The following is a 72,089-nucleotide window of genomic DNA, read 5'->3' as shown; positions in this document are numbered from 1 at the left end:
CGTTGGAGATCTCCTGGAGCATCTCGTAGAGGACAGAGATGGCCTGGGCCTTCTGCATGTGGCTGCCATCCACCATTTCCCATAGGAATCCGAAGTTCTTTCTGTCCTTTCGACAGCGGAAAGAGCTGATTCTCTGCATTTGATGCAGAAGCGCGATGTTCTCCTTGCTTACCTGGACGTGGTCTTGAGACAGGTCGCAGCTCAGAGACCCACCAGGACCATAGCTGAACACCAGCAGGGCCGTGATTAGAGGGAGCAGGGGGGCCATGCTGAAATGGAGATGCTGCTGGCCTGGCTGAGCTGCGAGTCAGGGGAGCCTTGGACTCTAGGTTCTCTGATGACATTCTTTCTAAGCATGGCCATTAAATAGAGAACACGATAATTTTCACTTTCTAAACATTTTCTACACTTTTACTTCCTTTTTTTTGTTTTCATTTATGTGTTCTCTGTGGGGTCTAAGAAGATGTCATCAATCTACACTATTAATTTTGCCATAAGTCTAATTTTCCCAGGTATCCTGATGTATCATTACAAGTGAGTACATATCAATCAATTTAGTAAAGATTTTGTCCTAAAATCAGAAGTGTGTGTTGTTATGTAATTACACACAGACATGTACACACTATTGTATATATTTGATACATAAAAATTGCTTTTCTCTGTGTTAGATGTACAATTTGGCTTTGAACCTGGGTAGCACTTTTACTCTTTTTACTTTTCATGGAATGACAGGCTGCGTCAGCTCAATGTGTTTGTGTGTTTTGTTCTGTAACAGACCATGTATAGTGAATGAGCTCTTTAGAACCAAGCACTGGGATTCATTTACTGTTTTTATTCTGAGCAGAGGCTGATGATCATGAGTGAATGGGATCCTGGGATGTTTCTTTTTCTTTTAGAACACATTCTTGCAGGTCTGTGTGGTTATGCTTCCTGGGCTCCACAGGATCAGAACTGCAACAGACAGTGCTCTTTCTTTCCACCATGTATAACTGGTTTCGACGATGCTTATCTGTGCCAACACTTTAGCAGGAATGCTGGGTCTCTTCAGAGGCATGTAGGTGTGGAGATTCTACTCTGTAGACCATTTTATTTTCCCAGCACCAATTGACTCATGAGGGAGATGCCACTTCTAGTAACCCTTTTCCTCTGGAATGACAAAATGTCCTCAACCCACACTCTCCTGGACTCATTTCCTGAGGGTAGGCAGACTGTAGGATACCCCTGCCATGGAGGGCTTGTATCGTTGTTGGTAATAGAATAACCATGTGGCATCCTTGCCCATCCTGCTGGAATGTGTGTGTAAAGGATCCTAGTTGTCCGCAGTGACCTCTTCCTCTCCTGACCCACATTCCCAGGAATCAAAGTGTCAGGAGCCTTCCATGCTTACAGCAAAGTTAATTTTGTCTGTACGTGGAGGAATTAGTAACCTAATTGTAATCATTTTGCCTTTAGTAGGCAGATAATGTTCATTTTCCAATACAGCTTTTATTGTAAGAATCGTTACTTAAATTTTGAACACTTGTTTCGGTCGGTATTTCTGAGCTGGGCACGGGAGATTCAGTTATAATGTCTCTCAGTAGAAACTCAGAGGACAGAAACTAGTGCACTTCTGTTGTTCATTCAATCTACGTATTTGATTGGGCTGCTTTGTCTGTCTTCTCCATCATACCCAAAATGCAGAGTAGTGAGGTGCAAGTTACTATGTCGAAAGGAAATAGCCTTTTTAAAACTTATTTGTGCTATTCCGCTTTAAATTTAAATAACAACAATAAACAGATTCTTACTAGCTTAATTTTTTCCACAGTGGCTTACAGGGCATAGTCTGTCTTGCTCATCTGTCATTAATTTCTGTTTCATCCTGAGGTTAATGCAAACAAAGGGAAGTAACAGAAACGTAAAGAAGTTTCACCGTTTTTCCCTCTAACTTTGAAGACTTCAGATTTTTTATTTTTCATTTCAACTTTCCTAGAAAGCAAAACTGGGCAGTTTTTTGTGGGCAAGAAAGAAAACAAATGTAAATCTGACATCATGAACGTGAAAGAAGAAAAGCGACTTTCCTGCTGGGTAAATGACAAATTCTAGTTAGCAAAATTTAGTGCAGCAGAGATGGGGACTGGGTGGTGTGGCAGAGTGGAAGGATGAAAGCCAGCATGGAATTACACAAAATGGAGAAATGGCTTCCCTGGCCAGAGGCTCAAAGAAGACTACATTCTCATCAATGAGCAACCTTCAGGCTTGAAGACCAGCCACTTCATTCTTCTTCTATTCAATCCATGTGAAATTAGCTCTGAGGAGAGAAGGGAGGAGTCACACCAACCAATTCTCAAGAGACTAGCAACCTGAACCCAGGTGCCAGAATACTAACAATGTTCTCTGGTGTGATTGTGGATAGTAACATTTGCCTGCAGTCTATCTGGTTAAGAAATCTTCTCAGGCAACTTAACGATTGCCTTGAGAAATCTAGAATTAAAGGGAAAGTACTAAGAAAAGAATCTGCTCTTAATCTGGAAAATGCTGATGATGATATTTTAAATAATAACACTGAAATTTACTGCATGCTAACCATATCCCAAGTACTGTCCTTAAATCTTTGAAGTTATGAACATAATCTTTTCTAAAACTCCATTTGGTATGTTGGGAGGGAAATATAAATCTGGAAGGATGGATTATTCTGAAGGTACTAAAATCCAATGTCAAATCTTTCAGGAGATTTCAGGTAATGACTTGTCTGGAAGGGCCTGTGAAAAGAAACGAAGGATTGAAATGGACCTGGAATTCATGAACCAAGACGAGGCCGTGGCAGGAAATCAGAAGATCGGGGACCATGCAGTGATAAAGGATTTCGAGTTCCACTTCAAATGCCAAAGGACTGTTGTCTAATCTTTTGTACGGCAGCAGAAGTGTAGTTTGAGTCACTGACTGACTGACTTTAAATGCTAAGAAAAGTAGACACATTTCCTTTCTAATAGTAACGAGTGAGTAGATTTTAGAAGTTCGCAGCTGGCACTAGAGTAACCTTCATTCCTTGCAACATTCAGCAGGTGCTGTGGTATCAGAGTCCCGGAAGAGACCAGTGCTATTGGCTACATCTCCATGGGAGAACTTTGTGCTTACGGAATCCACGTGAATGTCCTCTCCGTCTGAATAGGAACGATCTGGAGAAATAGCTGACTCTGTGCTGCCCATTGGAATCGTTCCACTTCGTGAGGGCATGCCTGTTGCATTCCACACAATAAAGGTCTCTGTATTCCTTCGAAGTCCTTAAGCTGCAGTTGACATTCATTTCCTTCCCGTTTCTAGATGTGCGCTTTTGTCTTTGAGCAAACGTGAATTCTGCATCCTCCTCCTCTTGGAATCAGACATGAAACCTTCTCAACAGGGGCACAGATGAGCTCCCAGATTCATTTCCAAATCAATGGTGTAGACATGTGGGAAGGACTCACGTCCTCACTGCGTTTCTGTGCTGGATTGGACATCAGGGGAATCTTGCCCGCTGCAGCATGAGATTCAGATGGCACGAAGGAGGGTGGAGGCGTGGTCAGGTCCGCACATGCTCTGGTTAGTGACGCTGGAAACCTTGGCAGCTTCCAGCTGGTGCTACCCTGTGATCCCTCATAGCTCATCCAGCAGCACTTGAGATCCCTTCTCACTCCTGGAATGTGAGATTGCCCTGTACTGAGGGACCTGTGAGAGGTCTCGGGCAGCTCAAGCTCACCACCTTCACCCCTCGCAGCCATCCAGCCCTGCAGCTCAGTCTTCCTACACCTTCGAATATTGAGTAACTCTGAAATATGAAAGAGGACATGGCTATAGAAATTTTTAGAGTAAGGCAACAATTGGAACCAAGTTATAAACCATTTCACCCAAAATTATAAACAAAAAATCCCCAGAAACAAACCAGTAAAGTTACTGTAAAATAAAAATAGTGGTAAAAGAAAAAAGAAATGAAACAATAGAAAAGAAAGAAAAAAGAAAGAGCACCAAAGAGTGGCAGCAGTCATGATATTTGAAAGTTAGTAGGCAATCACAGAGACAGAGGCAGGTGAATCAAAAAATAATAATAATAATAATCCTTGTATTGATGCTACTTATGGTCCCTTCAAGTGGTGGCAGAAGGAAAAATGCGATTACAAAAATCATTTAACATGCAAATTAGAGCCCTTTAACCAACCATTTGGACAGAAGCTATCTAAAGATGGAGTCTGTAACATGAAGTCAAAATTTGAGAATGAGATCCCTGAAAAGTGAGCAATTGGCACACACTTCCTGATGAACTTGTTCAGTTACAGTTCACATGCCCTTAATACCTCTCGATTCTACCCAAACAGACACTTCACGGGCTTGTCATTTGACAACAATTGTATCCTCTGAAATTCCTTTAAGCTATGCTTCTCTTACTTCTGAGTCAAGGTGCAAGGGATGCTAATGGCATCATTATGCAAAGTGAAAAGGAGAATTTCTCCTGATTATGAAGTCAAGGGACATGATCTGGGAGTGGGAAAACTGCAAACTTACTATTAAGAACAATTTCGTGCCCCTCAAACCGGTCATCTTTCCTGATTTACCTTGCTTCTCCCGATTTACTCAGAAAGGCAGGCTTTAAGGCTCCAAGTGCCCTACAAGGACAGAAAAGGGACACATGATTCAGGAGGCTCGAGCCAGCTGAGCAGCCTGGAGGCAAGAAACACACACATTCTGACCCTTCCTCACCTCATGGATGCGGTTTTCCCATAGAGGCCATGCCCTGCCTGAAACTGGGGATTTTCCCTCCCCAAGATACAAAAACTAAGGCAGTGACTTTGCCACCTTTCTTTCAGATATCATTTCTTTCTCGACAGAGTCTCTTTGTAGCTCTGAAGAAGTGGGTGAAAGAGTTCAGCTTTTTTACCCATGACAGGTAGAAGCCTGCTCTCCACACACTTGGTGGATGTCTTTGTCCATCTTGGCAAATAGGTGGCGCATTTCCTCTGTAAATGTTTCAATAATTCCCACAGTAAAGGATCCCACTTTCGGTTCCTTTAGCTGGAGCTTCTGTTACATCATTGTAAGAAGGAAATTTCTCATCAGATGGGAAAAAAACAGTCTCTAAAATAAAACATTCTGCAACCTGGAACTTACGTTTCCCATTTGCTTTCAAGTGGTGGCTTTGTGCTCTTAAAGGGAAACTGGTGGCCGGAAACTACAGAGGAGCAGGATAGGACTTTGTGAATGGGTAGTGCAGGTGAAGGCATGATTGAGGAGAGCACAGTCTGCTATTCACAAATGATGTTTTTTACTTCCTCTCCATCATTTTACTCCTTAGAGAAGTAAAAAAACATCATTTGTGAATAGCAGACTGTGCTTCAGAACCTTCCTTAGCTTTACTCTCTTGGAGAGGAAGTAAAAAACATCATTCGTGAATAGCAGACTGTGCTTCAGAAAAGCAAGGAGGGAAGGCAAAAGTGCTCCAAGAAGTATGAAGTCATGACATATATGATTCACTTCAGTCTAGATGACCAAGTTCCCCACCAGATATTTACGCAAGCCGCCATTTCTTAACCGAATATACAAATCTGTGTGAATAGTGACCATAGTCAGTCAGTCTGCACACAACTCCCCAGATTTTCATTTTGTAGACTGTCATATTTTTGCAGGTCCTTACTGAGAGGTGGAAGAGTTTGCTATTCTCATATATATATCGATATTAAAAAAAAAACTATGAAAAGTTACCAGATTTAAGCCCGATCTGTGTGGAACTCTTTTAAGTGTTTCTACAATGTTTTACTTTAACACTCATAATACCTCTAGAAATATTCATATTAAGGTTGCTGGGGCTCAGTGAAAGAGTTAAGTGAATTTCTCGGGATTCCACAATTGCTTGATAAATCAAGATTCAAACCATAATCCAATATTGCATATTATAGGTAATCCAAAAGTTTTATATTTTAGAATTCCATTGAGTTTTAAAATAGGCTTTAATCCTCCAAATAAATTATTTTCTCTTCTTTATATTGGTGCATGCTATTATTTTGCTTTGTTTTGTTGATTTTCAGCTTTTGTTAACCTTAGATGTTGCGGACGAGAAATTTCTTGATCCACTTTCATTCTGAAGAAACAGATGTCCCTGACTAGTCAATTCATTGCCATTTGGTGATGTGTGCATCCCCCAAAGCCTGTGATTTTCGTGAAAGAGATGCTGTCCACATTGTAGATGAAGTACACTTAATCAGAAGGAGTGCAAATGGTGTTGGAGAACAGAGGATTTCATGGCACATCTATCTCATCTAGAAAATGATGTGAGATTATAGTAGCAATACTCAAAACACTGTGGTAAAGGGAGAAATTGAGTAAATATTATTAAAGCACATGTACTATCGGAAATTATATTTCCTATATTAATTAATTTAAGGTAATGGATATATCTGATATAAATATGGTAGAAAGAAGTTCTCAATTGATAGTTCCAAGATAATTAGCAAACTAAGAAGATATCGATGTAAAATATGGGGTGAAACGTAAGCCGGGTCCTGACCATACCTAAGCTGGAGAGCAACACACCCAAATGTTGACTGTGGTATGTAAGGAAAGGATATGATGCCCCTCCACAGTTGCAGGCCCTCCGTGCGCCAACAGCAAATCATACACTTCCTGGTGAAATACCTCAATTGAATATTTGTGCTGATTATAGAAATTCCTCTCAAATGATACCAAAATGGATACAACTGAAAAACGTAAAATGTCGCTAGCTCTCAGATAACAATGACTCTATTCGTTCACCTTCCTTAGCTTGTATCAGACTTCTCTTTTTTGTTATCCACGCAGAGGTTTCACTATAGAGTGAAAGAGATTTCAAGATCATTATTCTACATGACAATGAGAATACACTACTAGTTAATAATAGTTGAACTCAGATATTAGGAATGAGTCTGTGAAACTAAAATGGTACTATTGAGAGTCATCGCATTAATGTTGATGAGATTTTCCTGCTTACCATTGAGATTCATTTCCAGATGGGCAGCTCTACCTGCCCCCAGAGTCCCATAGCACATGGAAGGTGCGATTCATAGGGAGGCTACGGTCTGCGCAGAGAGGGAACACACTTTTTCTGTCGCAAACCGAAAGAATTTATGGCCTGCATGAAGGTGGACATTTGGAGACTCTGTTTTTTTGTAATAGACAAGGGGTTAGGAAACAGACTGTTGACAACATTTGAATCTACTGTTGCCAAGAATTAGCCTTCTTTGTAGTACAAAGAGATATCCCCAGGCAGTGACAAGATTTCTACCTAGAGCAGAAGCCAGCCCTCATCTAGGTCCCCGCTCTAGTCTCACGGGTTCACCAGGAGGTTGTTTTTCCTGAGAGGAGTTGCATGGGTCCACCCACAAGCTGATCCTGCTTTCAGTTTCCTTTCAGCTACAGATACTATTACATCATGCTCCAGGCACTTTAGGGAGATGTGTCTGCAAAACCTAGAAATTTTATTTGAATTTGACCTTCTACTTGTGATGTTCTGCTTATTAGAAAATCTCTGAAGTGAACCCACAAAAGAAAAGAAAACAATTAGTCCTGTGAATGGGCAGAGAGGTAAAGAGAATGAATAACACTGTGGGTTTTTGCCTTGGAGAGGAAGGAAACTACTGTGATATGGAAATGTATCCTGGCTTGCCAGGAGGGAGGGGAAAAGGGAGAGTACCAGAAGGTAGAATCTCTTTAAATATCATGTTCTTCTGCCCTCTATCTAGATATTTCTTTCCTTCTCTCGGATTGTAGCAGAAAAATCAGACCGCCAGAAACCAAGCACCACTCAGAGAGTTGAAGAACTCACGTTTATTACGCTGGCGGTCCCAGACGTGCTAGTGCTCCGAAGATCTGGGCCCTGAGCTCAGATGCAACCTTGTTTTTATAGGGCCTATCCACCTCGTTACAATGGACATGGGCTAATTGGTTAGTTTGTCTTCAGGCGGTTACAGACCACAGGGGTTGCTCTGGTTTACAGGCAGTCAAAGAGCGCGAGATTTTCAGACAGAAAGTCAGGCAGTACATCTGTTATCAAGACAGAACAAGCGAAACGGGAGGATGATTCTTTAGTTAATGTCGAGGTTCACCCAGCACTTCGGCCTATGTGGCAAGCATATCTACAGAAGCAGAACAAAGAGCTCATGATAAAAATAGCGTTTGGAGTTGAAAATTTCTCTTCGGAATATGAATACAAGCCACCGTTTCTCCACTGAAAAAAAATAAGTTACTACTTTGAATGGTGAACTACAATTTTTGAGTCTTTCCTTGAATTCTGGACAGAATTTTGATTTTTTAGGCTGCCTCCTTTGGAGGTCAGGTACTGAAAAGAAAGACAGGGATCCTAAGAATTTTATAGAAAGAGGCAAATCACATTCTCATATCTAGCTGTCTGAAGAAAAACAGGGAAATACCTACCATGTTTTAATTCCTTTCTCTATGTAAAATGCCAAGTGAAGTGCCTTAAAATGCATGTGTTCATTTAACAGTCCTAAAATCTAGGTAAATATTTTGATCTCGTATTATTGATGGAAAAACTGAGGCTTAGAAAGATAAAGTGGGTTGCTGAACATCACACATAAGTTTAAGCAGAATGCAATGAAATGCAATGAAAAATCCTTTCTCATGAGTTAAGGGTGACACGCTTCTTCCATTCTGGATTTTTGCTATAATTGTGAAATCTGTTTAAACTCCCGAACTCTGTACAACTCTCTCTTGCTCTATGGATTTCCATTCATCATTTTATATTTTCAGCTGATTTGGCCATTTTTTGTTTTTTATTTTAAGGGTTTAGAAAGGCGTTGCGTGATCCAGCTTCCCACTTTCCTTTCTGAGCGGGAGATGTCTGCTCTTTACAAACCACTCATTCTGTGCTTTTGGTTAACGGAGTCCGAATGGTCTAAGACATGAGCTGACCTATTTTCTGTTTAGAGTACATCGCAGGCGTCTCTAAAATACCTAAGGAGACAAAAATCCTTTCAGTCAACCTTGTCTCCTAGGCATCTCTTCCAGTACCGGTCAATTCAGGAGCTCAAACAATATTCATGAAGAGAATAATGAGGTAATAGTAGGAGAAAGTATAATAGCAATGTCTACTAGATAGTTATGAATCGAAAGGACAATAAAGATACCTTGGAAACTCTACCTAATCTTACAAAGGAAGTTATGATTGACTATTGTGTGAGATAGTATTTAAAAACATTGTTTGGTTGCAGAGATCTTTTCTTCTAGTTTCTATTTTCAATATTAGAACCTATTAGAATGAGAATCACAGCATTGGTCATAAATGGAAGGCTCACCCTCCACTTTGAAATCAGTGATCCTCAAGTGTCTGAGAGGAGCTACCTGAGCATACTTCCTTGTCTCCGTCAGTGTGTTCTGAGACCTAGTCTCCACACTTGTAGCCACTTTTCAGCTTTTTAGCCTGTGTCTCTGAAAAACAACCCAAATGCTTCTTTCAAAAGATCAATGATGCTGTGAAGTATAGTGACATCCATGTCATCTCCCACAGGGTTTAATTTCTGGAAAAAGACTTTCAGTTCTTGTTGTTGTTCTTGTTGTTGATAAAATGTGTACAGCAAACACGCTGCTTTTTTTTTTCTTTTTTCACCTAAAAGAGCATTGGTACAAATAGCATAAAAATAAAAAGTGATCTTAGTCACTGAACTTGTCTCCTCTTCCATTAATCACCAGATGAGAGTCTATTGCTCAACTCCTATGCATTTTGGCATCCATTGAAATAAATTCAGATAAACCAATGTGAGCACAAATTATATTGCTCTGTACGGTCTTGGATCCTTAAAGAATTTCATGCGATCTACCATAATGGTCCCGTGTACAACCGAATGGTAGAGACTCAAGTACGACAGACAAATTTGGCATCACATATTGAATACGGCAACATCACAGAGTAGAAAGTATCCATCGCTTTGAGTCCCTATTATCAGAAGAGCCAACCAAAGAGTCATCTGATCAGGAATGCTTGCATTGTGCTCCTAGACAAAGAAAAGATAAATTTCTATAATGATCCAAGTATGGCTAATTTTTGGATGACTTCCTGTTCACTAGTTAGAAAAGCTAACATTAACATGACTGACAAATGTCTTTAACAAAACACTATCTTGAAGAACCTTTTTATAAAACAACTAGTCTTTACACTTTGGAAAGCCCAAATACTACTCTACACACCACTCCCACAAAACACCTCCCCCCCCCAAACGAAACAAACAAAAAAAACTTTAAACATAAGAAAAAAATTGTCATAAAATTATTTATTTAAGAAAATAGATGATGTTCTTCTCTCTAAGCATTATTTTGGAGATTCGTGATATACAACATCTTTCTTAATTATCACCCTGATGCTGGTTTCAAGTATTTCACAGCTGAAGCAGAACTGAGTCGAGGTTGTTTTTGGACTTAGCAAAGAATGTAATTGAATAAGTCACCAGCATAACTTCTGCACTTGTTGACTTTTCTTTGAGGAATGTTACATGAGAAAAAGGCGCGCTGTAACCTCGACTCTGACAACCTCCCAAGCACAGGAGTTGTATTTCTAGGGCTTCAGATAGTTATGGATTCCTTGGAAATAATTCCAGACAAGAATGCCCAAAGAGTGGCAAACCAGATTTTCTTCCTTTGTCTGCTCCAACTGTTCCAGGCTGGGATGCAGCTTAGAGAGTAGTTTCTAGAGTAGGATGTGGATCCAAGGGGCACGGGGCTGTCCTCTGTGTTCAACAGGTTGAATAACTGCTAGAGCATGAGACAGTGGAAACGGGCGCGTTGCCTTCTGGATTTGACTGCTCTTCCCTCTTTCCCAAGGAGATCGCTTTAATAGCCGTTGAGAAGCCTTCGTTTCCCCCGCGCTGACCGCGCAGACAGAGCTCAGCCTTGGCCACTCCGGGGACATTGTTTCGGTACCGAGCCCAACGTCTCGAGCTTTGTGCGTTACTTTCACGGAGAAACTCCAGCGAGCCCATTTTTACAAAGAACCCTTTCAGTGAGGCTTGAGCGACTGGGAATCAGAGCATGTTAAGCCGTTTTTACAGGTGCGGGATGGTTTCTGGGCGAGATGCCCACGGATTCGGAGACGAGGACTCCGTCGCAGGCAGTCAGGTGCAGCACTGTCTGGGGTCTGGGGCCAGGGATGTGGACGACCTGTTGCGCTGTGGCCCTGTGACTGTCATGGTAACTGTACAACGTTCCAGCGTTGCAAAGGGCTCAGTGCGGTACTGAAAAACTGAAAAGCGGTAACGTTAAAACAGCATTTTTTTTTTTTTGAGTTTTCAAATATTGGAATATTTGAATGTTAAATATAAATACCAAAGGTAATATTTTAAAATATTTTTCACACTAAATCTGTTGAAACAGCATTTTATTAAACTTTATTGTCCTGTATTTAAACCGTGTTTCGTTTATACAAAACAAGAACTTAATTTTCCTTTCTTAGCTTTCATGAAAGCAAACTCGTTAACACTTTCCAGATTATTTCTTTAAGTTGTTTACAGCTGAGAGAAGTAGCATGTTTGACAATTTCTTGTGTCTCTCTGATAGTCTCAATTTTTATATAATTTCACATTAGAAACGTCTTTCACAGGACACCACTTGGACTGTATTGTTAAAAAGAAAACTTAGTTTTGTATACAAGCAGTTGAGGACAGGGTTTTTATTTAACTGTTCAGGTTTTTTGTGTGTGTGTGACAGAATGAAAGAACTGTATGAATGAACCCTTGGTGTGCAGAATTTTATACGACTGAATGTATTTGCCCAAATTTGACTCGCAAAGAGTGTCCTCTTCCTTTGTAAGACTCTCAGGACTTCCAAATGCAAAACCATTTCATGTCTTTAAAGTGTTGGTACTTTCTTTGTTGATCAAACATGTGTGGGCATTTTCATTTTCTAGTATTGTATTAGAGTATTATTTGGATTCCATAGATTTGGTGCCTTCCCAAATTCTGTGCTTGAGAGAAGGACTCACTTTAATTTACACAATTACTAACCCAAGAAATAGCTTTGGAATTAAACTGTTGTGACAGTCAGTGACTGAAAATCTGGTGATATCTCATTTCCCATCATCCAACTCACCTCACCCACTTCCCCTTTTTATTTTTTTTTTTTACTGTTTTCCTGGCTTTTACAAATTTTTAATTTAATCTATGCCTTAGTATAATATCACCAAAGGAATCTGAATCTGATAAAGAGGGAAGAGATTATTTTGCTTATATTTCCGATTCACAAAAGAGCCATATTTTCAGTCAGACTACTTTCCTCCAGGATGGTTCTCTACAAAGAGCTTCAAGTGCGCTGGAAGTTTTGTCTCACGAATGTGCCAGACACTGTGCTAGGAATGGAAATTGGGGCTCTGTTCCTTCACAGTCCTACAGACAATCCCCTCTCCCAGAGTTTCAGTTTGGGGAGACCTCAACATGTACACCCTTCTAACTGTTATAGGAGCTGCACTCAAATTTCTTCTTGCCTTGGCTTTGCTGAACATGGAATGTTCAGATATTTTGCATGTGACCTTACTACCAAAGGCAGCTGTCATTCACTAAGTTCAGATTCTCATGCTGTCATTTGCAAATTTTATTGATTTAATCTTTACAATTTCCTTTGTGACCACTACTGAGGTTGTCTCAGTGTTTTAGAAGAGGAAATGAAATCTGATGTCATTTAAATTCATGAACCACAGCTTTTGTCAGAAAGTGAAGCTTTCTATTGCCTTCCAGTCCCTCCTCTTCATCGGTTCTAAGTATTTGCTCTTAACAGCACTGAGCGTGCTGGTGCTTCATCCTAATCCTGTCTCTAATGTGTGTCTCCCTGGCTCCTTGGATCGCAGTCGCCATCCTTCTTTTACTCTTTCAGGATCCAACTTGGGAAACACATTGTCCCACATGGGCACTCAACACATTTTGGGTGACAGAAGGCAGAGAACTGTGTGAATTAACCCTTTGGGTTCATTTTTATGCAGCTCTTAAATGCAGACTACGTCAGAAAACATGAGCTATGGCTCCTGTAAAGTAATGCGGAGAATTCAAATTTAATGTATGAGCCCCTTCAAAGAAAATGCTGAGAGGCGAGGCCACTATAATTTTAGTGCAATCAAAAAAGTGTTGCAATGGAGGTCAGGATCAAACCTCTAAGTACTCTGATTAGAATTAAAAACATATAGTTGAGATGCCGGGAGTTTATTGCAACCTTGGTCTCATCTTGGTGAACACATCCTATTGTATTGAGACTCCTGTCATTTTCCATTCGTGAGTGTGATTTCCATTCTAATGAATCAAAGGAAGTGTTAAAGTTTTGACATTCTCTGAGGCCCATAAATAGAAGATAAGTTAAGGGCAGGAGGAAGTAGAAACAAAGTTGGGATAAATACAAAAAATGATAATCCTGGCCTATCTGAGAATCTCACCACCAACGAGGTGCTTGCTCAGAGCAGCCAGTTAAGGCTCCCACAGCCACACAGTGTATGACGTAGCTCACCAGGGGCCCTTGAACCTCTTCACTGATGACACCGAGAATGATGTTTTCCAACTCTGTCTATACCCTTAGTTATGACCTAGCCCAGAACCCTGGCATTCCAAAGCACGGAATCTTCACATTTCTGCACCAAATGAAGAGAATTTTGCTTGTTTTCCACCTCAGGGACAAGAATGTTTACATGTTTCCTCAGAGGGAGCTAGATGGCAGCCAGATCCAGAAATCTCAGGACACCTCTCCCTGCATGTAATACCTAGAAGACCTTCAATGTTTCCAGCATAAAGATCTAAAATTCCTCACTGGATTTGATCGGCAGTTGGAAGGAGGCGGCACTCTTCCTTTGTAAATGTTTTAATGGTCCACAGAAAAATGGATCCCACATTCTATTTCCTTTTTGTAAGGCTACAGCTACTGCAACAGGGACATTGCCTCTTTCCAGAAGTATTCATAGGGAGGAGGGAAAATGCCTCTCATATGAGAGTGTCTGAACAACCCAGATCTTTCACGGAACTTTAGCTCTCACTTGGTGGGCTTATAATCTTCAGGGAAAATTGCCATAAGCCGGAAACCTTAAGGGAAAAGGAAGTAGCTGTATGAATGTGAAGTTACAGCTTCATGAGGAGTGAAGGAGGAGAGCACGCTGGGCATTTCTACAATGAGGAGGAAGGAAGTCATTACAGTGAAGGAACGGGATCCAGGATAGCGGAGGAGAAGGAGGTGCCAGCTACCAGAATCAGCAAATGAACACTATATACAAATATAGATTAAGATATGTAGCATTTGATATATAGTTTCCATTATCATATATGTAGTATATATATTATATACTATGCACATTCATACATATATACCTGGATACTGTATTATTGCATATATATTAAACTATTATGTATATACCTACACTAATTTGATGAGCCACTGTTTCCTAATTCTGTTTATTAGAATGCCAGTGTTTTGCAGTCAGTGCATAGCGAGGGATAGGACAGTTCATGGATCTACATGAAACAATAAGAAAGCAGCCACCATGTGCTAACCTCTCACTCAGTGGAAGGTGCCCTGCTAAGTGCTTTTAAATGTTCTACTTTTTTTAATACTCACAACAGCCCTAGGATTATTCCCCCCTCATTTTATACTTTAGAAAACTGAGGCTCAGAAAGTTACATGAATTCCTCTGGATCACACATGTGTTCTGACAGAATCGAGATTCAGTGCAGAAACTTATGACATGTTAAAATAACTAAGTTTTGACCCATAAAAAAAAAAAACCTAATTAGCCATGGGAATCTTGAGAAAGAAGAACAAATTTGGAGGTACACACTACCGGATATCAAAGTATAGTACAAGGCTACAGTAATCAAAACACCATAGTACTGGCATAAAAACAGATACATTTATCAATGTAAAAGAATAGAGAACCTAGAAATAAATCCATGCCTATACACTCAATATATAACAAAGAAGGTAACAATATACAATAGGGTAAAGATAGTCTCTTCAATAAACGGTGTTGGGAAAATTGGAAAGATACATGCAAAAAAAAAAGAAACTGGACCATCTTCTTACATTGTATACAAGAATCAACTCAAAATAGATTAAAGATTTTAATGTAAACCTGAAACCATAAAACTTTTAGAAGAAAACATAGGCTATAAATTCTCTGATATTACTAACACGAATTTCCTTTCACAGATATGTCCTCGGGCAAGGGAAACAAAATAAAAAGCAAACAAATGGGACTACATCAAACTAAAAAGTTTTGTACATCAAAGGAAACCATAAACAAAACAAAAAGACAACCGACTGGGAGAAGATATTCGCTGATGATACATCTGATAAGGGGTTAACATCCAAAATATATAAAGAACTTCTACAACTCAACAACAAAAAACAAACAATCCAATTAAAGAATGGGCAGAAGACCTGAACAGATACTTCCCCAAAGAAGAAATACAGATGGCTAACAGACATATGAAAAGATGGTCAAGGTCGCTAATCATCAGAGAAATGCAAATTAAAACCACAATGAGATATCACTTCACACCTGTCAGAATGGCTATCATCAATAATTCAAAAAAACAGCAAGTGTTGGCGGGGATGCGGAGAAAAGGGAACCCTCATACCTTTTTGGTGGCATGCAAATTGGTATAGCCTCTATGGAAAACAGTATGGAGGTTCCTAAAAGAATTAAAAATAGATATACCTGTCGATCCAGCAATTGCAATTCTGGGCATTTATGCAAAGAAAACCAAAACAATAATTCATAAAGATCTATGCGTTCCAATATTCACGGCAGCACAATTTACAATAGCGAAGATATGGAAGCAACCTAAATGCCCATCAATAGATGATTGGATAAAGAAATTATGGTTCATATATACAATAGAATAGTACTCAGCCATTAAAAACTATTGAATCCTACCATTTGCAATGACATGGATGGACCTAAATGTTATTATGCTGAGTGAAATAAGTCAGACAGAGAAAGATAGATACCATATGATTTCACTTATATGCGGTATCTAAGGACCAAAAAGAACAAACGAATCAAAACAGACTCACAAATATAGTGTACAATTTGGTGACAGACAGAGGGGAGGGAGTTTGGGAGGCTGGGAGAATGGGCTGAAGACTTAAAGTACAAATCAGTAGTTGACAGTTGGGCACGGGGAGCATGGAAGAGGAAATGAAGTTAGCATTAGTATGATGGCTAAGTGGAGGGCCAAGGGAGGGAGGGAGCAATTGAGGGGATCGTTTTATGAACATTATAGATATGTAACCAATGCACTATATACTTGAAACTAATTTAAATAAATAAATTTCTTTAAAACAAAAAGTATAACTAGGTTTCATCTTGTGAAATTCTCAAGCGCTTTGTTTTCTTTTTCAATACTTTGGGAAGATCCTTTCTCCTCGGCTGTATCGTAAGTGCCCTGGCTACTCCATCTCTGTACCCTCTGCAGGCTCTCCTTTACGCCTTCCAAGTTCAACTTTGTCATAAGCTGTACATCATCTTCTCACTCTGTGCTCTACTCACAAGCAATGACATCCATTCCCGTGCCGTAATTTCCAACAATGCTTAAGCAATTGCATATTAATATGTCCAGATGCACACTGATGGAGGTCCCATATTCATATATGCATTTGCCAGTGAGATGTAGAGTAATTTGTTTTCCACACCCTTCAACGGCACAATCACAGGCACCAGGGCATGTGACCACAGCACCCATTATTGTTACCTTGTTGCCGCATATCATCTCATTTCTCTGTGCTGTATGTGTTAAATGATAACTATCCTGTGCCCACTAATGTAAAGGAAGCGTGTGTTTCCCAATTTGCTTTTTGTCCTAGAGATTCCCCTCCTTTGCTTTCTCCTGCTTCTTAATATACCACCAATAGACTTCAGGTCACCTTCCTTTGATTCTAAATGTGTAGAAAGGACTAGAAAACTGCCATTCTCCAGAGCATTTTCTCAGTCAGTTGAGATTGGGCCTCCAGGCATGTACACGACACGTTGGCTCAAATAAACTCTTATAAAATTAGTCTGTAGGCTGGACACTCTTGCATCGACCCATCCTTCATTCAAGCTTCTAGAGAGAAAATTTTTTATCCTTTACTTCTCATTATAACATGATATATAATTGACATTTATTACATTAAGCTTGATTACTGTTCTACATCTTCCTCTTCCATGTGAAAACCCTAAGAGAATAGGTTTTGAATTTTCATTTTTCATCTGTCTCCTCATAATTATAATGTGACATAGAAATATCCAGTTTTAAAACGTAACTTATTGGGGAATACAAATTAGAGGTTAAGTTCATCAACCATATTTCAACATGGGTTGCTAATACAGGCTATTTCTGTTTTTTAGAAATAAATAAAATCAAGATGCTTTCTGGAGGAAAGTTTCTGAAATTTCTCCAGAAATTTTGATATGTGATAATGGTGAAGATATTTTGTTATATTTGAATACATTATGAATAAGAACTTGATATTATTTGAACAATACTTTTCAATACCACACAAAGTATGACATAGATAAAGAACTAAAGGAATATATGACTACATTAGAGCCCTTAGCATGTTAATTATAATTGTTTTAACATTCCGGTCTGATATCTCAAACTCTCTGCCATATCTGAGTCTAGTTCTGATGCTTGCTCTGTCTCTTCAAATGTTTCTTACCTTTCAGTATGTCTGGTAAGTTTTTGTTGAAAGCTGGACATGATGTAACAGGTAAAAGGGATTGAAGTTCATGAGTTTAGGGGGAAGTTTTGTTTTATCTGGCTAGGGGTTGAGCTGTGTTTACTGTTTGCTGTAGGTGTCAGAGGCCAGAATGTCCTCTTGCGGCCTTATTTTTTCTCAAGTCGAGTTGTCTTTGGGTTTCCCTAGAGGTTCCTCTTTAAATAAGGTCTGAACGTTGTAGGTTTTGTTGCTTGTAATCCTCTGTTAGGCAGGAACCCAGCTGATGTGGTGGTTGCTGTGGGAGAGCAGAAGTGTTCTATCACCCTGTAGTTGTTACTCTTAGTCCTTTAATGAGCCTGTGCTCCTGGGAGGAGACCTTCACAAGTGCTTCTCATCTTTTTCTTCACCACTCCATTAGCTGAAGCGGGATGGCTAGAGGGGACTAGAGTTAGGCCTTTCTCTTCTCGAAAGTGGCTTAGGCTCTGGTAAAAGAGTTTCCCTGTGAGGGCAATCCATTGTTAAGGATGGCAGAACATTCAGAGTATTTCAGAATGACTACATTTTCCATTCCTCTGCCAGAAGAACAGGACATTTTTCTCTGATCTTCATAGTGAGCACCTGATGGGGTTCCTGAAAATGAGTCCCACAAAAAATGCGGAGCTCCACGAACTCTGGACCTCTGGAGTTTATCGCTTTCAAGTTCATCCACGCACCTCCAGCAATTCTGCAATTACAGTTGAAGCGTTTCTACTAATTCGAGCCCCAGCTACAGGCTTTTGCTCCAGATCAGCTGTGATTCTCCCGCATTGCTCTTCCTGTCCATCCAGTTATCAGGGCAGGGGATTGCCCTGTGACCTCAATCCTCGATGGCTCTAAGAAGAATTGTTGTTGTTCCATACATTCTGCATTTTTTAAAGTGCTGTTGTGAGGTCGGGAATGACGACTTCCAAGCTAGTTAAATGTTGCATGTCGAAACGGAAGTTCTGCAATGTATGCGTACCTGCAACATCAGTATAGCTCGCTCTGGAGGAGTGATATCCCTAGAGTTATTCATTTCAAGAAAAACATTCTAACAACAATTTTGAACAAGTTAACTCAATGCATTCTGTGACAAAGCAGTACCTCTTCACAGAGAGTGTAAGGCTTTCTTGTCATAGCATGAAACCTAAATGATATTATTTTCTACTATGAGTAAGTATTGTTAAAATAATTATTACTTAATTACCAATTAACTGATTATTGCTTTTAGATTACTTTCCCTACAAAAATAAAGACGGAAGACAACAGGAACTGCATTTCTCATGTTGACAGTAGAGAACTAGCAGTGGAATTTTTACTTTAAATATAACAACACAGCAAAATGAACAAAAATAAAATTATACCCATGGATATATACCAACTGGCCCAAGGGAAACATCAGTGACAACTCCTGTATGTGAGGTTTGGATGATTCCCTAAATTTCATATTATGTGTTTTTGTCAACATTTAAGCAGTCACTAACGTTTTCCTTTTCCATGGTTGTACTGTCTTGGCTAATGTGATTTTTCTGCATGTTGTTTAATACTTAATTTGGCCTGTTTGGGGAGAAAGACTGAACCAGTTTCTTCTATTTATATTTTTAGATGTATCATTGATGCTATGAATAGACATTTTGATTTCCACAAATCTGTATGATTTTCATGAAGCCTACGTCTGGACCTGAGAACAATCGTAAAGTTAAGCAGGAAAAATGGCAGCACTATTTTAGAAAAAACAGAAAGGAATTCTTTACCTTTGCTACCTCAACTTTAAATGAGTTTTAAAGTATCCGTAGTAAAATAAGTGTAGCAATAATTAAAGGTTATACTCATTTTAATAAAGCAAACAATCTCACAACTAGTTGTATCATCAAATTACCTAGATTTAGGATAAGGAAAGAATTAACATTTTCGTATAACAGTCTCGGGAAATTTCTATCAGAAAGCAATGTAGATTATCATCTCATATCACCTATTTAAAAAGCTGCTAGTGAATACTGAATTTAATGTAAAAATGGATTGTCGAGAAAAGGATCTGAATGTGTAAAATCAAATGACGAAAGTGACTAGGAGGAGCGCTGGCTCTTATGTCCTAAGGAATGCTTGGACCTGTCCCCACGTTAGAAAGACATCTAATGTTATTTTTCTTTTTCAGCTCCCTTGGTACCTAAAATTTCTGGCATGTTTCTTCTTCGTTCCTTTCTTTTCTTTCTCTTCATAGTGTTTAATATGAATGAAATAAACATTAGTAAAGTTTTTGGCTCTTTTTCTGTGACACAAACTTTCAACACATGAACTATCCGTATTCACTCTATATACCTGGATTTCTTGACCACAGTTACACAGTTTGAAACAAATAATGTAAATGACCTACATGAGACTAGAGTAAATGAAGTAACAGATAAAAGACAATGAATCTTGATTGTAAATTTGATGGAAAAAAGAACTGCAACTGCAAAAGGCTTACCATTGAAATTCACTAGAGAGTGATATTCATTAGAACAGTGAGAACTCACTTTTTAGCCAAATAAGCGATGCATGATAACAAATACCTAAATAAGCAAGAGTTTATGTCGAATAAGTCAAGCATTCAAAATGTTCATATGGTTGTGCCAATTCAGCTGTTCTATGAAAATGATTCTGAGAAAATAGGAGCAAAATTGTGCAGGGGCCATGGTAACCCACCTTCTCCAGGCAACTTCTGTTTTACTCCTCCACTCCACAAACAAGTTTATGAACCTAGTTTTTATCCATAGTGTCTCGAATTCTCATTCTTGTATTTCCTCTTCGATCTAGTCCCATCTGGTTTGTGTCCCATTCATTCTAATAAACCAAATCATCCTAATGACACGAAGAGCGTCTGTTTCCAGGTTCTGGGGAGTTCGTTCACACCGGCCCTACGACCTCCACTGTGTCTTTGGAACACATCTTCATTCAGTACTCTCATTCTACCCTTCCCTGTTCATCCTCTAGCTCATTTCTCCCCCACCCCCTCAGTGCCTTTAGCACACTCTATTGTACCCAACTCTTAAACACTGAGGGTCTGCGGGATTATGTTTAGGTCCTTTGCTCATTGTCCTCTCTCTGAGTGACCGCATCCATTCTGATGCCCTAATTACTGCACAATATGCAATAAGGCATTCCCAATTAATACCTCCCATGGCAGTTTTGTTCATCACACAGCCATATTCCCAACTGCCAATAAGACTTGTGCATGAACCTGTCTCCCAGTGAGAAAAAACATCTGAGGTTATTTTTCCTTTTTATCCTCCTTTGTATCTAAAATTTCTGGCATGTTTACTCTTTGTTCCTTTCTTTTCTTTCGCTTCATGATATTTAATATAATTTAAACCTCAGTACTGTTTTTGACTTCCTTTTGGTGATACAAAGTTTAAACACAATAGGAACTATCCATATTTACTCTATGTAACTGTATTTCTTGATCAGAGTTACACAGTTTGAAATTAGACACTCAGCTTCTACACATCATCTGAATGGAATGAATAGTAAAAATATCATACTACCCATTCTTCACAATCAGTTACAAAACGAGGGTTTGGATTTTGATTTTATAAATAAATTCCAGAACCTTTTACATAGAAATTTAATAAATAAAGCAAAAACAAACTTAACATAGTGAGGTAAAAGTGTTTTATGTATTTTATTACAATGTAAAGATGAACATGTCATTACATCGATTTTTAAATATGAAAGATGCAAGAAGGACTGCAATAAATTAAATATTAAATAAATAAATAAATAAATAAATAAATAGATAGATAGATAGATAGATAGATTGATAGACAGATAGATAGGTAGACAGATAGATAGTTAGATAGATAGATAGATAGATACATACATACATACATACATACATACATACATACATATATACATACATAAAAAACAATCAGGAATCAAAGTAGTAATTTCCGTGACTTAAGCAGAAAGACATTTTCGAAATGCCCGATGTTATATACGCAAGTATGATATGGCACAACCACCAATGAGAATCATATCGAGGTGAGTCCATGCCTCCATCCTGGTTTCATAACCATTCTAACAAGTTTCTTGATAAAGAGAAGGCTCTCTTGATTTCCACTCTGACAATCTCCCAGGCACAGTCACTGTATTGCTTCTCTTTGAGGTAGAGACGGATGCCCTGGAAGTACCTCCTCACGGCTAATGTAGAGTCGTCCATTCCCAGGGCGGATTCTGCTTCTTTAATCTCCGGCAACAAACATGTGCCCAGGTCTTCCAGCTGCCGATGGAGTCCACTGAGTAGCCCATGCAGTAGGGTCGTGTTCCAGGCAGCAGAGGAGTGCTCTGTGCCGAAGATGTCGAAGGTTTCCTGAAGCATCTCATGGAAGACAGTGATGGCCTGGGCCTTCTGGATGTGGCTGCCATACACCATCTCCCGTGGCAATCCGAAGTTCTTTCTGTCCTTCCGACAGCGGAAAGAGCCGATTCTCTGCATTCGGTGCAGAAGCGCGATGTTCTCCTTGCTGACCTGGATGTGGTCTTGAGACAGGTCACAGCCTAGAGACCCACCGGGACCATAGCTGAACACCAGCACGGCGGTGATTAGAGAGAGAAGGGGGGCCATGCCGAATCGGAGATGCTGCTGGCCTGGCTGAGCTGCAAGTCAGGAGGAGCCTTGGACTCTAGGTTCTCTGATGACATTCTTTCTAAGCATGGCCATTAAATAGGGAACACAATAATTTTCACTTTCTCAACATTTTCTACATTTTTACTTCCTTTTTTTGTTTTCGTTTATGTGTTCTCTGTGGAGTCCAAGAAGATATCATCAATCTATACTATTAATTTTGCAATAGAAGTTTAATTTTCCCAGGTAATTCAAAGTATCACTACAAGTGAATACATATCAATCAATTGAGTAAAGATTTTGTTCTAAAATCAGAAGTGTTGTAGATATGTAATTACACGTACACGTGCACATACTCTTGTATATATTTTAATACGTAAAAATCGGTGTTCTCTGTGTTAGAAACACAACTTGACCTTCTACCTGGGTAGGACTTTTATCCTCCTGGCCTTACATGGGATGACAGGCTGCCTCAGCCCTATGAGTTTGTGTGTTTTGTTCGGTAACAAACCGAATAAGCTCTTTAGAACCAAGGACTGGGATTCGCTTACTGTTTTATTCAGAGCAGAGGCTGATGATCATGAGTGAATGGGGTTCTGGGATGTTTCTTTTTCTTCTAGAACACATTCTTGCAGGACCGTCTGGTTGAGCTTCGTGGGCTCCAACAGACACTGCCCTTTCTTTCCACCGTGTGTAACTGGTTTCGATGCTGCTCATCCATGCCAATACTTTAGCAGGAATGCCGGTTCTCTTCTGGGGCATGTAGGTGTGGGAATTCTAATCCCAAGACCATTTTATTTTGCCAGCACCACCTGACTCATGAGAGAGATGCCACTTCTAGTAACCCTTTTCTTCTGGAGTGACAAAGTGTCCTTAACCCAAACTCTCCTGGACTCATTCCGTGAGGTCAGGCAGATCAAATCTTGAGGACTCTAGAATACCCCTGCCATGGAGAGCTTGTATCATTGTCGGTAATATAATAACCATGCAGCATCCTTGCCCTTCCTGCTGGAATGTTTGTGTAAAGGATCCTCGTTTTCAGCGGTAACCTTCCCCTCTTCTGACCCACATCCCCAGGTATCAAGTATCAGGAGCCTTCCATGGTGATAGCAAAGTGAATTTTGTCTGTAGGTGGAGGAATTACTTACCTAATTGTAATCATTTTGCCTTTAGTAGGCAGATAATTTTCATTTTCCAATACAGCTTTTATTGTAAAATCGTTACGTAAATTTCAAACACGTGCTTCGGTTCGCATTTCTGAGCTGGGCGCAGGAGATTCAGTGATAATGTCTCTCTGTAGAAACTCACAGGACAGAAACTAGCGCACTTCTGTTGTTCGTTTAATCTGCGTATTTGATTGGGCTGCTTTGTCTGTCTTCTGTGTCATACTCAAAATGCAGGGTAGTGAGGTGCAAGTTATTATGTCGAAATGTAATAACCTTTTTAAAAACTATTTGAGCTCTTCCACTTTAAATTTAAATAATAGCAATAAACAGATTCTTAATAACTTAATTTTTCCACAGTGGCTTACAGGGTATACTCTCTTTTGCTCATCTGGCATTACTTTCTGTTTCATCCTGAGGTTAATGCAAATAAGGGGAAATAACAGAATTGCAAAGAGGCTTCACCGTTTTTCTCTCTAACTTTCAAGACTTCAGATTTTTTATTTTTCATTTCAACTTTCCTAGAAAGCAAAGGGGCAGTTGTTTGTGGGCTAGAAAAAAAACAAATGTAAATCTGACATCATGAATGTGAAAGAAGGAAAGTGCTGGGTAAATGACAAAGTCTATGGTAGCAAAATTTAGTGAAGCAAAGATGGGACCAGGTGGTGTGACAGAGTGGAAGGATGAAAGCCAAAATGGAATTACACAAAATAGGGAAATGGCTGCCCCTGCCAGAGGCTCAAAGAACACTACATTCTCATCAATGAGCAACCTTCAGGCTTGAAGACCACCACTTCATTCTTCTTCCATTCAATCCACATGAAATCAGCTCTGAGGAGAGAAGGGAGGTTCACACCAACCAATTCTCAAGAGAATGGTAACCTGAACCCAGGTGCCAGAACCCAAGCAACCCTCTCTGGTAAGATTGTAGATAGTAACCTTTGCCTGTAGTCTATGTAGTTAAGAAATCTTCTCAGGCAATTTAAAGATTGCCTTGAGAAATCTAGACTGAAAGAGAAGGTACTAAGAAAAGAATCTGATCTTAATCAGGAAAATACTGATGATGATATTTTAAATGATAATACCGAAATCTATTGCATGTTAAACACGGACCAGCTACTGACCTAAGATCTTTGAAGTTATTAACTCAGTCTTTTCAAGAACTCCATTTGGACTGTTGGGAGAGAAATACAAATCTGGAAGGATGGATTATTCCGAAGGTACTAAAATCCAAGGTCAAATCCTTTGGAAGATTTGAGATAATGACTTGTCTGGAAGGGCCTGTTAAAAGAAATGGTGAATTGAAATGGGCCTGGGATTTATGATCCATGCAAAGGCCCTGGGATGAAATCAGATCGGGAACTGTGCAGTGATAAAGGATTTCGAGCGTCACTTCAAATGCCAAAGGACTATTGTCCAATCATTTGTGTGGCAGCAGAAGTGTAGTATGAGGCACTGACCGACTGACTTTAAATGCTAAGGAAAGTAGACACAGTTCTTTTGAAAGAGTTGTGAGAGAAGATTGTTCAGGCAAAGGAAACAGAAGTTTGCATCTGGCACTGGAGTAACGGTCGTTCCTTCCAACACTCAGCAAATGCTGTGGTATCGGAGTCTCCAGTCGGGGACGCTGCCAATGGCTACATCTCCGTGGGAGAACTCTGTGCTCAGGGAATCCACTTAGATCTCCTCCTCGTCTGAATAGGAACGATCTGGAGAAACAACTGATTCAGTGCTACCCATTGGAATCGTTTCACCTCCTGAGGACCTGCCTCTTCCAGTCCACACATTAAACGTCGCTGTACTCCTTCCGAGTCTTCAATGTGCTGCTGACTTTCATCTCCTTCCCGTTTCTAGATATGCGCCGTTGCCTTTGAGCAAATGTGAGTCCTGCAGCATCCTCCTCATGGAATCAGACATGGAACCTTCTCAACAGGGGCACAGATGAGCTCCCGGATTCATTTAAAATGATTGGTGTAGACATGTGGTAAGGACTCCCGTCTTCACTACATTTCTGAGCTGGATTGGACTTCAGTGGATTCGTAACCGCTGTAGCACGGGAATCAGATGGCATGAGGGAGGGTGGAGGCGTGGCCAGGTCCGCACATGCTCTGATTGGCGACGCTGGAAACCTTGGCAGCTTCCAGCTGGTGCTGCACCATGATCCCTCACAGCTCATCCAGCGGCACTTGAGATCCCTTCTCCCTCCTTGGGCTGTGAGATTGCCCTGTGCTAAGGGACCTGTGAGACGTCTCAGGCACCACCTTCGCCCCTCGCAGCCATCCAGTCCTGCAGCTCAGTCTTCCTACACCTTTGAATATTGAATATCTCTGAAATATGAAAGAGGACATGGCTATAAAGATTTCTAAAGAAAGGCAACAATATGGAACCAAATTATAAACTTTTTCACCCAAAATTATAAACAAAAAAACAAAAACAAACCTGTAAAGTTACTGTAAAATAAAAATAGAGATAAAAGAAAAAAGAAATGAAAGAATAGAAAAGAAAAGAAAAAAGAAAGAACACCAAAGAGTGGCAGCAGTCATAGTGTTTGAAAGGTGATAGGCAATCAAAGTTCAGATGCAGGTGAATGAAAAAAAAAAAAAATCCTTGTATTCATGCTCCTTACATGTGATGGCAGAACAAAAAATATCAAGTCACAAAAATGGTTTAACATGCAAATTATAGCCCTTTTACTTATCAATTGGACAGAAGCTATCTAAAGATGGGGTTTGTAAACTGAGGTCAAAATTTGAGAAAGAGATCCCTGCAAATTGAGCAATTGGCACACACTTTCGATGAACTTGTTCAGTTACATTTCAGATGCCTTTAATATCTCTCGATTCTACTCCAACGGATACTTCACAGGCCATCATTTGACAACAATCGTATCCTCTGAAATTCCTTTAAGCTATGCTTCTCTTACTACTGAGTCAAGATGCAAAGGATGCCAGTGGCATCATTATGCAAAGTAAAAAGGAGAATTTCTCCTGATTATGTAGTCAATGGACATGACTACATAATTCTTCTATACAGTGAAGAATTAAAGTGAATAAATAAAAAATTTACATTACAACTTAAATGTAAAAGCTACTGACATTTAGTAGAATTAAAATGTCTATTTAATAAACATCAGTTTTAATTTTAAATAAAATTAATTGAGTTTGACTTTAAAACTAAGTTTCCAGAGTGACTTTTAATGTAACAAATTTACTACATAGAGATGTATCCAACTGCATGTTCAAGTAAAAATATATATAATCCTATAAAATAATACCAATGTACAAATATATTTTAAAATCATTCGAAATTGCTTGACATCATTGTAAATTAAATTATTTTCTTAACATTCATTTTAGGTAGGTACTTAATTTTTAATATTGTTTCTCATCAGAGAGTAATTTTTAACTCACTAGCTACTAGATATTCATCTGGATATTGTCAACATTTTTTTCTGCTTGGACTTGACACAGTTAATGATGTGTTGACTAACTTTAGGAGAGCTAACTATCAACTATTTGCATTGTATTCTCAAAACACACGTCACAGTGAGGCAAAAACATAAGCAACGCCACAATGCAACTCCTGAGTAAGCAAAGGCCATCTCTCACAAGATGGCTTTGAGATCAAGCAGACCATGGATGGAAGGAAAATCACCCAATGAGCCATCAAGTCACCACAGGTTTGTAGCAATAGTCTTGCATATGTTTTGTGTATCTTCCCTGAGCTGAATGGCAATGCTTCTCATACGATACACAAGAGAACCAAAGAGAAAAATAAATACTAAGGAAGAAGATTCTGTTGGATAGGGCTGAGCTTTGGAGCACCACAAACCACTGAAATACCTAAGATTTGTTCACACTCATGAGAACTACTATTCCATCCTTGGGAGCAATATTAGCCCCAAAGAGAACTCAAGATTCAGACAATATCATCCAGTTGATTCTTCCTTTGTATTTTTGTATTAAATTTTATATTTTCTAAAGGAGTTCAAAGTTTCCAATCAAGTTTATTCTGCTCAAACAAAAAGAAACCATCTTTGGAAATGATTGAACTGCAGAAATGTTAATTACTAATATGTAAAGACTTGAGTTTTAGCTTTCATCACAAAGTCTTTTTATCTTGTATGAGAAGTTATGTTCCCTCAGCCCTCCAGATTCCTACTGTTTAAATGGAAGGTACAAGGTCATCCTTGCTAAGTCAGCTCTTTAGTCACTGGACTTTGTCAGATTCTCTGTGTCATGCTTGGCACCAGGCCCAGGGTGATCACTCATGAAGTAATTTTCACTGAAGCAGGTCCTTAGATATTCAATTTCTACTAGAACGGATTCGGGATAGACCAAGCTATTTGCTTCATCATGACCATACTTGCTTGGATTTTAATAGACCATAGCTAATATTTCCACTTTACTCATATAGGTGTCAATAATGCCTAGTTTCCTTATTGCTAAAACCACTAAAATTCTACTTCTTTTCAGGTACATATTGGCTCTGGGCATTTAAGTTGCAGAAATAGCAGCATAATGTTCAGCCTTTGCCTAGCACTATATTCAACTGACACTTATGACATCCTCTTTAATATACCTCTACATTGTCATTATAGAAAAGTAACCAGCTGGTGTCACATAAGAGTCACCTATCTAAACTTAAAGTGTCTCGATTCACACAGCTCACAACAACCAGGCAACTGACCGCATTACTTTCTTGTCCTTCCTTACAGGGGTAGCAGAAACCGAAGCTTCTTTGGAGACCTCTCACAAAGACTGATAAAGGATCATACGTATTCTGTTATTTCCATCCATCTCTGTGGGCTACTGGACTCCATTTCTTGATTTTCAAAAATTGAGCATGTATAATTTGAATATTACTTCTGCTCAAAAAGCATGAGTTTTCATCCTGAGTCCACAGTCTGAAGCTTTTGCCTACAAATTGCTAATTCTTCTTTATTGTCTACTCACGGCTATATTCTCTCTTTGAGATACCAGGCTGGTGAATTTTTTTGACCTGCTGCTGTCTGAATGTGTACATGCCCACCTAATTCATATGTTGAAGTCTCAAGACCCAAGGGATGGTGTCATGTGGTGTGGTCCTTGGGGATTAATGAGGGTGTGAGGGTGGAGCCTCCTGAATGGAATTAGCGACCTCATCAAAGAGATTGAGGTAGATCCATCTCCTTCCTGCCATTTGAAGATACAGGAGAAGTCATCGGTATGCAACCAGGAAGCGGGCACTCACCGGAACCTATCTTGTTGCCACCCTGATTTGAATTTCAGCCTCTAGGACGTGAGCAGGAAATGTCTGCTCCTTATAAGCTACTCAGTCTATGCTATGCTGTTAATTGTGTTTGAATGGTCTAAGACATGACCTGAGCTATTTTCTGCTTAGAGTACATCCCAGGAGTCTAGAAAATACCTAAGGAGAGAGAAATCCGTTTACCCAAATGTATGTCTAGACGTCTAGTGCAGTCCCTATCATCTCAGGAGCCAATTAATATTCATTAAGAGAATCATGAACGTAATAGTAGGAGAAAGAATAATACCAACATCTACTAGATAGTTAGGAATTGAGAGGACAGTCAATCAGAGATAACTTGTAAACTCATCCTAATTCTACAAAGGAAGTTATGAATGACATTAATACTGTGTGAGATAGTATTTAAAAACATGATTTGGTTGCAGAGATATTTTCAAATTTCTATTTTCTTTATTTAGAATAACAGGATGAGTATCATAGACCTGGTCGTAAATGGAAGACTCACCCTCCACTTTGAAATCAGTGATTTTCAGAATTTCCTTGTCTCCCTCAAGATGTTCTGAGACCTCAGTCCCACACGTGTGGTCATTTACCAATTTTTTAGCCTATGTCTTTGGGAATTAACCCAAATGCTTCTTTCAAAAGACTGATGATGCTGTTTACTCTAACTAGTGACATCCACGTCATCTCCCACAGGGTTTGATTTCTGGAAAAAGACTTTCAATTCTTGGTTTTCGGTTTGAGGATAAAGTGTATGCAGCAAACACAGTGGGTTCTTTTTTTTTTTTTTTCAACTTAAAGAGTATTGGTACAAATAGCGTAAAAATAAAGAGTGGTCTTACTGAAGTTGTCTCCTCTTCTATTAGATCACTAGATTAGAGTCTATTGCTCAACTTCTTTGCATTTTGGCAACCCATGAGAATAAATTCAGAGAAACTAATGTGAGCATAACTGATATTGCCCTGTACAGTCCTGGTTTTTTAAAATAAACCATGTGATCTACCATAATGGTTCCCCTTACAACTGAGTGGTATAGACTCAGGTACCACAGACAAATTGGGCAAAACATGTTGAATATGGCAACGTTACAAAATAGAAGGGACCCGTGACCGTGAAATGCTGTTTGCAGGACAGCCAACCTGAAGAGTCATCTGATTAGGAATGCTTGCATTGTGCTCTTACTCAAAGGAAGACAATTCCTATAATGATAAAAGTATGGATAATTTTCTGGATAGTTTTCTGTTCATCTGTTAGAACAGCTAGCATTAATTTAAATAACACACGTCTTTACAAAAAATACCGTCTTGAGAACACTTTCCATAAAATAACTGGACTTTACACTTTAGAAAGGGCAAATATCTCCTCCCACCGCTCCCACAAACATAAAGAAAACCCTTAGACAGATTTAAAAATTATAAGATTATTTATATAAGAAAATAGTTTATGTTCTACACTCTGAGCATAATTTTATAGATTCGTGATATACAATATATTTTTTAAATGACCCTATGATTTTAGATTCAGATATATCTCTGCTGGTGCAGAAATGTGAGTTGAGATTGTTTCTAGACTTCACAATGAATGTAATTGAATACAGAGTCACGAGTATAACTTTCTTCTGCATTTTGCCTTTTCTTGGAGGCTTGTCACATGAGAAAAAGGCGCGCTGTGATCTCGACTGACAACCTCCCAAGCACAGGTGCTGTACTTCTTTTGTTTCAGATAGTTATGGATTCCTTGGAAGTAATTCCAGACAAGAATGCCCAAATAGGGACACACCAGATTTCCTTCGTTTGTCTGGTCCAGCTCTTCCAGGCTGTGATGAAGCCTAGAGAGTAGTTGATAGAGGAGGGTGCGGTTCCAAGCAGCATGGCTGTCCTCTGCGTTCAACAGGCTGAAGATCTGCTGGAGAATGAGATGGTGGAAACAGGTGCGTTGTGTCTTCTGGATTTCGGTGATACTTCCTCTTTCCCAAGGAAATTTGAAGTCGGTTCTGTCTTTCAGGCAGAAGTGAGAGGGGATAACTTCTACCTCTCTCAAAAGACTGACGATTTTCCTGTTTTCTAGGCTATGGATCCAAGGCACGTCTCCACCAAGAGAGCAAATCGGAATGAAGCTGAGCATCACTCCAGCCGCCAGCCACGAACTGCACTGGGCCATTGATTGCCGGTGATTCACTAGACGTCGGCCAGGGGGCGCGCTAGCACCGCGAAAGAGCGTCAAGGTTCTACTGCTGTGCCCCTGGGAAGCGTGGTTCCCCAGCGGGCCACGAGAGGGCGAGCAAGCGGCGTTTTCTGACGCTTGGGTTGGAAACAAAGGCTTGGCGCAGCCTTTTTTGTCTGTCGGGCTGGTAGGGCCTGAGAAAGGCTTCCGCAGCGCCATGGGGCAGGGTGGCGCCGCTTTAATAGTCCATGAGAAGCCTTCGTTTCCCCGGCGCTGACTGCTGCGGACGGGGCGCTGCCTTGGCCACGCGGGGGACATTCTCTTCGGTATGGAGCACAGAGCCTAGCATTTTCTGCACTTTCCCTGGAGTCTGGGGCTTTACTTTCGCGCATAAACTCCAGAGAGCCCATTTTTACAAAAACTCCGTTCACTGAGGGATGCGTGACCGGCAGTCAGAGCGTGTTTAGCCGTTTTTACTGGTGCGGGATGGTTTCTGGGCGAGATGCCGCCGGACTCGGAGACGAGGACGCAGTCGCAGGATTCGGGCGCGGCCCTCCCTGGGCCGGGAGGCCAGGGACGCGGACCCCCGCAGCGCCGTGGCGCTGTGACTTTCGCGGTGAATTTTCAAAGTTCCAGCGTTGCAAAGTGGTGGAGTGAGGTACTGGGAAACTGAAAAGCGGGAACGTTAAAACAGCATCTAATTAGACTTTCCAAAATATTAAAACATTTGAATGTTTAAATACCAAACGTAACATTTATAATTATTTTTCACATTAAAAAGGTTAAAAAACATTTTATTCAACTTCATAGAACTTTATTTCAACTGTTTTGTTTCTACCCAAACAAGAACTTAATTTTCCTTTCTTAGCTTTCATGGAAGCAAACTCGTTAGTACTTTCCAGATTATTTCTTTCAGTTGTTTTCATCTGAGAGAATTGCCATGTTTGACAATTTCTTGTCTCTGTGACAGTCCCAATTTTTATTTCCTTTCACGTTACCGAAACGTCTTTCACAGGACTCCACTTGGACTGTATTATTAAAAAGAAAAGTTAGTTTTGTGTACAAGCGGTTGACAGGTTTTATAGCAGGTCAGGTTTTTTCATTTTCTTGTGACAGAATGAGAGAACTATACGAATGAACTTTTGGTGTTCAGGACTTTATATGAACTGAATGGAATTTGCCTAAATTTAATTCACATGGTGCCCCTTCCTTTGTAAGACTCTCAGGACTTGCAAATGCAAGGTCATTTCATGTCTTTAAAATGTTGATACATTCTTTGTTGATCATACATGTGTGAGCATTAATTTTCATTTTCTAGTATTGCATTAGAGTATTATTTGGATTACTTAGATTTGCTGCCTTCTGAAATTCTGTACTTGAGAGAAGGACTCTCTTTAATTTACCCCACTACTCACCCAAGAAATAGCGTTCAAATTAGACTTGTGATAGTGACTGCAAATCTGAAAATGTCTCATTTGCCATCATCCAACTTTCCTCCCCCACTTCCTCTTTTTTTTTTCCTAACCGTTTTCCTGGCCTTTGTAACTTTTTAATTTAATATACGCCATAACATAATATCACCACAGAGAATCTGAATGCAGAGACAAGGGAAGGGATTATTTTACTCATATTTACGGTTCACAAAAGAGTCATATTTTCTATCAGACTACTTTTCTCCACGCTAGTTCTCTGCAAAGAGCTTCAAGTGCGCTGGAAGGTTTGTCTCATGAATGTGCCAGGCACTGAGTTAAGAGTGGAACATGTGACTCTGTACCTTCACAGTCCTATAGACAATCCCCTCTCCCAAGTTTCCGTTTGTGGAGACATCAATGTGCACACCCCTGAGACTGTTACAGGAGCTGCACTCCAAGCTCCTCTTGCCTTAGCGTGGCTAAACATGGACTATTCAGATTATTGTGTGTTACATTAATACCAAAGGCAGCAGTGACTCAGGACATTCAGTATCTCAGCTTGTCATTTATAAATTTTATTGACTTAATCTTTACAATTCCCTGGGTGACCACTACTGAGGTTGTCTCAGTGTTTTAGAAGAGGAAATGAAAATCCGATGTCATTTAAATTCAGGATGCACAGCTTTTGTCAGAGAGTGAAGCTTTTTATTGCCTCCTCTTCATGGGTTCTAAGTATTTGCTCTTAACAGCACTGAGCGTGCTGGTCCTTCATCCGAATCTTGTCTCTAATGTTGTCTCCCCGGCTTCGTGGAGGGCAGTCGCCATCCTTCTCTTACTCTTTCAGGATCTACCTTGGGAAGCACGTTGTTTCACGTGGGCACTCAACACATTTTGGGTGACAGAAGGTAGAGAACTATATGAGTTAACCTTTAGTGTTCATTTTTATGCAGCTCTTATGTGAAGACTGCCTCAGAAAACATGAGCAATGGCTCCTGTAAAGAAAGGCGGAGAATTGAAATCTAGTGTATTAGCCCCTTCAAAGGAAAATGCAGACAGGTGAGGCCACTACGATTTCAGTGCAATTAAAAAAGTGTTGCAATGGAGGCCAGGATCAAAATTCTTAAGTACTCCTATTAGAATTAAAAACAGATAGATTGTGATGTGGGTGTTTATTGCAACCTTGGTCTTATCTTCGAGAACACATTCTATTGAATTGAGACTCCTGTCATTTTCCATTCGTGAATGTGATTTCCATTGTAATGAAACAAAAGAAGTGTTAAAGTTTTGACATTCTCTGAGGCCCACAAATGGAAGAGAAGTTGGGGGGAAAAGTGGAATCATAGTTGAGATACAAAAAATGATAATCCTGTCCTATCTGAGAATCTCACCACTAAGAAGATGCTCAGAGCCGCCAGAAAAGGCTTCCACAGCCACACAGTGTCTGACCTAGCTCACCAGGGGCCCGTGAACCTCTTCAGTGATGACACCGAGAATGATGTTTTCCAACTCTGTCTCCATCCTTAGTTGTGACCTAGCCCAGAACCATGGTCTCCCAAAGCAGGGGAGCTTCACATTCCTGCACGAAATGAGGAGAATGTTGCTGTTTTCCACCTCAGGGACAAGAATGTTTGCAAGTTTCGTCTGAGGGAGCTGGATGGCTACCAGGTCCAGAAATCTCAGGCCACCTCTTCCTGCATGTGTTGATCCAGAAGACCTTCAACATCTCCAGCATAAAGAACTGAAATTCCACAGTGGATCGGATCGGCAGTTGGAAGGAGGAGGCACTCTTCCTTTGTTAATGTTTTAATGGTCCTAGAGTAAAATGGATCCACTTTTTATTTCTCTTTTGCTACAGCTACAGCTACTGCAATGGGGACATCCCTCTTTCCAAAGGTATTCATAGGGAGGGAATAAATGCCTCTCATATGAGAGTTTCTGAAAAAACCAGAACTTTCACTCAAATTTGATTCTCAATTGGTGGGTTTATAATCTTCAGGAAAAATTTCCATAAGCCAGAAAACTTAATGGAAAGGAAGGAGCTGTATGAATGTGAAGTGGAATACTGAATTTAATGTAAAAATGGATTACTGAGAAAGGGATCTGAATGTGTGTAAAATCAAAAGACGAAAGTGAGTAGGAGGAGTGTTGGCTCTTATGTCCTAAGGAGTTCTTAGAGAAATATACAAAAACTGTCCAGCTCTTTCTGCACAGGTCAAATTAAAAACAAATCCATCATAGAATACAGCTCTAATTTATAGAAAATGTTTATGTCAGCAATTAGAAATCATTTTTTGTATTTATCTCAACTTTGATTCCACTTTTCCCCCCAACTTCTCTTCCATAAATAATGTAAGTGACCAACATGAGACTAGAGTAAATGAAGTAACAGATAAAAGAATATGAATCTTGATTGTAAAATTTGGTGGAAAAAAGAACTGCAATTAGCAAGCAAATGGCTTACCATTGAAATTCACTAGAGTGAAATTCATTAGAACAAAGAGAACTCACTTTTTAGCCAAACAAGCAATGCATGATAACAAATACCTAAATAAGCAAGAGTTGATGTCAAATAAGTCAAACACTGAAAATGTTCTTATGTTTTGTGCCAGTTCAGCTGTTCTATGAAAACGATTCTGAGAAAATGGGAGCAAAACTGTGCAGGGGCCATGGTAACCCACCTTCTTCTCCAGGCACCTTCTGTTTCACTCCTCCACTCCACAAACAAGCTTACGAACCTAGTTTTCATACACAGTGTATTGAATTCTCGTTGTTGTGTTTCCTCTTCAACCCAGTCTCATCTGGTTTCTGTCTCGTTCATTCTACTAAAGCAGATCATCCTAAAAACACCAAGTGTGTCCGTTTCCAGGTTCTGGGGAGTTCGTCTGCACCGGCCCAACAAGCTCCACTATGTCTTTGGAACACACAATATGCAATAAGGTATGCCCATTTAATACCTTCCCATGGCAGTTTTGTTCATCATACACCCATATTCCCAGCTGCCCCTAAGAGAGCTGCATGAACCTGTCCCCAAGTTAGAAAAGACTTCTAATGTTATTTTTCTTTTCCAGCCCCCTTTGTACCTAAAATTTCTGGCATGTTTCTTCTTCGTTCCTTTCTTTTCTTTCTCTTCGTAATGTTTAATAGAAATGAAATAAACATTAGTAAAGTTTTTGGCTCTTTTTCTGTGACACAAAGTTTCAACACAACAAGAATTATCCATATTTACTCTATTTACCTGGATTTCTTGACCACAGTTACACAGTTTGAAATTAGACGCCCAACATCTACATGTCATCTTAATAGAATGAACAAGTAAAGACATTTTGCTAGTCATTCTGCAATATCTGGGTTTGGATTTTGATTTCATATATAAATTCAAGAAGTTTTTTTGATAGAAATTTAATAAATAAAGCAAAAGGAAACAACATTGAGAGGTAAATAGGTTTTGTAAATTTTAACACAATATAAAGATGAACGTGTAATTACATGGATTTTTAAATATTACAAATATGATAGATAACAAGAAAGACTATAATAAGGTAACAATAAATAAATAAATAAATAAATAAATAAATAAATAAATAAAGACCAATCACTCACAGAAGCAGATACCTCTTAGGGACTGATGCTCTAGGAGCTGAATTTGTAACATAGGTTTGCTAAATACTCTAAGAAAAGATTTGCTGAATTAACTTCAGTAATTTTTGTGGCTAAAGCAGAAAAACCCTTTGGAAATGACCCATGACATATGTGCAAGTATGATATGGCACAAATACCATTGAGAATCATTTCAAGGAGACCGCAGGTCTCCATCCTGGTTTCGTAACATTTCTCGCAAGTTTGTTGATAAAGAGAAGGCTCTCTTGATTTCCACTCTGACAATCTCCCAGGCACAGTCACTGTATTGCTTCTCTTTGAGGTAGAGACGGATGCCCTGAAAGTACCTCTTCACAGCCAGTGTAGGGGCCTCCATTCCCAGGGCAGATTCTGCTTCTTTCATCTGCAGCACCAAACAGGTGCCCAGGTCTTCCAGCTGCCAATGGAGTCTACTGAGGAGCCCGTGCAGAACGGTCGTGTTCCAGGCAGCAGAGGAATGCTCTGAGCCAAAGACATTGGAGGTCTCCTGGAGCATCTCGTGGAGGACAGAGATGGCCTGGGCCTCCTGAACTTGGCTGCCATCCACCATCTCCTGGGGGAATCCGAAGTTCTTTCTGTCCTTCCGACAGCGGAAAGAGCTGATTCTCTGCATTTGATGCAGAAGTACGATGCTCTCCTTGTTGACTTGGACATGGTTCTGAGACAGGTCACAGCTTAGAGACCCACTGGGGCCATAGCTGAACACCAGCATGGCGGTTATTAGAGAGAGCAGGGGGGCCATGAGGAATCAGGATGAGCTGGCCTGCCTGAGCTGCAAATCTGGGGAGCCTTGGACTCTAGGTTCTCTGATGACATTCCTTCTAAGCATAGCCATTAAATAGAGAACATAATAATTTTCATTTTCTAAACATTTCTCTACACTTTTACTTTCTTTTTTTGTTTTCATTTAAGTGTTCTTTGTGAGGTCTAAAAAGATATCCTCATCAATCTACACTATTAATTTTGCAATAGAAGTCTAATTTTCCCAGGAATCTTCAGATATATCACTCCAAGTGAATATATATCAAACGAGAAAAGACTTTGTCCTAAAATCAGAAGTGTCTGTAGATATGTAATTACACACATGCATACACATCCTAATGTACATTTTTAAAGATAAAAATTGTTCCTCTCTGTTTTAGAAACACATTTTGGCCTTGAACCTGGGTAACTCTTTTACCCTCCTTACTTTACAAAGGGTGACAGGCTGCCTCAGTCCTGTGGGTTTGTGTGTTTTGTTTGGTTACAGACTATGTATAGTGAAAAAGTTCTTTAGAACCATGTACTGGGATTCGTTTAATGTTTTATTCACAGCAGAGGCTGATGATAATGAGTGAATGGGTTTCTGGGATGATTCTCTTTCTTCTAGAACACATTCTTGTATATCTGTGCAGTTATGCTTCACGGGGACCAGAGGGTCAGGACTAAGACAGACACTGCCCTTTCTTTCCACTGCGTGTAAATGGTCTGTGGTGCCACTCATCTGTGCCAATACTTCAGCAAGAATCCTGGTTCTCTTCTGGGGAGTGTAGGTGTGGAGATTTTAAACCAAAGATCCTTTTATTTTCCCAGCAACACCTGATTCACGAGGGAGATGCCCCTTCTAGTAACCGTTTTTTCTAGAGTGACAAAATGTCCTCAACCCAACTCTCCTGGACTCTCTCCCTGAGTGCAGGCAGACCTCATCCTGAGGACTCTAGAATTCCTCTGCCAAGGAGGGGTTGTATCACTGTTGGCAAAATAATAACCTTCCAGCATCCTTGTCCTTTCTCTGGAGTGTTTGTTTAAAAAAGCCAGGTTGTCAGCTGTTACCCCTGTTCCCAGGTTTCAAAGTATCAGGAGCCTTCCATGCTGATAGCAAAGTTAATTTTGTCTATAGGTGGAGGAATAAGTTACCTAATTGAATCATTTTGCCTTTACTAGTCAGATAATTTTCATTGTACCAATTCAGCTTTTATGTAAAATTCATTACTTAAATTTTTGATTACTTTCTATGGTCAGAATTTCTGAGCTGGGCACAGAAGATTCAAAGATAACGTCTCTCGGTAGAAACTTAGAGGCACACATTGCCTGGCCTGATCCCTCCAGGAAGCCAGTCAGAGCCCTGGACACCAACTGGTACCGAATCCCCTCTGCCAATTCCAAGCCTGGGGCTGCTGCTGGCCCACCTAACATGCTCATTCAGCCTGCGTATTTCTGTTTGGCTGCTTTGCTTGTCCTCTGTGTCATACTAAAACGGCAGGGCAGTTAGGTTCAAGCTATAATGTGGCAAAAAATAGCCTTTTACTTATTTCTGATACTCCATTTTAAATATAAATAACAACAATAAGAAGATTCTTAATAACTTAATTTTTCCATAGTGGATTACGGGATATTGTCTGTTTTGCTCCTCTGGCATTACTTTCTGTTTCGTCCTGAGGTTACTGCAAACAAGGGGAAGTAACAGAATTGCAAAGGGGCTTCACCGTTTTTCTCTCTAACTTTCAAGACTTCAGATTTTTTACTTTTCATTTCAACTTTCCTAGAAAGCAAAACTGGGCAGTAGTTTCTGGGCGAGAAATAAAACAAATGCAAATCTGACATCATGAATGTGAAAGAAGGAAAGTGACTTTCCTGCTGGGTAAATGACAAAGTCTAAGTTAGCAAAATTTAGTGAAGCAGAGATGGGGACTGGGTGGTGTGGCAGAGTGGAAGGATGAAAGCCAGCATGGAATCACACAACATGGGGAAATGGTTGCCCCTGGCAGAGGCTCAAAGAAGACTACGTTCTGATCAATAACCAACCTTTGGCTTTGCAAAACCAGCCACTTCATTCTCTTTTCAGTCGATCCACGTGAAATCAGTTCTGAAGTGAGAAAGGAAGAGTCACACCAACCCACTCCCAAGAGAATGGTGACCTGAACCCAGGTGCCAGAACACTAACAACCCTCTCTGATGTGATCCTGAATAGTAACCTTTGCCTGCAGTCTATCTAGTTAAGAAATCCTCTCAGGCGATTTAAAGATTGCCTTGAGAAATCTAGAATTAAAGAGAAAGTACTAAGAAAAGCATCTACTCTTAATGATGAAAGTATTGATGATGATATTTTAAAAAATTAATTATATGCTAAACACAGACCAGTTAATGTCCTAAGATCTTTGAAGTTATTAACTCAATCTTTTCAACAACTCCACTTGGACTGTTGGGAGAGAAACACAAATCTGGAAGGATGGATTATTCTGAAGGTACTAAAATCCAAGGTCAAAAAGGTACTAAAATGCAAGGTCAAAACCTTCAGGACATTTGAGATAATGACTTGTCTGGAAGGGCCTGTTAAAAGAAAGGAAGGATTGAAATGGACCTGGTATTTATGACCCATGGAGAGGCCGTGGCATGAAATCAGAAGATCAGGGGCAGTCCAGAGACAAAGGATTTCGAGCGTCACTTCAAATGCCAAAGGAATGTTGTCTACTGTTTTGTATGGTAGCAGGGGTCTGGTGTGATTCACTCACTTGCTGACTTTAAATGCTAAGGAAAGTAAACACACTTCCTTTGAAATAGTTATGAGGGAGTAGATTTTTCTGCCAATGGAAACTGAAGTTTGCAGCTGGCACTGGAGAACGTTTGTTCCTTCCAACACTCAGCAGGTGCTGTGGTATCAGAGTCATGGCCCGAGGACACTGCTATTGGCCACCTCTCAGTGGGAGAAATTTGTGCTCAGGGAATCCACTTGGATCTCCTCTCTGTCTGAATAGGAATGATCTGGAGAAACCTCTGACTCCATGCTGCCCATTGGAATCCCTCCACCCTCTAGGGACTGCCTGTTGCAGTCCACACAATAAACATCTCTGAATTCCTTCCAAGTCCTCAATCTGCTGCTGACTTTCATCTTCTTCCGGTGTCTAGATGTGCCCTGTTGCCTTGGAGAAAACGTGAGTCCTGCAGCATCTTCCTCATGGAATCAGACATGGAACCGCCTGAACAGGGGCACAGATGAGCTCCCGGATTTGTTCCCAAGTCAAAGGTGTAGACATGTCAGATGGACTCCCGGTCTTCACTGCATTTCTGTGCAGGACTGGACATTACGGGGACCTTGTCAGCTGCAACAGAGGAATCAGGTGTAGAGAGGGAGGTAGGAGTAATGGCCACATCAGCATATACTCTGATTGGTGATGCTTGAAATCCTAGGTGACTTCCAGCTGATACTGCACTGTGATCCCTCACAGCTCAACCAGTGACACCGAGGGACCCTTCTCGTGCCTCAGTATGTAAGATTGCCCTCTGCTGAGGGACCTGTGATAGGTATTCGGGCAATGAAACTCACTTCCCTTTGCCTCAATAAGCCATCCAGCCCTGCAGCTCAGTCCTACATCTTCGAATATTCAGTAACTGTGAGATATGAAAGAGGACATGGCTATAGAGATTTTTAGAGAATGGCAATGATATGGACCGAATTAATAAACGTTTACATCCAAAAGTATAAACGAAAAACAAAAACAAAACGGTAAGAGTAAAAAGTAACAGTAAAAAAAAAAAAGTAACAATAAAAAATAAAAAAGTTAAAGAAAAAAGAAGAAAAAAAAAAGGAATAGAATCAAAAAGAAAAAAGAAAGAGCACCAAATAATGGAAGGAGTCATAATATTTGAAAGTTGGTAGGAAATCAGAAAGACAGCCAAGTGAATCAAAGAAAAAATTCTTCTATTCATGCTCCTATATGGTGCCCTGCAAGTGGTGAAGGAACAGAGAAAGGCAAGTGTAAAAAATTGTTTAGCATGCAAATTAGAGCCCTTTAACCCATCGGTTGGACAGAAGCTATCTAAAGATGAAGTCTGTAATATGAGGTCAAAATTCGAGAATGAGATCCCTGCAAACTGAGAAATTGGCACACACTTCCTGATGAACTTGTTCAGTTACAGTTTAGATGCACTTAATACCTCTCGATTCTACCCAAACAGATACTTCACAGGCCTGTATTTGGCAACAATCGTATCCTCTGAAATTCCTTTAAGCTATGCTTCTCTTACTACTTAGTCAAGCTGCAAGGGATACCAGTGGCATCATTATGCAAAGTGAAAAGAGAATTTCTCCTGATTATGAAGTCAAGGGACATGATCTGGGAGTGGGGATGAATTTGGAAAACTGCCAGCTTACTATTAAGAATAATTTTGTGTACCTCAAATAGGACATGTTTCCTGATTTGTCTTGCTTCTCCTGATTTTCCCACAAAGGCAGGCTTTCAGGCTCCAAATGGCCTACGAAGATAATAAAGGGACACATGATTCAGGAGACTCTGGCCAGCTGAGCAGCTTGGAGGCAAAAAACACACACATTCTGACCCTTTCTCCCTACATGGCTGTGGTTTTCCCATAGAGGTCATTCCCTGCCTGAAACTGGGGAGATTTTCCCTCCCCAAGATACAAAAACTGAGGCAGTGAGCGTTGCTAACTCTTTCAGAAATCAGTTCTTTCCACAACAGAGTCTCTTTGTAGCTCTGAAGAAGTGCCTGAAAGGGCTCAATCTTTTTACCCAGGACAGGAAAAAGCCCGCTCTCAGCAGACTTGGTCGATGTCTTTGTCCACCATGGCCAATAGTTGGCGCGCTTCCTCTGTAAATGTTTCTTAGTCCCCACAGCAAAGGATCCCACTTTTAGTTCCTTTAGCTACAGCTACCATTATATCATTGTAACAAGGAAATGTCTCATTTCCAAAAATACTCATCAGAAGGGGAAAAATTGTCTCTAAAGTAGGATTTTCTGACTACCTGGAACTTTCACTCAACTTTTGCTTTTAAGTGGTGGCTTGTGCTCTTAAAGGGAAGCTGATGGCCAGCAATCACACAGGAGCAGGATAGAGCTGCGTGGATGGGCGGTGCAGGAGAAGGCATGAGTGAGAAGAGCACGCTGGGAATTTCTACCTTGGAGAGGAAGGAAATGATGTCATATGGGAATAGCAGACTACGATGCAGAAAACCAGGAAGGGAAGGCCGAAGTGCACCAGGAAGTATTAAAATGTGCAATATATGTTTCACTTCAGTCTAGAAGATCAACTGCTCTTCCAGATATTTAAGCAAGCCGCCATTTCCTAACTGAATATACAGATCCAACTCATCTTCCGTGTGCATAGTGACCATAGTCAGCCAGTCTGCGTGACAGGCTTTCATTCTGTAGACTGTCATGTTTTTGCAGTTCCTTACTGAGAGGTAGAAGAGTTTTCTGTTCTCATATATATGTCGATATAAAATAAACTAAGGAAAATTGCCAGATTTAAGCCTGACCTCTATGAAATTCTTTTAAGTGTATTAAGATGTTTCAGTTTGTTTAACACTCACAATAACTGTAGAAACGTTAAATTTGAGAATGATGGGCTTCAGTGAAAGTGTTAAGTGAATTTCTCGGGATTACCCAATTGTTGGAAAGATCAAGATTCAAACCGTAATCCTATATTGGGTATTAGAGGTAATCGAAAAGTATCATATTTTAGAATTCCATTGAGTTTTGAAATAGGCGTTGATCCTCCAATTAAATTCCTTTGTCTTCTTTTTCTTGGTGCATGCCACTATTTTACTTTGTTTTGTGATTTTCAGCTTTTGTTTACCTTAGATGTTGTGGACGAGAAATTCCTCGATCCACTTTTACTCTTCAAATTGATGAAGGAATTGTCCCAGACTATTCTATTCCTTGCCATCTGGTTATGTGTGCATCCCCAAGGGCTTGTGATTTTCATGAAAGAGATGCTCTCCACATCATAGATGAAGTACACTTAATCAGAAGGAATGCGAATGGTGTTGGAGAATAGAAGAATTCTTGGCACATCTATCTCATCTAGAAAATGACGTGAGATTGAGATTATAGTAGCAATACTCAAAACGTTGTGACAAAGTGAGAAATTGAGTAAACAAATTATTAATGTACATGTTGTATTATCTGAAATTGTATTATCTGTATTAATTATTTAAGGTAAAGGATATATCTGATATAAATATGGTGAAAGAAGTTTTCAATTAATAGTTCCTGGATGATTAGCAAACGAAGAAGATATCGATGTAAAATATGTAGTGAAATGTAAGCGGGGTCCTCAAAGCCCAAGCTGGAGAGAAACAAATCCAGATGTTGACTGTGGTATGTGAGGAAAGGATGTGATACTTCTCCAAATTTGGAGGCCTCCCTGCACCGTCAGCAGTTCACACAGTTCCCAGTGAAATACCTCAATGAAAAGATTGTGCTGATTATCGAAATTCCTCTCAAGTGATATCAAAAGAAATACAACTGAAAAAAATAGATGTCGCTAGCTCTCAGGTTACAATGACACTATTCATTCACGTTCCTTAGCTTGTATCAGACTTCTCTCTTTTGCTACCTAGGCAGAAGTTTTACTACTGAGTGAAAGAGATGTCAAGATTATTATTCCACGTGATGATGAGAATACACGAGTTAATAATAGTTGAAGTCAGATAATTAGGTATGAATCTGTGAAACTAAAATGGTACTATTGAGAGTCGTTTAATTAATGTTCAATGAGATTTTCCTGCTTACCATTGCTTTCTATGTCCAGATGGGCAACTCTAGCTGCCACCAGAGCCCCATAGCATGTTGAACAGGTGATTCATAGGGAAGCTATGAATAGGATGGAGAGAAAGAACACTTTTCTCTATCCCTTTAACTGCCCGAACCCAAAGAGTCCATGCCCTGCCTGAAGGTGGACACTTGGAGACTCTTCGTCTTTGTAATAGACAAGAGGTTAGGAAACAGGCTGTTGACAACATTTGAATCTACTGTTGCCAAGAAGTAGCCTTGTTTGTAGCATGAAGAGATATCTCCAGCCTTGACAAGATTTCTGCCTAGAGCAGCAGCCAGCCCTCCAGTCTTAGTCACCACCCTTGTCCCACGTGGCCACCAGGGGGCTGTGTTCCCTGAGAGAAGTTGCCTTGGCCCACCCACAAGCTGGATCCTGCTTTCAGTTTCCTTTTAGCTAAAGCTACTATTACAGCGAGCTCCAGCGGCATTAATGAAAGCCTCTCCTGCAGATGTTTCTGCAAAATATAGATATTTTATTTAATTTTGGCTTTCTGCTTGTGATGTCTTGCTTTTTAGAAAATCTTCTAAGCTGAAACCACAACAGAACAGAAAACAATTAGTGGTGTGTATGGGCAGAGAGGTAAAGAGAGTGAATGACTGTTGGGCTCTCTCCTTGCAGAATAAGAAAACTACTGTGATATGGAAATGAATCCTGGCTTGCTGGGTGGGAGGGAAAAAGGGTGTATACTAGGAGCTAGAATCTCTTTAAATATCATGTTCTTCTGCGCTTTAGCTAGATATTTCTTTCTCTCTCTCAAATTAATATTAATATAAAAACAAGCCGCCATTTCTTCTCTGAGAAAATGAGACACTTTTTAGAATGAGGAACGACAGTTTTTGCGTCTTTCCTTGAATTCCGGACAGAATTCTGATTTTTTTAGGCTTCCTCCTTTGGAGGTCAGTTTCTGAAAGTTTAGCCATAGGTCCTAAGAATTTTTAGAAAGAAGAAAATCACATTCTCATAGTTAGCTGTCTGAAGAAAAACAGGAAAATATCTACCATATATTAAGTCTTTTCTCTATGGAAGATGTGATGCAAAGTGCCTTAAAATGCACATGTTCATTTATTGTCTTAAAATCTATTTTAATATTTTGAACCGGTTTAATTGATGGAAAAATTGAGGCTTAGACAGATAAAGTGGGTTGCTGAAGATCACACATATGTCCATGCAGAATGGAATTGCAATGAAAAATCCTTTCTTGTGACTTAAGAGTGATTTTGTGAGTTTTCCATTCTAGATTTCTGCTCTGATTGTGAAATCTGTGTAAAATCCTGAATTCTGTACAACTCTCTCTTGCTCTATGGATTTCCATTCTTCATTTTGTATTATCAGCTGATTTTGGTCATTTTTTTTACCTTGAATATTGAGAAAGACATTGCATAATCCAGCTTCCCACATTCATTTTTGAAGGATGTCTGTTCGTCTTTACGTCCATGATAATTTGCTTATCTTAGAATTCACGGGCACTGTCATATTTACAAAACTAAGAAAAATTGCTATAGAGTCATATTAAAAACATCATATCATATGTAGCTGTATCAGAAAATAAGATGTGTTATAAAGCTTCTGTAGTTGCTTGTTGCCACAATGATGTAAGTTAAGTAACTTCACTAATAAAGCCAACAATTGCAAGAATCATTGTATTCTCAATAGTAATTAGATATTTTGATGAAAGAATGAAATAGTTATCTATTTTGCCTGACAAAGTAACGAAAACTAAGCGACTTACTTATACACACAGTAGTATTACTAAGACATGATAGATTATCATTCTAGGGAATTAATAAATCATGATTTAAATACAACATTAAACCCATTAATATGATTTACTAATACATCCATTACATGAAATCATCCAGAAACTAACATACTACCTAAAATGGATTGCAGAAAAACACACGCACTTCTTTTCCCCTTTCCACTTTGGCCTTTCCACGTCAAATTCACTATCTTTTCTTATTTACACTTTCATATACTTTAAAAATGATTTCTCTATCAAGCCATTAAGGTCACCAATGCCTTCCATTTTCGTGATGTGGAGGGCAGTTTCAATCTTCATCTTCCATGAATCCACTGATGTCCTTCTAAACACATTTATTTTCTTAAGTGCACTCTTACCAGCATTCTGTCTTGCCCTTCTAATGTATGGGAGACCTACCTCTGTTTTCTTTGTAACTCTTCTCTTAAAAGTTGTTGGGCCTGAAAATCAACTTTAAGTCTTCATCTCCCTCTACACTGTCCCCCCAACACACACATGACCACATGCATTTCCAGCTTTCCTGACCACATATGGACCTTCAGCCATGGCATTCCTTGCAAATTGAAACATACATGTCCAACTGTCAATGGACATTTGCACTTACATGTCTCCCAGTCAACTCAAGAGGATATCTACTTTCATCTTCATTGCCTGGTATTCGTCAGCCTAGCTGCCGGTGAGAGAATGCATTTGGTTTTCTCCTTCTTCTCATAATAGCATTGAACATAACTGATATTATTTTGATTATTGTTCTTAGGCTTCTTTCGTACAAAAATCAAAGATACAGGAGAGAAGGAAATGTATTTGTTTTGTTCACCTCTGCATCCTGAGGGCAACACACAGCCTGGCTTAGAGAAACTCAATTGTTACTTATCATTTGAATATAATATAATGAGTAAACGAATTGTGCCATCCCTTCTTTAAATCCAGTGGCAGAAGCAAGCTTGGTGCTTCTTTATAGATTAAACAAATACAAGAAGTTCACAGTGGTAAATTTTTAATAAACACAAAAATAACAAAATGACTAAATAAAAAGAACATATTTCTTATATCATCACACTGTAAAGATGTACAAGCAGATTATATGAAAAAAATAACTTAAATACAATAAATGATAAATATATACATAAATAATTAAATAAATAACTATTTAATAGAAAAATAGATATATCAGCATGGACATCTGTAGAGAGGAACATGATGTTGATTAAAATTCTTGAAAACTTTGTACATATGGATTCCATTCATGTCATGATTACATGACATGAAACAGAACAAGTGGGTCTCTGACATGGCAAAACAAGAGAAGTGTGACATTTAGTCAGTGAGCACCATGTCCATGTTGAACCGGTGTTAATCCTTACTCCTTGATTTTTCTTTCAAGTGTGTTGATAAAGAGTAGGACCTCATGATCTCTGCTCTGACAATCTCCCAGGCACAAGGGCTGTGTTTCTTCTCCTGCAGATAGAGGTTGATTCTCTGGAAGTATTTCCTCACAGCCAGTGTGGAATCCTCATCCAGCAGGGGAGTCTCCTCTGCCCCCAGCTCCTGCGTCTGACAGGCTTCCAGGTGGTTCAGCTGCTGATATAGTCCATTGCAGAATCTGCCTAGCAGGGTCTCATCCCAAGCTGCGGACAAGACCTCTGTGCAGAACAGGAGGAACGTCTGCTGGGTCATCTCATGGAAGACAGCGATGGCTTGAGCCTCCTGGAACTGGTTGCCACCAAACGCCCCCTGGAGGAATCCAAAGTCTTCTCTGTCCTTGAGGCAGGAGAAAGGGGAGATTCTCCTCATTTGTCCCAGGAGCATCAATGCCCTCCTGTTGACCAGGCTGTGGGTCTGAGGCAGGTCGCAGCCCAGAGAGCAGATGGATTGGCAGCTGAGCACCACCATGGCCATTAGGAAGGAAAAAGGCAGTGCCATTGGAGATTTTGCAGATGAGGCCGGCCTGGCTGCGATGGATGACACTGCCAACCGTGGGCTCTAGGCTGTGAAGACCTTCCTCTGTGCATGTGCCATATATAGGGAACATGTGAGTTTTCAATTTCTGAATGTTTCTCTCACTTTCTACTTCTGCTTTTCCTTTTCTTTATGCGCTTTCTAAATGGGTTCAGAGCACTGTTTCTCAACCATTTTTTTTTTCATTATTGGTCCTTCCGCACAGAGTTTTTCGGACGCTTTTCTAATTGAACCCTCCAAGAAAAGTTAACAGAGATGTACGGTATATATATTTATGTACTCTATTTATATCTGTGCTTTATATATAAAAAAAGATTGTGTAAAGTTCACTCTCCTATTCAGTGAAGAATTAAAAATGAATAAATAAAAAATTTACATTACAACTTAAATTTAAAAGCCACTGACATTTAGTATAATTGAAATGTCTATTTAATAAACATCAGACTTAATTTTAAATAAAATTAATTGAGTTTGACCTTAAAACTGAGTTTGCAGAGTGACTTTTAATGTAACATATTTACTATATAGACATGGATCTAGTTGCACGTTTAAATAAAAATGTATGTTATCCTATGAAATAATGCCAATGTATAGATATGTTTTAAAATCATTCAAAATTGGTCAATATTATTGAACAATTAAATTATTTTCTTAACATTCATTTTAGGTAGGTACTTAATTTTTAATCTTGCTTCTTATCAGAGAGTAATTTTTAACTTCACTAGCAAGTAGATATTCATCTGGATACAGTCAAAATTTTTTTCTGATGTGTGGACTAACTGTAGGGGAGCTAACTATTAAATATCAACTGTTTGCATTGTATTCTCAAAACACATTTCACAGTGAGGTAAAAACATAAGCAACATCCACAATGCAACTCCTGAGTAAGCAAAGCACACCTCTCACAAGAGAGCTTTGAGATCAAGCAGACCATGGATGGAAGGAAAATCTCCCAATGAGCCATCAAGTCACCTCAGGTTTGTAGCAATAATCTTGCATATGTTTTGTGTATCTTCCCTGAGCTGAATGGCAATACTTCTCATATGATACACAAGAAAACCAAAGAGAAAAATAAATACTAAGGAAGAAGATTCTGTTGGATAGGGCTGAGCTTTGGAGCACCACAAACCACCAAAATACCTAAGATTTGTTGACACTCATGAGAACTACTATTCACATCTTTGGGAGCAATATTAGCCCCAAAGAGAACTCAAGATTCAGACAATATCATCCAGTTGATTCTTTCTTTGTATTTTTGTATTAAATTTCATATTTTCTAAAGGAGTTCAGAGTTTCCAATCAAGTTTATTCTGTTCAAACAAAAGGAAACCATCTTTGGAAATGATTGAACTGCAGAAATGTTAATTATTAAAATGTAAAGACTTGAATTTTAGCTTTGATCCCAAAGTCTTTTTATTTTGTGTGAGAAGTTATGTTGCCTCAGCCCTCCAGATTCCTACTGCTTAAATGGAAGGTATAAGATCATCTTTGCTAAGTCAGCTCTTTAGTCACTGGACTTTGTCAGATTCTCTGTATCATGCTTGGCACCAGGCCCAGGGTGATCACTCATGAAGTAATTTTCACTGAAGCAGGTCCTCAGATATTCACTTTCTACTAGAACGGATTCAGGATAGACCAAGCTATTTGCTTCATCATGGCCATACTTGCTTGGATTTTAATAGACCATGGCTAATATTTCCACTCATATAGGTGTCAATAATGCCTAGTTTCCTTATTGCTAAAACCACTAAAATTCTACTTCTTTTCAGGTACATATTGGCTCTGGGCATTTAAGTTGCAGAAATAGCAGCATAATGTTCAGCCTTTGCCTAGCACTATATTCAACTGACACTTATGACATCCTCTTTAATATACCTCTACATTGTCATTATAGAAAAGTAACCAGCTGGTGTCACATAAGAGTCACCTATCTAAACTTAAAGTGTCTCGATTCACACAGCTCACAACAACCAGGCAACTGACCGCATTACTTTCTTGTCCTTCCTTACAGGGGTAGCAGAAACCGAAGCTTCTTTGGAGACCTCTCACAAAGACTGATAAAGGATCATACGTATTCTGTTATTTCCATCCATCTCTGTGGGCTACTGGACTCCATTTCTTGATTTTCAAAAATTTAGCATGTATAATTTGAATATTACTTCTGCTCAAAAAGCATGAGTTTCCATCCTGAGTCCACAGTCTGAAGCTTTTGCCTACAAATTGCTAATTCTTCTTTATTGTCTACTCACGGCTATATTCTCTCTTTGAGATACCAGGCTGGTGAATTTTTTTGACCTGCTGCTGTCTGAATGTGTACATGCCCACCTAATTCATATGTTGAAGTCTCAAGCCCAAGTGATGGTGTCATGTGATGGGGTCCTTGTGAATAAATGAGGGCAAGAGGGTGGAGCCTCCTGAATAGAATTAGTGGCCTTGTCAAAAAAGCCTGAGGTAGATCCATCACCTTCCTTCCATTTGAATGGTATGCAACCAGGAAGCTGGCACTCACCAGAACCCAACCTTGTTGACACTCTGATTTGAATTTCAGCCTCTAGGATGTGAGCAGGAAATGTCTGCTCCTTATAAGCTACTCAGTCTGTTATGCTGTTAATTGTGTTTGAATGGTTTAAGACATGACCTGACCTATTTTCTGCTTAGAGTACATCCCAGGAGTCTAGAAAATACCTAAGGAGAGAGAAATCCGTTTACCCAAATGTATGTCTAGACGTCTAGTGCAGTCCCTATCATCTCAGGAGCCAATTAATATTCATTGAGATTATCATGAACGTAATAGTAGGAGAAAGAATAATCCAACATCTACTAGATAGTTAGGAATTGAGAGGACAGTCAATCAGAGATACCTTGTAAACTCGTCCTAATTCTACAAAGGAAGTTATGAATGACATTAATACTGTGTGAGATAGTATTTAAAAACATGATTTGGTTGCAGAGATATTTTCAAATTTCTATTTTCTTTATTTAGAATATCAGGATGAGTATCATAGACCTGGTCGTAAATGGAAGACTCACCCTCCACTTTGAAATCAGTGATTTTCAGAATTTCCTTGTCTCCCTCAAGATGTTCTGAGACCTCAGTCCCACATGTGTGGTCATTTACCAATTTTTTAGCCTGTGTCTTTGGGAATTAACCCAAATGCTTCTTTCAAAAGACTGATGATGCTGTTTACTCTAACTAGTGACATCCACGTCATCTCCCACAGGGTTTGATTTCTGGAAAAAGACTTTCAATTCTTGGTTTTCGGTTTGAGGATAAAGTGTATGCAGCAAACACAGTGGGTTCTTTTTTTTTTTTTTTCAACTTAAAGAGTATTGGTACAAATAGCGTAAAAATAAAGAGTGGTCTTACTGAAGTTGTCTCCTCTTCTATTAGTCACTAGATTAGAGTCTATTGCTCAACTTCTTTGCATTTTGGCAACCCATGAGAATAAATTCAGAGAAACTAATGTGAGCATAACTGATATTGCCCTGTACAGTCCTGGTTTTTTAAAATAAACCATGTAATCTACCATAATGGTTCCCCTTACAACTGAGTGGTATAGACTCAGGTACCACAGACAAATTGGGCAAAACATGTTGAATATGGCAACGTTACAAAATAGAAGGGACCCGTGACCGTGAAATGCTGGTTGCAGGACAGCCAACCTGAAGAGTCATCTGATTAGGAATGCTTGCATTGTGCTCTTACTCAAAGGAAGACAATTCCTATAATGATAAAAGTATGGATAATTTTCTGGATAGTTTTCTGTTCATCTGTTAGAACAGCTAGCATTAACTTAAATAACACACGTCTTTACAAAACATACCGTCTTGAGAACACTTTCCATAAAATAACTGGACTTTACACTTTAGAAAGGGCAAATATCTCCTCCCGCCGCTCCCACAAATGTAAAGAAAACCCTTAGACAGATTTAAAAATTATAAGATTATTTATATAAGAAAATAGTTTATGTTCTACACTCTGAGCATAATTTTATAGATTCGTGATATACAATATATTTTTTAAATGACCCTATGATTTTAGATTCAGATATATCTCTGCTGGTGCAGAAATGTGAGTTGAGATTGTTTCTAGACTTCACAATGAATGTAATTGAATACAGAGTCACGAGTATAACTTTCTTCTGCATTTTGCCTTTTCTTGGAGGCTTGTCACATGAGAAAAAGGCGCGCTGTGATCTCGACTCTGACAACCTCCCAAGCACAGGTGCTGTACTTCTTTTGTTTTAGATAGTTATGGATTCCTTGGAAGTAATTCCAGACAAGAATGCCCAAATAGGGACACACCAGATTTTCTTCGTTTGTCTGGTCCAGCTCTTCCAGGCTGTGATGAAGCCTAGAGAGTAGTTGATAGAGGAGAGTGCAGTTCCAAGCAGCATGGCTGTCCTCTGCGTTCAACAGGCTGAAGATCTGCTGGAGCATGAGATGGTGGAAACAGGTGCGTTGTGTCTTCTGGATTTCGGTGATACTTCCTCTTTCCCAAGGAAATTTGAAGTCGGTTCTGTCATTCAGGCAGAAGTGAGAGGGGATAACTTCTAGTTCTCTCAAAAGACTGACGATTTTCTTATTTTCTAGGCTATGGATCCAAGGCACGTCTCCACCAAGAGAGCAAATCAGGATGGAGCTGAGCATCGCTCCAGCCGCCAGCCACGAACTGCAGTGGGCCACTGACATTGCCGGTGATTCACTAGACGTCGGCCAGGGGGCGCGCGAGCACCGCGAAAGAGCGTCAAGGTTCTACTGCTCTGCCCCTGGGAAGCGTGGTTCCCCAGCGGGCCACGAGAGGGCGAGCAAGCGGCGTTTTCTGACGCTTGGGTAGGAAACAAAGGCTTGGCGCGGCCTTTTTTGTCTGTCGGGATGGTAGGGTCTGAGAAAAGCTTCCGCAGCGCCATGGGGCAGGGTGGCGCCGCTTTAATAGTCCATGAGAAGCCTTCGTTTCCCCGGCGCTGACTGCTGCGGAGTGAGCGCTGCCTTGGCCACGCGGGGGACATTTTCTTCGGTACGGAGCACAGAGCCTCGCATTTTCTGCACTTTCCCTTGAGTCTGGGGCTTTATTTTTGCGCGTAAAATTCAGAGAGCCCATTTCTACAAAAACTTCGTTCACTGAGGGATGTGTGACCGGCAATCAGAGCGTGTTTGGTTTCTGGTGCGGGATGGTTTCTGGGCGAGATGCCGCCGGTCTCGGAGTTGATGACGCCGTCGCAGGGAGTCGGGCGCGGCCCTCCCTGGGGTCCGAGGCCGGGGACGCGGACACCCCGCAGCGCTGTGGCGCTGTGACTTTCGCGGTGAATTTTCAACGTGCCAGCGTTGCAAAGTGGTGGAGTGAGGTGCTGGGAAACTGAAAAGCGGGAATGTTAAAACAGCATCTAATTAGACTTTCCAAAATATTAAAACAGTTGAATGTTTAAAATACCAAAGGTAACATTTAAAATTATTTTTCACATTAAAACCGTTAAAACAGCATTTTATTCAACTTCATAGAACTTTATTTCAACTGTTTTGTTTCTACCAAAACAAGAACTTAATTTTCCTTTCTTAGCTTTCATAGAAGCAAACTCGTTAATACTTTCCAGATTATATCTTTCAGTTGTTTTCATCTGAGAGAATTGCCATGTTTGACAATTTCTTGTGTCTCTGTGACAGTCCCAATTTTTATTTCCTTTCACGTTACCGAAACGTCTTTCACAGGACTCCACTTGGACTGTATTATTAAAAAGAAAAGTTAGTTTTGTGTACAAGCGGTTGACAGGTTTTATAGCAGGTCAGGCTTTTTCATTTTCTTGTGACAGAATGAGAGAACTATACGAATGAACTTTTGGTGTTCAGGACTTTTTATGAACTGAACGGAATTTGCCTAAATTAAATTTACATGGTGCCCCCTTCCTTTATAAGACTCCCCCTTCCTTTGTAAGACATGAAATGACTGCAAGGTCATTTCATGTCTTTAAAATGTTGATACATTCTTTGTTGATCATACATGTGTGAGCATTAATTTTCATTTTCTAGTATTGCATTAGAGTAGTATTTGGATTACTTAGATTTGCTGCCTTCTGAAATAATGTACTTGAGAGAAGGACTCTCTTTAATTTACCCCACTACTAACCCAAGAAATAGCATTCAAATTAGACTTGTGATAGTGACTGCAAATCTGGGAATGTCTCATTTCCCATCATCTAACTTGCCTCCCACACTTCCTCTTTTTTTTTTAACTGTATTCCTGGCCCTTGAAACTTTTTAATTTAATATATGCGTTAACATAATATCACCACAGAGAATCTGAATGTAGAGACAAGGGAAGGGATTATTTTACTCATATTTACGATTCACAAAAGAGCCCTATTTTCTGTCAGACTACTTTCCTCCACGCTAGTTCTCTGCAAAGAGCTTCAAGTGCGCTGGAAGTTTTGTCTCATGAATGTGCCAGGCACTGAGTTAAGAGTGGAAATCGTGACTCTGTACCTTCACAGTCCTATAGACAATCCCCTCTCCCAAGTTTCCGTTTGTGGAGACATCAATGTGCACACCACTGAGACTGTTACAGGAGCTGCACTCCAAGCTCCTCTTGCCTTAGCGTGGCTAAACATGGACTATTCAGATTATTGTGTTTCATTAATACCAAAGGCAGCAGTGACTCAAGACATTCAGTATCTCAGCCTGTCATTTATAAATTTTATTGACTTAATCTTTACAATTTCCTGTGTGACCACTACTGAGGTTGTTTCAGTATTTTAGAAGAGGAAATGAAAATCCGATGTCATTTAAATTCAGGATGCACAGCTTTTGTCAGAAAGTGAAGCTTTTTATTGCCTCCCAGTCCCTCCTCTTCATGGGTTCTAAGTATTTGCTCTTAACAGCACTGAGCGTGCTGGTGCTTCATCCGAATCTTGTCTGTAATGTGTGTCTCCCCGGCTTCTTGGAGGGCAGTCGCCATCCTTCTCTTACTCTTTCAGGATCCAACTTGGGAAGCACGTTGTCCCACGTGGGCACTCAACACAATTTGGGTGACAGAAGTTAGAGAACTATATGAGTTAACCCGTAGTGTTCATTTTTATGCAGCTCTTATGTGAAGACTGCGTCAGAAAACATGAGCTATTGCTCCAGTAAAGAAAGGCGGAGAATTCAAATCTAGTGTATTAGACCATTCAAAGGAAAATGCAGAGAGGTGAGGTCACTACGATTTAAGTGCATTTAATAAAATGTTGCAGTGGACGCCAGAATCAAAACTCTTAAGTACTCTTATTAGAATTAAGAACAGATAGATTGTGATGTGGGTGTTTATTGCAACTTTGGTCTTATCTTCCTGAACACATTCTATTGGGTTGAGACTCCTGTCATTTTCCATTCGTGAGTGTGACTTCCGTTGTAATGAAACAAAAGAAGTGTTAAAGTTTTGACATTCTCTGTGGCCAATAAATGGAAGACATGTTGGGTGGGAAGTGGAAACAAAATTGGGATAAATACAAAAAATGATAATCCTGTCCTATCTGAGAATCTCACCACTAAGAAGGTGCTCAGAGCCGCCAGAAAAGGCTTCCACAGCCACACAGTGTCTGACGTAGCTCACCAGAGGCCCGTGAACCTCTTCAGTGATGACACCAAGAATGATGTTTTCCAACTCTGTCTGCATCCTGAGTTGTGACCTAGCCCAGAACCATGGCCTCCCAAAGCAGGAGTGCTTCACAATTCTGCACCAAATGGGGAGAATCTTGCTTGTTTTCCTGCCTCAGGGACAAGAATGTTCACAAGTTTCATCAGAGGGAGCTGGATGGCTGCCAGGTTCAGAAATCTCAGGCCACCTCTTCCTGATCCAGAAGACCTTATGAACCTAGTTTTTATCCACAGTGTCTCAAATTCTCATTCTTCTTTTTCCTCTTCAACCCAGTCCCATCTGGTTTGTGTCTTATTCACTCTATTAAAGCAGATCATCCTGAGGACACCAAATGTGTCTGTTTCCAGGTCCACTGGGGAGTTTGTGCCTACTGGCCCTACAAACTCCACTGTGTCTTTGGAACGCTTCCCTGTTCATCCTCTAGCTCATTTGTCCCCTACCCCCTCAGTGCCTTTTGCATACTCTATTCTACCAACCTTTAAACCCTGAGGGTCTGCGGGATTATGTTTAGGTCCTTTGCTCATTGTCCACTCTGTGAGTGACCGCATCCATTCTGATGCTCTAATTACCACACGAGATGCAATAAGACATCCCCTATTAATACCTTCCATGGCAGTTTTGTTCATCATACAGCCATATTCCCAACTACCAATAAGACTTGCATGAACCTGTCTCCCAGTTCGAAAAAACATCTGATGTTATTTTTCCTTTTTATCCTCCTTTGTATCTAAAATTTCTGGCATGTTTATTCTTTGTTCCTTTCTTTTCTTCCGCTTCATGGTGTTTAATATAATTTAAAACTCAGTACTGTTTTTGACTCCTTTTTGGTGATACAAAGTTGAAACACAATAGGAACTATCCATATTTACTCTATGTATCTGTATTTCTTCATCAGAGTTACACAGTTTGAAATTAGACACTCAGCTTCTACACAACATCTGAAAAGAATAAATGATAAAAACATTATATTACCCATTCTTCACTATCAGTTACAAAACAAGGGTTTGGAGTTTGATTTTATAAATAAATTCCAGAAGCTTTTAGATAGAAATTTAATAAGGAAAGCAAAAACAAACAACATAGAGAGGTAAACGCGTTTTATGTATTTTAATACAATGTAAAGATGAACATGTCATTACATCGATTTTTAAATATGAAAGATTCAAGAAGGACTGCAATAAATTAACTATGAATGAATGAATGAATGAATGAATGAATAAAAAGCAATCGAGAATCAAAGTAGTAATTTCCGTGACTTAAGCAGAAAGACACTTTCGAAATGTCCGATGATATATACGCAAGTATGATATGGCACAACCACCAATGAGAATCATATCGAGGTGAGTCCATGTCTCCATCCTGGTTTCATAACCTTTCTAGCAAGTTTGTTGATAAGAGAAGGCTCTCCTGATTTCCACTCTGACAATCTCCCAGGCACAGTAACTGTATTGCTTCTCTCTGAGGTAGAGATGGATTCCCTGGAAATACCTCTTCACGGCTAATGTGGAGTCGTCCATTCCCAGCGCAGATTCTGCTTCTTTCATCTCTGGCAACAAACAGGTGCCCAGGTCTTCCAGCTGCCGATAGAGTCTAACCAGTGTGCTGTATACTTGCAACTAATTTAAATAAATAAATTTCTTTAAAACAAAAAGTATAACTAGGTTTCATCTTGTGAAATTCTCAAGCGCTTTGTTTTCTTTTTCAATATGTTTGGAAGATCCTTCCTCCTCGGCTGTATCGTAAGTGCCCTGGCTACTCCATCTCTGTACCCTCTGCAGGTTCTCCTCTGTGCCTTCAAAGTTAAACTTCGTCATAAGCTGTAGGTCATCTTCTCACTCTGTACTCTACTCACAAGCAACGATATCTACTCCCATGCCGCAATTTCCAACAATGCATAAGCAATTGCAGAATAATATGTTCAGATGCACACTGATAGAGGTCCCAGATCCACATATGCATCTACCAGTAAGAAGGCTGTCATTAGATGTTTCAGACACTGTAGAGTATAAGTCGTCTTTTTCCCCCTTCTTGACATCCGTGAATGAAATGGGGCTATGTCATAAACGTGAGAGCTCAGGAGAGACCCCATGGCAGGCCTGACAAGCTCAGTGACCAAAAGTAACCACACAGGACGATCGGCTCATAAACTCCTAACTGGGCAGGCCAGGGTGAACAGTCACGTTCCAGGCCTATCACTTCCTTAGCAAAGGACAATCTTGACCTAAGTGATCCCCGTCTGTTGTTCTGAAGCCGCTCAGATAACATACCTTTGAGATGTGTGAGTAATTTTGTTTTCCACACCCTCAACGGCACAACCACAGGCACCAGGGCACGTGACCTCGGCACCCCTTATTGTTACCTTGTTCCCACATACCATCTCAACTCTCTGTTGTGTACGTGATAAATGCTAACCTCCTGTACCCACCAATGTAAAGGAAACGTGTTTTTCCACTTTGCTTTTTATCCTAGAGATTCTCCTTCTTTGCTTTCTCCTGCTTTTTTACTATACCACCAATAGATTTCAGGTCACCTTCCTTTGATTCTAAATACGTAGCAGGGACTACAAAACTGCCATTCTCCAGAGCATTTTCTCAGTCAGTTGAGATTGGGCTTCTAGGCGAGTACATGACACATTGGCTCAAATAAACTCTTATGAAATTAGTCTGTAGGCTGCACACTCTTGTGTCGACCTGTCCTTCATTCAAGCTTCCAGAGAGAAAATGTTTTATCTCTTACCTCTCTTTATAACATGACATATAATTGAAATTCATTAAGCTAAGCCTGATTATTGTTCTATAACTTCTTATTGCAGGTGAAATCTGTAAAAGAATGGGTTTTGAATTTCTGTTTTTTATCTGTCTCCTCAGAATTATAATCTGACATAGAAATATCCAGTTTTAAAACGTAACATTGGGAAATAGAATTTGGAGAGTTAAATTTATTAACCATATTTCAACATGGGTTTCTGATTCAGGCTATTTTTGTTTTAAGAGTAAACAAAATCACGATGACTTCTGGAGGAAAGTTTTTGAAATTTCACCAGAAACTTTGATAAAAGATAAAGGTGAATATATTTCACTGTATTTGAATACATTATGAATATGAAGTTGATATTATTTGAACAAAACTTTTAAATACCACACAAAGTGTGACATAGATAAAGTAAGTAAAGGAATATATGAATACATTAGAGTCCTTGGCATGTTAATTATAGTTATTTTAAATTTCTGGTCTGATATCTCAAAATCTCTGCCATAGCTGAGTCTAGTTCTGATGCTTGCTCTGTCTCTTCAAATGTTTCTTACCTTTTAGTATGTGTGGCAAGTTTTTGTTGAAAGCTGGACCTGATGTATCAGGAGAAAGAATCGAAGTTCATTAGTTTATGGGGAAGTTTTGCTTTATCTGGCCAGGAGTTAAGCTGTATTTATTGTTTTCTGTAGTCGTAGGTATCAGAGGTCAGCATTTCTCCTTGCGGCCTTTCTTTTTTATCATAACGAGTTGTCTTTGGGTTTCCCTAGATTTCCTTCCTAAATAAAGTCTGACCCTTGCAGGTGTTGTTGGTTGTAATCCCCTTATTTAGACAAGAACCCAGCTGATGTGGTGGTTCCTGTGGGAGAGCAGAAGTGTTCTATCAACCTGTGGTTACTCTTAGTCCTTTAGTGAGCCTGTGCTCCAGGAAGGAGACGTTGGCAAGCGTTTCTCAGCTCTTTGTTCACCACTCCATTAGCTGAAGTGGGATGGCTAGAGGGGGCTGGAGTTAGGCGTTTCTCTTCTCATAGGTGGGTTAATCTGTGGTAAAAAAAAAAAAAAAAAAAAATCTTCCCTGTGACGGCAAGCCTTTGTTAAGGATGGCAGAACATTCAGAGTATTTCAGAATGACTACATTTTTGCTTCCTCTGCTAGAAGAACAGGATATTTTTCTTTGATCTTCACATTGAACACCTCATAGGTTCCTGAAAATATATCCGACTAAACATACACAGCTCCACAAACTCTGGACCTGTGGAGTCCAGAGTGGAGTAAATCGCTTTCAAGTTCGTCCACACACCTCTAGCAATTCTGCAATTACAGTTAAAGTGTTTGTACGAATCTAGCCCCAGCTACAGGCATTTGCTCCAGATCAACTGTGATTCTCCTGCATTCTTCTTCCGGTCCATCCAGTTGCCAGGGCAGGGGCTTGCCTGGTGACCTCAATCCTTGTTGGCTCTAAGAATTGTTGTTTTCAATTTATTCTGCATTTTTTAAAGTGCCGTTGTGAGGTCGGGAATGATGACTTCCAAGTAGTTAAATATTGCACTTCAAAGAGGAAGTTCTGCAATATATGGGTACATACCCCACATCGATATGTCTCTCTGTGAAGGAGTGATGTCCCTAGAGTTATTCATTTCAAGAAAAACATTCTAACAACAATTTTGAACAGGTTAACTCAATGGCAAAGCAGAAATTAGATTCTTTAAAATGATTGAAGTTGGGCCCTTCCTGTTTTAGGTAAAAGGAATTGTTTCAGTAACTGTATTCATTAAAGAAGATCATTTATAGGTCCCCATGTCTTTGCGAAGGTAACGATAAACAGAATGACCAAGAGATACCTGTTCTGACCAATTCCTAGAAGCACAGTGATCCTTATTTGTTATCTTTCGCTGGAAATACCTCTCTTCATAGACAGTTTAAGGCCCTCCAGTCTCTTCTTCTCGTCATAGCATGAAATCGAAATGATATTATTTTCTACTATTAATAAGTATTGTTAAAATAATTATTACTTAATTACCAATTAACTGATTATTGCTTTCAGATTACTTTCCCTACAAAAATAAAGACAGAAGACAACAGGAACTGCTTTTCTCATGTTGACAGTAGAGAACTAGCAGAGGAATTATTACTTTAAATATAACAACACAGCAAAATGAACAGAAATAAAACTACATCCATAGATATATACCTACTGGCCCAATGGAAACATCAGTGACAACTCCTGTATGTGAGGTATGGACGATTCCCTAAAATTCCTATTATGGCTTTTGTCAACATTTTTAAGTCTGAATTTATATAGCCACTAAAGATTTCTGTTCTATGGTTGTTTTCTCATGGCTAATGTGATTTTTCTGCATGTTGTTTAATACTTAATTTGAACTCTTTTGGGAGAAAGACTGAACCAGTTTCTTCTATTTATATTTTGAGATATCTCATTGATTGCTATGCATAGTCATGTTGGTTACCACAAATGTGTATGATTTCATGAAGCCTATGTCAGGACCTTAGAAAAATGGTAAAGTAAAGCAGGAAAAATTCCAGCACTATTGTATGAAAAATAGAAAGGAATTCTTAACTTTAGCTCCTTCAACTTTAAATACATTTTAAAATATCTGTAGTAAAATAAGTATAGCAATAAATGAAGGTTATACTCATATGAAGAAAGCGAACAGTCTCACAACTAGTGTATCATCCGAATTACCTAGATTTAGGGTGAGGATGTGTCTGTTGTCAATAAGGAAAGAATTAACATTTCCATATTACAGTCTTGGGAAATTTCTATCAGAAAGCAATGGAGATTATCGTCTAATATCACAGATTTAAAAGCTGCTAGTGGAATACTGAATTTAATGTAAAAATAGATTACTGAGAAAGGGATCTGAATGTGTGTAAACTCAAAAGACGAAAGTGAATAGGAGGAGGCTTGGCTCTATGTCCTAAGGAGTGCTCTTTCTGCACAGGTCAAATTAAAAACACGCATCCATCGTAGAATACATCTCTGATTTACAGAAAGTATTTACTAAAGCGATTAGAAATCAGAAGTAATGTAAGTGACCTACATGAGACTAGAGTAAATGAAGTAACAGATAAAAGAAAATGAGTCTTGATTGTAAAATTTGATGGAAAAAAGAAGTGCAACTGCAAAAGGCTTACCATTGAAATTCACTAGAGAGTGATATTCATTAGAACAGTGAGAACTCACTTGTTAGCCAAATAAGCGATGCATGATAACAAATACCTAAATAAGCAAGAGTTTATGTCAAATAAGTCAAACATTCAAAATGTTCATATGGTTGTGCCAATTCAGCTGTTCTATGAAAATGATTCCGAGAAAAATAGGATCAAAACTGTGCAGGGACCATGGTAACCCACCTTCTCCAGGCACCTTCTGTTTCACCTCTTCACTCAACAAACTAGCTTACAAACCTAGTTTTTATACACAGTGTTTCGAATTCTCGTTCTTGTATTTCCTCTTCGATCCAGTCCCATCTGGTTTGTGTCCCATTCATTCTAATAAACCAAATCATCCTAAGGACACCAAGAGCGTTGTTTCCAAGTTTGGGGGAGTTTGTCCGCACCAGGCCTATGGGCTCTACTGTGTCTTTGAACACACTTCTTCGTTCAGTACTGTCACTCTTCCCTTCCCTGTTCATCCTCTAGCTCACTTGTCCCCCACCACCTCAGAGCCTTTTGCACACTCTATTCTACCCAACCCTTAAACGCTGAGAGTCTGCAGGATTGTGCTTAGGTCCTTTTCTCATTTTCCATTCTCTGAGGGACCGCATCCATTCCGATGCCCTAATTACCACACAATATACAATAAGGCATCCCCCTTAATACCTCCCATGGCAGTTTTGTTCATCATACAGCCATATTCCCAATTGCCAATAAGACTTCTGCATGAACCCGTTCTCTAGTTAGAAGGGACATCTGATGTTATTTTTCCTTTTCAGCCTATTTTGTACCTAAAATTTCTGGCATGTTTCTTCATTCTTTCTTTTCTTTCTCTTCGTAGTGTTTAACATAATACAAAGGAACATTAGTACTTTTTTTTTTCTCTTTTTCTGTGACACAAAGTTTGAACACAACAAGAACTTTCTGTATTACTCTATTTACATACAATTCTTGACCACAGCTACTCAATTTGAAATTGGACACTCAGTTTCTGCAGTCATCTGGATGGAATGAATGAGTAAAGACATTGTGCTACCAATTCTGCAGTATCAGTTACAAAAAGAGGGTTTGGATTTTGATTTTGCAAATAAATTCAAGAAATATTTTGATAGAAATTTAATAAATAATGCAAAAACAAACAACATAGAAAGGTAAACATGTTTTGTAAATTTTAACACAATGTAAAGATGAATATGTAATTACATCCATTTTTAGAAATCACATTTGACAGATGTAAGAAAGACTGCAATAAATTAACAGTAAATAAGTAAAAAAATAGATAAATAAATAAATAAATAAATAAATAAATAAATAAATGATCAGGCATCAAGGCAGTAATTTCTGACACTAAAGCAGAAAAACACTTCAGAAATGACCGATGTTATATATGCAAATATGATATTGCATAACCACCAATGAGAATCATTTCAAGGTGACTCCATGTCTCCATCCTGGTTTCATAACCTGTCTAGCAAGTTCGTTGACAAAGAGATGGCTTTCCTGATTTCCACTCTGACAACCTCCCAGGCACAGTCAGTGTATTGCTTCTCTTTGAGGTAGATATGGATGCCCTGGAAGTACTTCTTCACGGCCTGTGCAGGGTCCTCCATTCCCAGGGCAGGTTCCACCACTTTCATCTCTGGAACCAAACAGGTGCCCAGGTCTTCCAGCTGCCGATAGAGTCCACTGAGTAGCCCTTGCAGTAGGGTCGTATTCCAGGCACCAGAGGACTGCTGTGTACCAAAGACGTTGGAGATCTCCTGGAGCATCTCGTAGAGGACAGAGATGGCCTGGTGCTTCTGTATGTGGCTGCCATCCACCATTTCCCATAGGAATCCGAAGTTCTTTCTGTCCTTTCGACAGCGGAAAGAGCTGATTCTCTGCATTTGATGCAGAAGCGCGATGTTCTCCTTGCTGACCTGGACGTGGTCTTGAGAGAGGTCGCAGCCCAGAGACCCACCAGGACCATAGCTGAACACCAGCAGGGCCGTGATTAGAGGGAGCAGGGGGGCCATGCTGAAATGGAGATGCTGCTGGCCTGGCTGAGCTGCAAGTCAGGGGAGCCTTGGACTCTAGGTTCTCTGATGACATTCTTTCTAAGCATGGCCATTAAATAGAGAACACGATAATTTTCACTTTCTAAACATTTTCTACACTTTTACTTCCTTTTTTTGTTTTCATTTATGTGTTCTCTGTGGGGTCTAAGAAGATGTCATCAATCTACACTATTAATTTTGCCATAAGTCTAATTTTCCCAGGTATCCTGATGTATCATTACAAGTGAGTACATATCAATCAATTTAGTAAAGATTTTGTCCTAAAATCAGAAGTGTGTGTTGTTATGTAATTACACACAGACATGCACACACTATTGTATATATTTTATACATAAAAATTGCTTTTCTCTGTGTTAGATGTACAATTTGGCTTTGAACCTGGGTAGCACTTTTACTCTTTTTACTTTTCATGGAATGACAGGCTGCGTCAGCCCAATGTGTTTGTGTGTTTTGTTCTGTAACAGACCATGTATAGTGAATGAGCTCTTTAGAACCAAGCACTGGGATTCATTTACTGTTTTTATTCTGAGCAGAGGCTGATGATCATGAGTGAATGGGATCCTGGGATGTTTCTTTTTCTTTTAGAACACATTCTTGCAAGTCTGTGTGGTTATGCTTCCTGGGCTCCACAGGATCAGAACTGCAACAGACAGTGCTCTTTCTTTCCACCATGTATAACTGGTTTCGACGATGCTTATCTGTGCCAACACTTTAGCAGGAATGCTGGGTCTCTTCAGAGGCATGTAGGTGTGGAGATTCTACTCTGTAGACCATTTTATTTTCCCAGCACCAATTGACTCATGAGGGAGATGCCACTTCTAGTAACCCTTTTCCTCTGGAATGACAAAATGTCCTCAACCCACACTCTCCTGGACTCATTTCCTGAGGGTAGGCAGACTGTAGGATACCCCTGCCATGGAGGGCTTGTATCGTTGTCGGTAATAGAATAACCATGTGGCATCCTTGCCCATCCTGCTGGAATGTGTGTGTAAAGGATCCTAGTTGTCCGCAGTGACCTCTTCCTCTCCTGACCCACATTCCCAGGAATCAAAGTGTCAGGAGCCTTCCATACTTACAGCAAAGTTAATTTTGTCTGTAGGTGGAGGAATTAGTAACCTAATTGTAATCATTTTGCCTTTAGTAGGCAGATAATGTTCATTTTCCAATACAGCTTTTATTGTAAGAATCGTTACTTAAATTTTGAACACTTGTTTCAGTCAGTATTTCTGAGCTGCGCACGGGAGATTCAGTGATAATGTCTCTCAGTAGAAACTCAGAGGACAGAAACTAGTGCACTTCTGTTGTTCATTCAATCTACGTATTTGATTGGGCTGCTTTGTCTGTCTTCTGTGTCATACCCAAAATGCAGAGTAGTGAGGCTCAAGTTACTATGTTGAAAAGAAATAGCCTTTTTAAAACTTATTTGTGCTATTCCGCTTTAAATTTAAATAACAACAATAAACAGATTCTTACTAGCTTAATTTTTCCACAGTGGCTTACAGGGCATAGTCTGTCTTGCTCATCTGGCATTAATTTCTGTTTCATCCTGAGGTTAATGCAAATAAAGGGAAGTAACAGAAACGTAAAGAAGTTTCACCGTTTTTCCCTCTAACTTTGAAGACTTCATATTTTTTAATTTTCATTTCAACTTTCCTAGAAAGCAAAACTGGGCAGTTTTTTGTGGGCAAGAAAGAAAACAAATGTAAATCTGACATCATGAATGTGAAAGAAGAAAAGCGACTTTCCTGCTGGGTAAATGACAAATTCTAGTTAGCAAAATTTAGTGAAGCAGAGATGGGGACTGGGTGGTGTGGCAGAGTGGAAGGATGAAAGCCAGCATGGAATTACACAAAATGGAGAAATGGCTTCCCTGGCCAGAGGCTCAAAGAAGACTACATTCTCATCAATGAGCAACCTTCAGGCTTGAAGACCAGCCACTTCATTCTTCTTCTATTCAATCCATGTGAAATTAGCTCTGAGGAGAGAAGGGAGAAGTCACACCAACCAATTCTCAAGAGACTAGCAACCTGAACCCAGGTGCCAGAATACTAACAATGCTCTCAGGTATGATTGTGGATAGTAACCTTTGCCTGCAGTCTATCTGGTTAAGAAATCTTCTCAGGCAACTTAACCTTGCCTTGAGAAATCTAGAATTAAAGGGAAGGTACTAAGAAAAGAATCTGCTCTTAATCTGGAAAATACTGATGATGATATTTTAAATAATAACACTGAAATTTACTGCATACTAACCATATCACAAGTATTGTCCTTAAATCTTTGAAGTCATGAACATAATCTTTTCTAAAACTCCATTTGGTATGTTGGGAGGGAAATATAAATCTGGAAGGATGGATTATTCCGAAGGTACTAAAATCCAATGTCAAATCTTTCAGGAGATTTCAGGTAATGACTTGTCTGAAAGGGCCTGTGAAAAGAAACGAAGGAATGAAATGGACCTGGAATTCATGAACCAAGACGAGGCCGTGACAGGAAATCAGAAGATCAGGGACCATGCAGTGATAAAGGATTTCGAGTTCCACTTCAAATGCCAAAGGACTGTTGTCTAATCTTTTGTACGGCAGCAGATGTGTAGTTTGAGTCACTGACTGACTGACTTTAAATGCTAAGAAAAGTAGACACATTTCCTTTCTAATAGTAACGAGTGAGTAGATTTTAGAAGTTCGCAGCTGGCACTGGAGTAACCTTCATTCCATGCAACATTCAGCAGGTGCTGTGGTATCAGAGTCCCGGAAGAGACCAGTGCTATTGGCTACATCTCCATGGGAGAACTTTGTGCTTAGGGAATCCACGTGAATGTCCTCCCCATCTGAATAGGAACGATCTGGAGAAATAGCTGACTCCGTGCTGCCCATTGGAATCGTTCCACTTCGTGAGGGCATGCCTGTTGCATTCCACACAATAAAGGTCTCTGTATTCCTTCGAAGTCCTTAAGCTGCAGTTGACATTCATTTCCTTCCCGTTTCTAGATGTGCGCTTTTGTCTTTGAGCAAACGTGAATTCTGCATCCTCCTCCTCTTGGAATCAGACATGAAACCTTCTCAACAGGGGCACAGATGAGCTCCCAGATTCATTTCCAAATCAATGGTGTAGACATGTGGGAAGGACTCACGTCCTCACTGCGTTTCTGTGCTGGATTGGACATCAGGGGAATCTTGCCCGCTGCAGCATGAGATTCAGATGGCACGAAGGAGGGTGGAGGCGTGGTCAGGTCCGCACATGCTCTGGTTGGTGACGCTGGAAACCTTGGCAGCTTCCAGCTGGTGCTACCCTGTGATCCCTCATAGCTCATCCAGCAGCACTTGAGATCCCTTCTCACTCCTGGAATGTGAGATTGCCCTGTACTGAGGGACCTGTGAGAGGTCTCGGGCAGCTCAAGCTCACCACCTTCGCTCCTCGCAGCCATCCAGCCCTGCAGCTCAGTCTTCCTACACCTTCAAATATTGAGTAACTCTGAAATATGAAAGAGGACATGGCTATAGAAATTTTTAGAGTAAGGCAACAATTGGAACCAAGTTATAAACCATTTCACCCAAAATTATAAACAAAAAATCCCCAGAAACAAACCAGTAAAGTTACTGTAAAATAAAAATAGTGGTAAAAGAAAAAAGAAATGAAACAATAGAAAAGAAAGAAAAAAGAAAGAGCACCAAAGAGTGGCAGCAGTCATGATATTTGAAAGTTAGTAGGCAATCACAGAGACAGAGGCTGGTGAATCAAAAAATAATAATAATAATAATAATCCTTGTATTGATGCTACTTATGGTCCCTTCAAGTGGTGGCAGAAGAAAAAATGCGATTACAAAAATCATTTAACATGCAAATTAGAGCCCTTTAACCAACCATTTGGACAGAAGCTATCTAAAGATGGAGTCTGTAACATGAAGTCAAAATTTGAGAATGAGATCCCTGAAAAGTGAGCAATTGGCACACACTTCCTGATGAACTTGTTCAGTTACAGTTCAGATGCCCTTAATACCTCTCGATTCTACCCAAACAGACACTTCACAGGCTTGTCATTTGACAAAAATTGTATCCTCTGAAATTCCTTTAAGCTATGCTTCTCTTACTTCTGAGTCAAGGTGCAAGGGATGCTAATGGCATCATTATGCAAAGTGAAAAGGAGAATTTCTCCTGATTATGAAATCAAGGGACATGATCTGGGAGTGGGAAAACTGCAAACTTACTATTAAGAACGATTTCGTGCCCCTCAAACTGGTCATATTTCCTGATTTACCTTGCTTCTCCCGATTTACCCAGAAAGGCAGGCTTTAAGGCTCCAAGTGCCCTACAAGGACAGAAAAGGGACACATGATTCAGGAGGCAGAAGGCTCGAGCCAGCTGAGCAGCCTGGAGGCAAGAAACACACACATTCTGACCCTTCCTCACCTCATGGATGCGGTTTTCCCATAGAGGCCATGCCCTGCCTGAAACTGAGGGGATTTTCCCTCCCCAAGATACAAAAACTAAGGCAGTGACTTTGCCACCTTTCTTTCAGATATCATTTCTTTCTCGACAGAGTCTCTTTGTAGCTCTGAAGAAGTGGGTGAAAGAGTTCAGCTTTTTTACCCATGACAGGTAGAAGCCTGCTTTCCACACACTTAGTGGATGTCTTTGTCCATCTTGGCAAATAGGTGGCGCATTTCCTCTGTAAATGTTTCAATAATTCCCACAGTAAAGGATCCCACTTTCGGTTCCTTTAGCTGGAGCTACTGTTACATCATTGTAAGAAGGAAATTTCTCATCAGGTGGGAAAAAACAGTCTCTAAAATAAAACATTCTGCAACCTGGAACTTATGTTTCCCATTTGCTTTCAAGTGGTGGCTTTGTGCTCTTAAAGGGAAACTGGTGGCCAGAAACTACAGAGGAGCAGGATAGGACTGTGTGAATGGGTAGTGCAGGTGAAGGCATGGTTGAGGAGAGCAGGCTGAGAATTTTGACCTGGGAGAGGAAGTAAACAACATCATTCGTGAATACCAGACTGTGCTTCAGAAAAGCAAGGAGGGAAGGCAAAAGTGCTCCAAGAAGTATGAAGTCATGACATATATGATTCACTTCTGTCTAGATGACCAAGTTCTCCACCAGATATTTACGCAAGCCACCATTTCTTAACCGAATATACAAATCCGTGTGAATAGTGACCATAGTCAGTCAGTCTGTACACAACTCCCCAGATTTTCATTTTGTAGACTGTCATATTTTTGCAGGTCCTTACTGAGAGGTGGAAGAGTTTGCTATTCTCATATATATCGATATAAAAGAAAAAACTATGAAAAATTACCAGATTTAAGCCCGATCTGTGTAGAACTCTTTTAAGTGTTTCTACAATGTTTTACTTTAACACTCATAATACCTCTAGAAATATTCAATTTAAGGTTGCTGGGGCTCAGGGAAAGAGTTAAGTGAATTTCTCGGGATTCCACAATTGCTTGAAAATCAAGATTCAAACCATAATCCAATATTGCATATTATAGGTAATCCAAAAGTTTTATATTTTAGAATTCCATTGAGTTTTAAAATAGGCGTTAATCCTCCAATTAAATGCTTTTCTATCTCTTTATTGGCGCATGCTATTATTTTGCTTTGTTTTGCTGATTTTCAGATTTTGTTAACGTTAGATGTTGTGGATGAGAAATTTCTTGATCCAATTTCATCATGAAGAAGGAGTTGTCCAGACGAGTCAGTTCATTGCCATTTGGTGATGTGTGCATCCCAAAAGCCTGTGATTTTCGTGAAAGAGATGCTGTCCACATTGTAGATGAAGTACACTGAATGAGAAGGAGTGCAAATGGTATTGGAGAACAGAGGATTTCTTGGCACATCTATCTCATCTAGAAAATGATGTGAGATTATAGTAGCAGTACTCAAAACATTGTGATCAAGGGAGAAATTGAGTAAATATTATTAAAGCACATGTTGTACTATCGGAAATTATATTTCCTGTATTAATTAATTTAAGATAATGGATATATCTGATATAAATATGATGGAAAGAAGTTCTCAATTGATACTTCCAGGATGATTAGCAAACTAAGAAGATATCGATGTAAAATATGGCGTGAAATGTAAGCCGGGTCCTGACTATACCCAAGCTGGAGAGCAACACACCCAAATGTTGACTGTGGTATGTAAGGAAACGATTTGATACCTCTCCACAGTTGCAGGCCCTCCGTGCGCCAACAGCAAATCATACACTTCCTGGTGAAATACCTCAATTGAATATTTGTGCTGATTATAGAAATTCCTCTCAAATGATACCAAAATGGATACAACTGAAAAACGTAAAATGTCGCTAGCTCTCAGATAACAATGACTCTTTTCGTTCACCTTCCTTAGCTTGTATCAGACTTCTCTTTTTTGTTACCCACGCAGAGGTTTCACTATAGAGTGAAAGAGATTTCAAGATCATTATTCTACATGACAATGAGAATACACTACTAGTTAATAATAGTTGAACTCAGATATTAGGAATGAGTCTGTGAAACTAAAATGGTACTATTGAGAGTCATCGCATTAATGTTGACGAGATTTTCCTGCTTACCATTGAGATTCATTTCCAGATGGGCAGCTCTACCTGCCCCCAGAGTCCCATAGCACATGGAAGGTGCGATTCATAGGGAGTCTATGGTCTGCGCAGAGAGGGAACACACTTTTTCTGTCGCAAACCCAAAGAATTCATGGCCTGCATGAAGGTGGACATTTGGAGACTCTTTGTTTTTGTAATAGACAAGGGGTTAGGAAACAGGCTGTTGACAACATTTGAATCTACTGTTGCCAAGAATTAGCCTTGTTTGTAGTACAAAGAGATATCCCCAGGCAGTGACAAGATTTCTACCTAGAGCAGAAGCCAGCCCTCATCTAGGTCCCTGATCTAGTCTCACGGGTTCACCAGGAGGTTGTTTTTCCGGAGAGGAGTTGCATGGGCCCACCCACAAGCTGGATCTTGCTTTCAGTTTCCTTTCAGCTACAGATACTATTACATCATGCTCCAGGCACTTTAGGGAGATGTGTCTGCAAAACCTAGAAATTTTATTTGAATTTGACCTTCTACTTGTGATGTTCTGCTTATTAGAAAATCTCTAAAGTGAACCCACAAAAGAAAAGAAAACAATTAGTCCTGTGAATGGGCAGAGAGGTAAAGAGAGTGAATAACACTGTGGGTTTTTTGCCTTGGAGAGGAAGGAAACTACTGTGATATGGAAATGTATCCTGGCTTGCCAGAAGGGAGGGGAAAAGGGAGAGTACCAGAAGGTAGAATCTCTTTAAATATCATGTTCTTCTGCCCTCTATCTAGATATTTCTTTCCTTCTCTTGGATTGTAGCAGAAAAATCAGACCGCCAGAAACCAAGCACCACTCAGAGAGTTGAAGAACTCACGTTTATTACGCTGGCGGTCCCAGACGTGCTAGTGCTCCGAAGATCTGGGCCCTGAGCTCAGATGCAACCTTGTTTTTATAGGGCCTATCCACCTCGTTACAATGGACATGGGCTAATTGGTTAGTTTGTCTTCAGGCGGTTACAGACCACAGGGGTTGCTCTGGTTTACAGGCTGTCAAAGAGTGCGAGATTTTCAGACAGAAAGTCAGGCAGTACATCTGTTATCGGGACAGAACAAGCGAAACGGGAGGATGATTCCTTAGTTAATGTCGAGGTTCACCCAGCACTTCGGCCTATGTGGCAAGCATATCTACAGAAGCAGAACAAAGAGCTCATGATAAAAATAGCCTTTGGAGTTGAAAATTTCTCTTCGGAATATGAATACAAGCCACCATTTCTCCACTGGAAAAAAAATAAGTTACTACTTTGAATGGTGAACTACAATTTTTGAGTCTTTCCTTGAATTCTGGACAGAATTTTGATTTTTTAGGCTGCCTCCTTTGGAGGTCAGGTACTGAAAAGAAAGACAGGGATCCTAAGAATTTTATAGAAAGAGGCAAATCACATTCTCATATCTAGCTGTCTGAAGAAAAACAGGGAAATACCTACCATGTTTTAATTCCTTTCTCTATGTAAAATGCCAAGTGAAGTGCCTTAAAATGCATGTGTTCATTTAACAGTCCTAAAATCTATGTAAATATTTTGATCTCGTATTATTGATGGAAAAACTGAGGCTTAGAAAGATAAAGTGGGTTGCTGAACATCACACATAAGTTTAAGCAGAATGCAATGAAATGCAATGAAAAATCCTTTCTCATGAGTTTAGGGTGACACGCTTCTTCCATTCTGGATTTTTGCTATAATTGTGAAATCTGTTTAAACTCTCGAACTCTGTACAACTCTCTCTTGCTCTATGGATTTCCATTCATCATTTTATATTTTCAGCTGATTTGGCCATTTTTTGTTTTTTATTTTAAGGGTTTAGAAAGGCGTTGCGTGATCCAGCTTCCCACTTTCCTTTCTGAGCGGGAGATGTCTGCTCTTTACAAACCACTCATTCTGTGCTTTTGGTTAATGGAGTCCGAATGGTCTAAGACATGAGCTGACCTATTTTCTGTTTAGAGTACATCGCAGGCGTCTCTAAAATACCTAAGGAGACAAAAATCCTTTCAGTCAACCTTGTCTCCTAGGCATCTCTTCTAGTACCGGTCAATTCAGGAGCTCAAACAATATTCATGAAGAGAATAATGAGGTAATAGTAGGAGAAAGTATAATACCAATGTCTATTAGATAGTTATGAATCGAAAAGACAATAAAGATACCTTGGAAAATCTACCTAATCTTACAAAGGAAGTTATGATTGACTATTGTGTGAGATCGTATTTAAAAACATTGTTTGGCTGCAGAGATCTTTTCTTCTAGTTTCTATTTTCAATATTAGAACCTATTAGAATGAGAATCACAGCATTGGTCATAAATGGAAGGCTCACCCTCCACTTTGAAATCAGTGATCCTCAAGTGTCTGAGAGGAGCTACCTGAGCATACTTCCTTGTCTCCGTCAGTGTGTTCTGAGACCTAGTCTCCACACTTGTAGCCACTTTTCAGCTTTTTAGCTTGTGTCTCTGGGAAGCAACCCAAATGCGTCTATCAAAAGATCAACGATGCTATGAAATCTGGTGACATTCAAATTTGAAAGGATGGATTATCCTGCAGGTACTAAAGTCCAAGGTCAAAATCTTCAGGAGATTTGAGATAATGACTTGTCTGGGAGGGCCTGTTAAAAGAAGCAAAGATTGAAATAGACTTGGGATTTATTATGCATGCAGAGGCAGTGGCATGAAATCAGAAAATCAGGGACGGTGCAGTGATAAAGGATTTCGAATTCCACTTCAAATGCCAACACTCGTCT

At 39.7% G+C, this 72,089-nt stretch overlaps 6 protein-coding genes and 1 pseudogene across 6 annotated transcripts in view; all 7 read right to left on the bottom strand.

Moving 5' to 3' along the window:
• LOC120589533 (interferon omega-2-like) overlaps positions 1-292 on the bottom strand; it is a 719-nt gene extending 427 nt beyond the window's left edge. The window contains exon 1 of the mRNA XM_039847032.1: positions 1-292. This exon is cut by the window's left edge and continues 427 nt beyond it. Within this exon, the coding sequence (XP_039702966.1) occupies positions 1-268 (268 nt within the window). The 5' untranslated portion in view covers positions 269-292.
• Positions 293-21,593: 21,301 nt separating this feature from the next.
• On the bottom strand, positions 21,594-22,279 carry LOC120589535 (interferon tau-1-like). The gene has a single exon (XM_039847034.1). It carries the CDS (start codon positions 22,277-22,279, stop codon positions 21,722-21,724), a length of 558 nt encoding a protein of 185 aa, XP_039702968.1. The 3' UTR covers positions 21,594-21,721.
• An 8,059-nt stretch (positions 22,280-30,338) lies between these two features.
• Positions 30,339-31,357, bottom strand: LOC120589527 (interferon omega-1-like; annotated as a pseudogene).
• Positions 31,358-36,057: 4,700 nt separating this feature from the next.
• On the bottom strand, positions 36,058-36,645 carry LOC120589530 (interferon omega-1-like). Its single transcript, XM_039847029.1, has one exon. It carries the CDS (start codon positions 36,643-36,645, stop codon positions 36,058-36,060), a length of 588 nt encoding a protein of 195 aa, XP_039702963.1.
• A 9,750-nt stretch (positions 36,646-46,395) lies between these two features.
• On the bottom strand, positions 46,396-47,570 carry LOC120589531 (interferon alpha-5-like). Its single transcript, XM_039847030.1, has one exon. It carries the CDS (start codon positions 47,137-47,139, stop codon positions 46,570-46,572), a length of 570 nt encoding a protein of 189 aa, XP_039702964.1. The 5' UTR covers positions 47,140-47,570; the 3' UTR covers positions 46,396-46,569.
• Positions 47,571-51,343: 3,773 nt separating this feature from the next.
• On the bottom strand, positions 51,344-52,042 carry LOC120589538 (interferon omega-1-like). Its single transcript, XM_039847036.1, has one exon. The coding sequence runs from the start codon at positions 51,865-51,867 to the stop codon at positions 51,346-51,348; it is 522 nt and encodes a 173-aa protein (XP_039702970.1). The 5' UTR covers positions 51,868-52,042; the 3' UTR covers positions 51,344-51,345.
• Positions 52,043-62,184: 10,142 nt separating this feature from the next.
• LOC120589532 (interferon tau-1-like) lies at positions 62,185-63,087 on the bottom strand. The gene has a single exon (XM_039847031.1). The coding sequence runs from the start codon at positions 62,740-62,742 to the stop codon at positions 62,185-62,187; it is 558 nt and encodes a 185-aa protein (XP_039702965.1). The 5' UTR covers positions 62,743-63,087.
• Between the last annotated feature and the right edge of the window lie 9,002 nt (positions 63,088-72,089).

Source organism: Pteropus medius, unplaced genomic scaffold (assembly GCF_902729225.1).
Source record: "Pteropus medius unplaced genomic scaffold, Ma_sr-lr_union100, whole genome shotgun sequence".
Classification (NCBI taxonomy): Eukaryota; Metazoa; Chordata; class Mammalia; order Chiroptera; family Pteropodidae; genus Pteropus; species Pteropus medius.
This window is presented reverse-complemented; position numbering and strand designations above follow the sequence as displayed.

Bases quoted from the DNA above. Each gene is read 5' to 3' on its own strand.
- LOC120589531 (XM_039847030.1), bottom strand. From the start codon at position 47,139: ATGGCACTGCCTTTTTCCTTCCTAATGGCCATGGTGGTGCTCAGCTGC.
- LOC120589530 (XM_039847029.1), bottom strand. From the start codon at position 36,645: ATGGCCCCCCTGCTCTCTCTAATAACCGCCATGCTGGTGTTCAGCTAT.
- LOC120589538 (XM_039847036.1), bottom strand. From the start codon at position 51,867: ATGTCAGTGGCCCACTGCAGTTCGTGGCTGGCGGCTGGAGCGATGCTC.
- LOC120589535 (XM_039847034.1), bottom strand. From the start codon at position 22,279: ATGGCCCCCCTTCTCTCTCTAATCACCGCCGTGCTGGTGTTCAGCTAT.
- LOC120589532 (XM_039847031.1), bottom strand. From the start codon at position 62,742: ATGGCCCCCCTGCTCCCTCTAATCACGGCCCTGCTGGTGTTCAGCTAT.